This window comes from Crocuta crocuta, unplaced genomic scaffold (genome assembly GCF_008692635.1).
Source record: "Crocuta crocuta isolate KB4526 unplaced genomic scaffold, BGI_CrCroc_1.0 scaffold233, whole genome shotgun sequence".
Classification (NCBI taxonomy): domain Eukaryota; kingdom Metazoa; phylum Chordata; class Mammalia; order Carnivora; family Hyaenidae; genus Crocuta; species Crocuta crocuta.
Genome location: NW_027529526.1, coordinates 1,597,485 through 1,669,007, shown reverse-complemented (window position 1 = coordinate 1,669,007; position 71,523 = coordinate 1,597,485). Strand labels below are relative to the sequence as shown.

General features: G+C 44.6%; 2 protein-coding genes across 3 annotated transcripts in view; both read right to left on the bottom strand.

The window, feature by feature from the left end:
• The window catches only part of CSRP3 (cysteine and glycine rich protein 3), a 9,446-nt gene extending 1,410 nt beyond the window's left edge, over positions 1 to 8,036 (bottom strand). The window contains exons 1-4 of the mRNA XM_077761043.1: positions 7,925 to 8,036; positions 3,317 to 3,485; positions 1,460 to 1,592; positions 225 to 318 (exon numbers count right to left, since the gene is read on the bottom strand). Coding sequence (XP_077617169.1) covers positions 225 to 318; positions 1,460 to 1,592; positions 3,317 to 3,485; positions 7,925 to 8,036 — 508 coding nt within the window. The remainder of the gene's footprint in view (positions 1 to 224; positions 319 to 1,459; positions 1,593 to 3,316; positions 3,486 to 7,924) is intronic.
• A 30,027-nt stretch (positions 8,037 to 38,063) lies between these two features.
• E2F8 (E2F transcription factor 8) lies at positions 38,064 to 54,605 on the bottom strand. Of its 2 annotated transcripts, XM_077761041.1 has the most exons (13): positions 54,290 to 54,310; positions 53,826 to 53,952; positions 51,773 to 52,051; positions 51,235 to 51,391; positions 48,554 to 48,868; positions 48,176 to 48,337; positions 46,217 to 46,354; positions 44,261 to 44,464; positions 43,858 to 43,945; positions 43,071 to 43,599; positions 39,578 to 39,710; positions 39,081 to 39,463; positions 38,064 to 38,786 (listed from the first exon to the last, which is right to left on the bottom strand). In XM_077761041.1, exons 2-13 carry the CDS (start codon positions 53,838 to 53,840, stop codon positions 38,604 to 38,606), a joined length of 2,586 nt encoding a protein of 861 aa, XP_077617167.1. In that variant the 5' UTR covers positions 53,841 to 53,952; positions 54,290 to 54,310; the 3' UTR covers positions 38,064 to 38,603. The 2 variants fall into 2 exon arrangements, with proteins under 2 accessions (XP_077617167.1, XP_077617168.1); XM_077761042.1 differs by lacking the exon at positions 53,826 to 53,952 and having other exon boundaries at positions 54,290 to 54,605.
• Between the last annotated feature and the right edge of the window lie 16,918 nt (positions 54,606 to 71,523).

The window sequence follows — 71,523 nt, the reverse complement described above, 5'->3', positions numbered from 1 at the left end:
CAAGGATCCGGTCCCCCCACATGCTCCAACGGAGGGGGCCAGAGCTGGGGCAGGGAGGAGTCATCTTGCCCTTAGGTGGGTGGTTTTGCTCCCCATCCTGAGAGCTCAGACCCCGCTCAGGCTGAGAAGCCATGCCCCCTGGCAGACACAAGCCTCCCGGCTGCACACAGCTTACCCTCCAAGGACCCTCCCTGGGAAAACATCTCCAGGGAGTCCCCGCTCACCTTTGCAGTAAAGTTCCCCATCTTTGTCAGTGACATTCGTGGACTCTAGACTCTTCCCACAGATGGCGCAGCGAAAGCAGGTCTTGTGCCAAGGCTGATGGGTGCACGAGAGCAGGAGAGTTACATTAGCGGGGGGCGGGGACAGCCTATTCTGTGTCCGTGTGAAACCCCCTGGCCAGCAGCATATAGAGGAGTGCCACAGTCCAAACCGTTGGCGTGTGTAATAGGCCCCAGAACAATTTTCCCAGGGATTTGGAGAAAATGAGATGGGAGCGGCCAGCAATTCTCAGAACCCCTAAAAATATATTTATCAAAATGATTACCATATGTGTTCCTTCAGAACAGACTAAATAGAAAAGGGCTATTCCCTTCTAGAAGATCAAGGAATAGAGAGGGGGCAGTGGGTAACATTTACATTGAATAGAAAGTTAAGGAAGAAAAGAAGTGAAGAAATGAGGCAAATAGACAGGTAATTCTATTCACTTGATCTCTGTATATTTCTGCTGGAAGAGAGTTGCGTGGCCTGGATCACTGGAAGATGGCCTCCTGCACACCTGCATGTCCACCAGGCATGGCCTCGGGGTCCTCCGTCTTTAAGTGGCCAGTCTTGGAGTGGAGACTGGCTTCGTATTTGAAGTCAGACACTCTCCATGGCTCTTCTTTCCATCTACCCTGAACTGCTTTAGTATGAACCGCTTTTTTCCCCTCCTTCAGGCCCAAACCCTTTGGTGAATCCCCTGAAACCAGAGCTTGCAGAGGGAGTGTGCATAACTGTCCTGGACATTGGATGACTCCTCCGATTGCCAGGACGCTTGTGAGCAAGGACGCTTCTTGCTGCTGTGAGGTGTCTGTTCTATCCATCAGGGGTGATGCCAGCGGCGGATTGAGTTATGCGGTGGTGATGGGCTCGCAGGGCTCATAGCTCTGGAAGGAGTGTGGACACCGAAGGGCAAGGGGCTTGTACAACTTTGTATCTCCAGAGCTCTAGCTGGGTGCCTCCCACCTAGTGGGCTTAGGCTTGTTGTATCGAATTTCACCAGTTCTGGTTTTCAGGGGCTCTGCAGAGTGACCCTCACAGCCCAGGAAAGTGGGTGAGGATGGGTGGCTCCTAACGCAGCTCCTCGGAGCAGAGGAGAACGAAGGTCTGGCTCTCACCTGCTCACAGTTCCTGCTTTCCCCTCTTAGCCCTCCTGACTGACGTGCTGCACGTGAGCAAGCCCCATTTGGCTCCTTACCTTGCCACCTCCCATCACCTTCTCAGCAGCATAGACTGACTTTCCGCATCGAGGGCACTTCTCGGACTCTCCGAACTTTGCGGTGAACTTGGAAGGGTTGCTGGTGGTGGCTGAGCGTGCCGGCTTTGGGGACCTGGTCGAGATAGACAACATGAATGAAACCTTTAGACCTTGTGGGAAAAGAGTACTTAGCTGTGGGACCTTAAGCAAGTTATTTAACTTGTCTGTGCCTCAGACTCCTCCTCTGGAAAACGGGGCTAATCATGGTGCCTTCCTCAGGGTTGCTGAGAGGGTTTAACGAGGGGACCTGAGCAAAGCACTTAGAAGTCGGAGTGTCTCCTGGCATTTAGCAAGGAGTAACAAGCCTAGCTCTAATTGGCTTACATCTGTCCTTTCTGTTATAAAACACTTGGCTAGCATTCCCTGTGTGTTTGCTTCTATTGTCATGTTATAATTGCTGCTAGTGTTTACATTTTTCTGTACCATCTTGAAGCCCACTGGTCTGCTTTATGGAGTGAGTTGTGGAAACATTATAGAGCAAGATGGGGTCTTGACAGTTGATGGCAAACAAACCATGGTCCATTAAACTGATGCATTCCCTGTCACGGTTCAGGTTGCCATCCTGCATCCAAAGGTCACCTGTCTCCATGTGAGCAACGTCCAAGATGGAAGCACAGTAACCCACCCCCTTGCTTCTGTGTCTTTTGGCGTTTACTTGTGCATTTATCACTTGCATCTCGCCATACCTTCTAGGGTAGGCAGGTCTAGTTGGAAGAGGGTGAAGGTATGAGGGGTAACTGCCCAAGGTTAGGCAGCTCGTTATCGGAGCTGGGACGAAACCCAGGTCTGCAGACTCTTGTTTCTCTTTGTGCAGTGTTACAGAAAAGCCCTAGCGGAGAAGAGTGAGCTTCGGACAATGTGCGGCAGAGAATGGGGTTGGTGTCATCTTTCTTCATTAAGTGGTGTCCAGTTGGGATTAAGTAATGAGAAAAATGTAAACAACAACTCCTACATGCCTGCATTTTCCCAGGCTCTACCATGGGCTACTGAAGGGGCCAGATGACTCTTCAGATGGTCTAACGGCTGCTCTCTGGGGGAGGCCCTCCATGGGCCACTGCCTCAGTGGGGGTAGGCCTTTCTGTCTAGTCCCACTGCAGAGCTGAGTCCGGGTACCAGCTGGCCAGACAGCAGCTGCGTGCCAGTGGCTGTCAGTCTGTACTCAGTTCCAGGCTGGAACTCAGCGTGATCATCGAGACGTTAGAACAGCCTGGTAGATGGAGGTTGGACAGTGTGATATCGCAGTTTCCTTTGATAATATTGGGGGGGATCCTCAGCGCTGGATTGTCAACAAGGGAGACCCACAGAACAGTCATAATTGATTGCTTACTCCTGAGGCACACTGCCCTCCCTGCAGACCCCCTCCCTGTGATGTGGATATTAGTCATCTTACAACCCTAAGGGAAGAAATCTTTTAGTGATGAGCACGCAGAGAATGGCCATTGCTTTCCTGCCATATTTATGTGATTTACACAGAAATGCCCGAAGGGGAAGAGAAGAGACTCCATGCAGTTTAGCAAAGGTCAAACAATGGAACATCTGTACTTTCCAGGATTTCTCTTAACATGCAAACCAAGAGCCATGGTGTAAAAGTATTGCCCTTTAGAAAGGAAGATAATTTGAAGAGAGTCTTCGGAGAGATGACACATTGTTAAAACTTGGTCAGACCGAGTATTCTGATTGTTAGCCAGTCAACAATGGAGTCCATTCTCCCACTTCCAGAAAACGTTGCTATGGGAACGAAATGAACTGTCCTGATAGCTGGGGCTCTACTGGGCTGGGAGAAGCGGTGTCACTCACTGTTGGAACTGGAGGCCCAGGTGTTCGCCTGTGTCCGTGCTGAGGCAGCCGGCGCCTTGTCCGTACCCGATCCCCTTGGGGCCATACCTGCGCCCGTAGCAGACCTTACAGTAGATCTCCGACTCATGAGCTGCGACCGTGGTGCTGTCGAGAGCCTTCCTGCAGGCCACTGCCGAGGAAGGGACAGTCAGGGGGCTGGGGCCGAGGCTCTTTCCCCTTTCCCTCCATGCTCAGGGCCAAGGGACCCAGCAAGAGGGGCCCTCTGGCCAAGAGCACAACTTCGATTCCTCACCAGAGCACCTTGAACCATGGATTCCAAAGCAGCCCTGATTTCACAGATGAGGAAACTGGGGAACAGAGAAGCGACATAATGTGTCCAGTGGAACCAGCTAGAAAGAAGGGGAGGCCAGTATCGGAACCAGGCGTGTGGTCTTGGGCTAGTTAAGAATATTGTCCCTGAATCCGAGCAGCCTAAATTCCTGAGTGGGTAACCTCACGTGACATCAGGGAAGTGTGTGTGTGTGTGTGCTTGTGGGGGTGAGGAGGGGATAAGGCACCGAGACAGGGGATGAACTTATTTTTTTCTTAATAATATCAGAATCGGGAATGAGCAGTTTCTGTACTTACCGTGGCCTTTGAGGAGCACTGTGATATTCAAGGGGACAATTACCACTGAGGCTACTTTTGATCCAGGTCCGGAAGCGGGATGAGGGGGGGGGGGTTTGGGGTGGTGAAGAGGTAGACCTGTCTCATAGACCCTGAGGCTTCTACTGGCTGAAGTCCCCAGTCACTATATATTACCTAATATAAAGTGTCCCCCATGATATGAAGTATATAAGGCAAGCTCCCATTTTTCCAAAAAGAAGATACATTTAAAAAGTGGGGTTTTTTTTGCCAAATTGCAAAAAAATAAACTTTTAAGGATGCAAATGATAGTGTTAACTACCTACTTATAATATTTAATTTAATAATAGAGATCAATAATATATGCATTCAGAGAGGTTACTTTTTTCTAATCTCACACAAATTCAGGAAAAAACAGTATCCAGATTCTTCCTCTGCATCCTCGCCATCAGCATTTCCTTATCACCGGTGTCTTTCTGAGGCAGTGACTCAGCTCTCCAAGCTTACCATTCCTGTGTGGTCTTTGAGAGTCAGCCCTGGTTGTACCTGAGCCCAGGCTGTCACCTGGAAATTGTAGTTCAGCTAGAAATTCCTATTAGCAGAATAACTGGGCAGCTTTAAAAAAATATGTAGGATTTCCACAACTTAACAACTCGCTGTTACTGCGCTGTAAAGGTTGATCCTTAAAGGTTGTTTATGGTGGTATTTATTCACCGCTTGTAATAGTGAGGCCATCGCCCCAAGACAGGTAAGACTCGTGCATTCAGTTTATTTGCCTCCTTTGTTTTTTTGTTTTTGGCCAAGTGACCTTTATAAGCAGTCAACCGTTGAATGAGGTTGTTTCAGGGTAATATGCTTTCCTCAAATAGTATTTTATGTAAAAACATCATAGAATTGAATAAGAGAGTGGGGGAAGACAAGGTTGTAGATGAGGGGTTGGTGGTTGTGTGGACGCGAAACAAACGTAAGTAAATACATTAAACAAGTCAACATCGTGTGTGTTAAAAATTCTCTGTAAAAAGCAAGAAAAGCTGAGAGACTGTCCTATAGCATAAGATACTTTATAAGGCTTTAAACACAAGGCAAACTCTTTTTATGAGAAATCAATTTTGGAGAAAAATGCCTTCTATTTGGGCATATAACATACACCTTTCTCCAACCTTCTTGTTGCTATCAGCTTCCAGTCTCCAGAAAAACGTCTCTAAAACATTGATGCTCTAGACTCTGACTTCCTTGAGGGCAACACTTATTTTACTATCCTCAGAACATAGTATGGGGCCTAGCCTGGAGTTAGTCCTCTGTAAGCATTGGTTGAATGAATGAATGAATGAATGGATGAGTAAGTGAATGAAGGCCTCCATGCATGAGTGAATGATAGTCAGTGACTTGTCCATGATTATATGGCAGTAAGTTGCAGATGGCCTCAGGTCCACTGCCCCCTGCCCCAGTTCTCATCCCCAGCACTCCAGGACTGGGTACGCCCCATCATGCCCGGGGCCTCTCTATAGTCGCTCCCTGGCCCCTGGCCAGCTCTCACACACAGGCAGAGTGGAGCTGTGGTGGCCACTGCTGCAGCCCCTGACCACCGTGTATGTGACGTGTTCTGAGTGCAAAATTCAGAACACTTAATACAAACAAAAAAGATTTCAAACACTTAGTACAAACAAAAAAGAATGTAAAATATCCCATTAATAATTTGTATATTGATTACGTGTAGAAACACGATGTTTGGGCATATTCACTTAAATGAAATGTTTTGAAATTAATTTCACTTCGGGGCGCCTGGGTGGCTTAGTCGGTTAAGGGTCCGACTTTCGCTTAGGTCATGATCTCGCGGTTTGTGGGTGCGAGCCCCGCGTCGGGCTCTGTGCTGACTGCCAGCTCGGAGCCTGGAGCCTATTTCAGAGTCTGTGTCTCCCTCTCTCTGACCCTCCCCTGCTCACTCTGTCTCCCTCTCCCTCTCTCTCCTAGAAATAAAATATTTAAAAAAAAAGAAATTAATTTCACTTCTTTACACCTTTCTAAAAACATGCCTACTAGAAAAGTTAAATTTGTATATGTGGCTTGCATTATATTTCTTTTGGACAGCCTTGGTAAGGAGGATTAAGATTTGTCTAGGAGTTTGGAGAACACTGGCCAGGGGACAAGCTAAGGTAGCCTCTGCCTTTCTGAAGCCTGTTTACGACAACTACAGGTTGGCCTGTAGACAGGCAAGTCCCGGGATGGTAATCTAGAAAAGCGTGCTCCTCTGCAGGACCCTTCTGTCCACTCCTACTGAAACATGTACTGCTCAGATCCTCAGCCCGCCCATGAGTTCTAAGGAAAATATCAAATGGTTAAAAGGGACACACCAGCAAATGCTCAAATCCCTTCTACCGTGGCTCCATTGAGTAGGGCATCCACCTGCTACCCGAGGACAAGACACCCCTGACCATGGAAAGCTTTCCTACCATGTCTTGTTCTCCTTCAGATACTGAAGTTGGGAGAATAGAGGCCTCATCAAGAACCCCAGTTTCCATCTTGGGACAACATGTTATGGTGGGTACTATCATCTCCATTTTATGGATGGGGGAATTAAGGCTCACAGAGGTGAAATCACTTGGCCAAGGTCATGCAGTTAGTCCCCAGCAGAGCCCAGACCGCAATCCTAGTCATTTTTAGTCTAATTCTAGTATCTTTCCGTTATTCCCAATGCCTGCTCTTGTTAAAAGCTCTAGCTGTTTTTGAGCAAAATCTAGAAGGTTATGGAAGGAACTCTTGAGCAATGACTTCTAGATGATTGTAATAATGATGATGAATCTGAGGGACGTGTGTGATGACTTAAAAATAATTACCCATCACTAGAGCTCAAAGCTTATTAGTAAATCCACCAACCCAGTCCCTCAGAGCCGTGCTGACCCCTACTCTTCGATGACAATTCTGTTTGCCATGGAAGGTAAGAGATAATGGAAACTCTGGAAGCAGATAAAACCTGACTATTTTTGGCAGCTTAAGGACGAAGTATCTCCACGCTTTAACAGATGGAGCCCAATCCTTGAAGTTCCATTTGAAACAGTTTGGGGCAGTGTGACACCTTGTGGCCACTGGGCTAAATCATGGGGATGGTGTGGGGGGAACATGTGGGGAGGGAGTGTGCCAAACGTCTAGCAAAACTAGCCCTTAAGCCAGACCTACTGGAGGGAGGCAAGGAAGGTAAGTGGTCAAAGACTGTTCTCCTAGAACTGGACTAATGGTTGGAAACTCTAGAATGAAGTCATGTTGAGGGGACTGGACTGGAGGTCTGAAGGTATAGGTTCTGCTTCTAGTTCTGCTGCATGTTCTTGTGACCCAGGCTTAGAGATGAGAAATGATCTGTCCAAAGTCACAGGTCAGGCAAAGCCAGACTCCCGTGGACCCCAGGGTTTGTACCCCCCCCAGCTGTGACACTGTGCATCTGTGTCCAGCAGGTGATGGTAGAGGTTCCCTTTGTCATGCCACTGGTGTCCACGCCCCAAACTCCTCCCGTTTGGACTATTACAGAATTGGCAGATGGTGCCCCTCACCTGACACAGGTTCTTAGGAAAGACCAGTGGCAGCTGGCTTCAGGGACACTGACCAGTGGAGCAACACAGAACCAAACCCACGCTGGCTTCAGATAAGCGATAGCTGCCTTTCTTTGCCAAGTCACACTCTGTAAATGTTGCCACTGGGTCAAGTTTTTCACCATGATGGCAGCAGCAGACCAGCTTGTTCTGACTTTGGCGAGAGCTGGGCAAGTTCTCTGAGCTGGGCAAGTTATTGGTGAGAGGGTGCTCAGGAGAACACCATCCCTTTAGGTGGGGCCCCAAGGTGATATTTCTAATAAGTTCTCAGGTGATGCTGTGCTGCTGGTCCCGGGACCAGACCCTGAGGACCACCTACATACAGTATTTGTGGCTAAATGTGAACTTTGAAATAAATGCCCTCTGGATGCCGAGGGGCCCTTGTGGTGTTCACCCAACTCACTGCAGTGGAAGCAGGTCTTGTGGAAACTCCTTCCATTGCACTGGATTTCTTCCGCGTGGTAGACCGTCTTTTCGCAAGCGCCACATTTCGCTCCTCCACCCCAGTTTGGCATCTTGAAGATTTTCTGACCAAGGTCAAGTCTAACAGGATATAAAGCAAACACCCTATATGTAGGCACACTCAGGAGTGAACCAACGCCTAGCAGTACTGTGTTCTCAAGACCAGAACCTAGCTCTAGTGTGTTTGGTGGTTCGTTCGTTCATTCATTCGTTCATTCATTCATTCACTCACTCATTCATTCATTCATTCATCCACGCATTCATTCAGCAAGTAGTTACTTGTGTCCACATCATTGAATAAGCTCAGACACTCAGATGGCCCTTTACTTTACTATGTTAGGACTCAGTTTCCTCGTCTGTTAAATTTTAGTAGCACCTGCCCCTAGGGTTCTTGGAAAGAATAGATGAGCTGATTTTATGTATATAAAATTACACAAAATTTGTATATATACAAATATTAAGTATTTTTTTAATCAAAGGTTTTAAACATTATTCCATCAGTAGTGGGACTAATCTGTGAAAATGGTGTTACCTTCTTGTCCAGCTCAGTGCTTCTCCAGTCATGTCAGATCTTGCTACTATTCAGATGCTGGTTTGGTAGATGTGGGAGAGGCAGGAAATTCTGTGTTTCTAACAGTCTCCAGGCAGTGCTGATGCTACTGATGGAGACCATGCCTTGGGTAGCAAAAGCCTTAGCTAATCTTTTTTTTTTTTTACACTAAAAAATTTTTTTAATGTTTATTTTTGAGAGAGAGACAGAGACAGAGACAGAGCATGAGCAAGGGAGGGCCAGAGAAAGAGGGAGACAGAGAATCCAAAGCAGGCTCTAGGCTCTGAGCTGTCAGCACAGAGCCCAGTGTGGGGCTCGAACCCATGAACTGTGAGAGCATGACCTGAGCCGAAGTCGGACGCTTAACCGACTGAGCCACCCAGGCGACCCCAAGCCGTAGCTAATCTTGCTGATAAAAATCTATGATATATAAAAGCTCCTATTCAGATTTATTCCTCCTATCCCTTAGACCCAAGCAACAAGCTCTAGTGGCCCTGCACTATGCACTAGCTCAGCGGTCTGGAAACCTGCCTTCTGCTTTCAGGGCTACCACACCTTGCCACGTGCAGTGAGACGGACTACAAGGCTTCTCTTAGATTTGTCTTCCCACCTAGACTCTGGAGAGGGTCACTCTTTCCCTTGCCGCCTCACAGTGTTGTTCGGAGACCCAAATAACACGATGTGCAGGAAGGTAGTTGGCAGAGCTCACCGTGCCAGGTGTGATCACGGGAGCCAGTCGACGACGCTATGTGCCCTCCCACACCCTTCCAGGATGTTCTGCTGCAAAGAGTGGCTGATAGTCACAGCCCCAGGCCATCGTTGCCTCCTCCCTGTGGCATTTGTGTAAGAGATACCGGACAAGGAGGGGCATCAAAAAACGTCTTTCCCTTTCTTTCTGTGCCTGTGTGTAAGTATGCATCCAGTTTTCAGTTTCCCCAGAGGAGAACTCAAGTCAGCCATCAATAGTGAAATTTCTGAGATCCTGCCAGCTCCGGGGGACTGAATTTTCTCTGAGATCCTTTGGTTTCTAAGAAGACTGGTATGTCATCTTGTCATTGACACCAAGCACTATCAGGCCATTCCGAGTGGCTACTTCTGACCTTCTCTTTCCCTTCTGGGAAGCCAGTCATTTTCTTATAATAGTTGGCGATTAACATTAAGCTCTCCCGAGTCAACTGGTCTGGACTGTGCCTTCCAGCCTCACAACAAAGACTGGTTTTGCTAAGAAACAGAAGGTAAATAGCAAACAGATCACTGAACCTGATACCACGACCAAAAGAAACATCTTTACCTAATTGTCCCTGTAAAGAGCTTTCCCACTTAAAAAAAATAGCATGAGGTTAGCCAGGAGCACCCTATCCTTCCACTCATAGAAGCAGGCTGTTCTTTTTATTCAGTAAATTTAGAAAATGAACTTAAAACCTTATTTTTTAAAGGAAACATAGGGGCATCTAGATGGCTCAGTCATTTGAGTGTCCGACTCTTGATTTCAACTCAGATCATGATCCGAGAGGCATGGGACTGAGCCCTGTTTTGGGCTCAGTGCTAAGCAGAGAGACTGCTTAAGATTCTCTCTCTCTTACCCTCTCCCCAGGTTGTGCTCTCTTTAAATATAAAAAAAAATTTTAAGGAAACATTTAGTGCTTCTGTTTCTATATTTCAGGTTGTTTAGTATAGAGGAAAGAATAATGGATTTTGAAATGAAAGGCTTGGAATCAAGTCTGCATTCATTCACTCATTCATTCCCTCACCATGCATTTACTACCTACCTATCATGTGTCGAGCACTGTATTAGATGCTTGGTAAGGGATCAAGGGGAGAAAAACTTTATAAAGACGAGTAATTTGTGTTGCTTATAATGAGAAGTCCACATTCTAGTGAGGAGGAGAGTCAGGAACCAGAATACTTTATACCAGAGAAGAGTCTTAGGAGAGTACCATGCAAACTCAAAGGAGAGTGTGGGTGCCCACATTTAGACTAGGGATGAAATCAGTGAGTTGCTGGAGAATCACAGATGTCACATCCCAATGGGGTTTTGCAGGGTGAATGAGAGTTCACCAGAGAGAGAAAAGGGAGAAGGGCGTTTCACGCAGAGAAAAGAACATACAGAAATGCATATGTGAAGATTCCTTAAAAGAACCCAAAATTGTTTACTTTTGACTTTAAAAAAAATTTTTAAGTCTCTAGAGTTGGGTTAGATTTTTAAGATTGACCAACCTCCTCATTTACAAACAAGGTAAATTTGGGAGTATTTTCATAGCCAGTTTCTTTTTCTAAGATTCATCCTTCTCTGATTAAAGATGATACATTCTCTGGAAAAGAGTAGAGTCACATAATTTTGATAATGTTCATTTTGATCCTGGGTTGTAACATAATATAAAGTAGAAAGGAAGTGTCATATATAACCAGGAACAAGGCAGTGACACTTGTGAAATTAATGAGATGGAAATTTTCAATGGAAACAACCCTAGGTCACATTTCTTATTTCAGATCTTTGGTGAAGATCTCATTGGCACGTCTTGCAAGTTAATGGTAGACAGAGACGCCCCCTGGGAAGATGCGTGCTTGTGCACTCAGCAATTGCCTACACATGACACTTTTCAAAGTGAGGATAAGATTACAGATAATACCTTCCTCACAGGGTAATGGATCCCAGCATAGGTTATTTCTTAAGTGATCATAAATATCTGACATACATCTATTAGGACTTGAATCCCAGAATAGAAATCCGTAAGCATCTTATTAAACAGGTGTCGGGTTCCATTTTTAAAGTTGGAAATGTAGTTACAAAAGCTACACACACAAGACGTCTCTGATTTCGTCTTCCAATGCTCCAAGGCCAAAAAAGCAGAGCATGTTGTAAAGTATCCTGAATTGCAAGGTGCAGGTTCTGACCTTGACCTTGTAACCTTGAACTTGGGTGAAATATGATGGAATTTAAAGCAGTATCAAGGAGCTATTCCAAGGCAAGTCATTGTTACTCCCTTTATTTCAGGTTCCTCAAGTAGCCACCAGTCTGCTAATTAAGTCACTGATTTGAAAGCCCATCTAAGTCCTGGCTCACGCACATAACCTTTTCAGCCTCCCACATGGCTTTGGAATTCCTGTGTCTCAACACTGTAGCCAAGCCCAGAATGTGAGTTTATGCTGGCAAGATACCAAGGGATGGGCCATTTGTTTATCAGCGTTGCCTGGCACAGACATGGGTCATTGAAGGTAGGGATGCCAAATATAGGCTTGCCCGTCACTCAGCCCCATTTGCCACCTGGGTCACAGTCTCCATCACATCACCTGGCATTACTCCCTGGGCCAGTTGTGGAGATGGCTGTGCTGCCACTGATGAAGTGGAGGGTTGGGATTGAAATAGGGGACAGTTTGGGGTTTCTGAAGATGAGATAGAATACAAGCTTTGCTACATCAGTTAGGGGGAGGGTGGACTCCAGACTTCTGGACACCCAGGTCCCAGTGAGAGACTAACTCTGCCAATTTCTTCACGAATAATACTGTGGAAACAATATCAGGGATGTGCTGTAGTGGGTACTGGGCAAGGCGTTGGACCAGATGCAAGAAGCCAGAATTCTAGTTCCATCTTGCCTCTTCAGAGCTGTGTGACCTTGGAAAACTGGCGAGGCTCTCTGAACTTCAGTATCCTCTCTCTGAAATGGGCATAATGTCCCATCTGTTCCACTATTGCTGCGAGGATTGTGGCAGTTCAGGTACATCAAACCACTTTGTAAACTGTAGAGTATTATAAAATGTGTGAGCTAATTAGATCTGCAATAACTCTAAATTGTCACATATCAATCCGAACCTTTAGAAGAATAACGATGCTGTGTATTGGGTGCCTCCTTCCTACTCTGACACTGTTTGTGTGCTGCTTATCAAGCTTATCCACTATGGAGCTAAAAGGTGACACCTTAGGGCAAAAATGGGCAGAGGTGCACTAAAATGTACGCTTAGTGACTCAGTTTCTTCTTTGAAGGGGCCCGTTAGAGAACGTGGGAGGGAATCTTAGGCCACGACTTTGAGCAGAGACTGTGAGTGGCGATGCCATTTTCAGCTCAGTGTTGGTTCATGCGGTCATCCTATTAGACTCCTGATTCTCCGTGGTGAGTTAAATGTCTACACTGGTGGAGGCTCCGACTTTGTGTCATAGGAGCATGTGTCTGGAATGTAAGGGATAATCATTACCAAGATAATAATGTTATTATGGAAGCTAAAGCGTGTGGAGTCCCTTTGGCCAGGCTCTGTGGTATGTGTCATTCCATGACCGTAGCCACCCTTCAATGTACGCATTATTACAAAAGCTACCTTTTGTAACTTTGGGGGAAATGGAGTCTTAGGGAAATTACATGGCCCAAGGTCACATGGCTACATTGGAATTTAGGGCCCTGACTCCAAAGCTGTGGTCTTGTATTAACATTAGCTACTCTTTATTGTTTACCCTATGTCAGTTGCTTTACTTGTACTATCTTTAAAACAGCCGCCCCACAGAGCAAATGTTTTCATGTCCATTTAGCAGATGAGGAAACTGAGACTCGGAGAGCTCGCATGACTTGTCTGGGATCACACAGCTAGTAAGTGGTAGAGCTGCGATTCAAACCCAGGTGAAGCCGGTTCTATATCCCATGTCTCTGCTTCCAGCATGCTGGAGAGGGGACAAGGGTCAGCATTTCCATTAACCAAACTTCCCAGTTGCCGGGAACTGGGATCGGATTGACCCCATTGTCCCCCCATGGGACAGAGAGTACTCGTGGGTGGAAAGAGCAGGGAGCCTGAGTTTAATTCAGTAAAATGAAAGCCTCTTTAAGAATCGTTGCCATTCAGACACAGAAGGAGCTCCCCTGGGGCTGGAGAGTCCCCTCTCACTATTGACGGTAGCCCAGCGGGGGACGGTTGTGCACATGACTGCGATGTTGTGAGGCCTCTTCGAGGCCCCTCGAGCCCTGAGACAGATACAGGGATCTGAACGGTGACTGGGGCCTCACCTTGCAGAAATGTTGCCCGGGGACATCTGCTCTCAAACACGGCCTCTTCTCTACTCTTCTCGTCCAGGGAAAAGAGGTGGGGTAGCAAGGTGGAACAGCGCAGGCTTTGGAAAGAGCCAGCCAGGGTTCAAAACACGCTCTCTGTTGGACCTTGGGCAAAATGCTCAAAATCTCGAGCCCAGTGTCATAGTGCTTGTAAAGATAGATGCGGTCTGTCTCCAAAGGTTGTTTCCAGGTTAGGTAAGATCCCCATAATAGCTAAGGTACTATATATACAAATGCGTAATACATGGCAGGTGTCTAATGCTTTGAGTTGCTTTCCTTATTACTCTTGTTATTATTTTACCGTCAGCTTTTAAATCCATTTTCTTGAAACAAGCAAATCTTTCCTTGCTTCTTCTCCGTGGCCCCTTTGGCTCAGACTGTGAACCAACTCTTTTTCTCCGCCTTCGGACTGTGCTGCACCCAGGAGCAGATGCAGCCAGGCCAGGGAGACAGCTCCCTCGGCCCCCAGGGTGCCTGGTGTCAGACATGGCGTGTCAGGCAAAGTCCTAAGCCTGTGGCCCAGGACAGCTGCTTCCTCACTTTGGCAGCCCTGGTGCTTAACACCAGCTGACCTCACTGGTGATGTGGACCCGGAAGGGAAGTGGCAAGCCCAAGCGGAGTCCCTGGGGCCCAGGGAGACTGTGCCCTTCAGCTTCCCCGTGCAGGATACTCAAGGTCAGTAGCTTCCTTCTAAGCTTCTGAACAGAGGAATGAAGTCCCCTATCCAGACGCCCTTTCGCAAAGCCTGGGAAGCTTATTCCCAGCACAGAAATAACCCCGAGCGTTGGCTCTCATCCCTTTAAAACTTAGGGTAGACACAGCTGCCCATTAAACTGCGGCTGTAACATGGGTTACGTTATACCTTTTCTGAAATTCTCTCTGAAGTGTGGCCAAATTTTACTTTCAGAAACTGACTTTTTTCCATATTGGCTCTTATAACGTGTTTGTAAAGACCACATTGCACCCTGGTTTATATCCAGGCCACTTTCTAGCCACGTGACCCTGAGCCACATGACTTTGCTTCTTCGAACTTTCTTTCATTTCTTCCTCTGAAGAATGACTTCTCATAGGACTTTTTGTGGCAGTCCAATAAGCGAATATTGTTCCACGCCTGCACCGGGTGTGGTGCACTCACCACACACTCACGCTCGATCCTCTCCCACGATGAGGTCCATACCGAGGCTCAGAAACGGTTTCCATACCCCACGGCCCTCACAACCATCATTGTGTCCCCTCCTGCTTTTCTTCACTGGGATGAGTAACTGCAGCTTTTCACATTTGAAGCCATCACGTTTCTCTTTGGCCGTGAAGCCCAGCCCTGGCACGCTATTCCCAGACATCTGAGCTGCATGCTTATAATTGGAAGCCTGCCTTCCTCGGGAGTTGTCTTTCCTGCATATTAGATTCCTGTCTGTGTCCTTCCTCTTGTAAAGCAAATTAATCATCTTCTAACTCCCGGGCCCCTTGTTATCCACTCTGACCTCTGGACTTTTATCATCACACTTGTACTTAGCAGGAAATCCTCCTGCAGCCTGCCGGGTTTGGCCCTGGGCCTTTTTCTCAAAGCCCCCGCGTATTTGTACAGTCTTACTCAGCTTTACTAAGTACTTCCTATACTTTACCTCGTTTGATTCTAACAAATGCCTTTGGGATAGGTGGCCTTAGCTTAATGTTATTGCTCAGAAAATGGAAACTCAGAGAAGTTAAGGGATGTCCAGAGCTGGCTTTTGAACTGTCTCAGCGACAGATGCCATTTTCTTCTGTTTCCTTGTTCTGATTCCCAGGATTTCTGAGTTTGCGTTCTCCCAAGATTCTGTCTCTCCCTCCTTCAAGAGGATGGTGGCTATTTGCCTGCTGAGTGACCCTGCTCACTCTTTCCTTCTCTTTCTCTCTATGTCTGTTTCTGTTTCTCTGTCTGTCTGTCTCCTTCCCCTGCCGCCTGGCCTCCCTCCCGTACCTCTAATGGATGGCTCGTCTGCCTGATCTGTGGGACACCTGTCTGCCTGGCCAGAGAGAGCATCAAACCCTGGGGCTAAACTGTACTCTCTGCCAACAGCCAGGCTCATTTTAATGGCTGACTTGTTCAGAAAGGAACCCAAGCCAAGTCGGAAGACTCCCTTTCACTTTCCGGGCCATAAAGCCATCTTACACACTTTGTGATGAGTTGGATGTACCCAGCATTGAGATTTCGGTCCCAAAAGTAAACTGAGGACACAGGCTCTCCCTATTTCCCTATCCTTCCTTGCATTAGTGCTGTCTCTTCCCCCAAGCCTCCGCTCCACACACAAGATGGTCAATACAAGCCCATTCAATTGCTTTGAATTATACCTGCAGAAAGACAAAGTTCCTCAGACCTGTCACCCATCTCCTCCTTCTTGGAGATGTCATTGCCCCAGCTCAGGGATGGGAACAGAAATTAGAGGTGGCAGCTTTGATCCTTGGACAGCATCTCCACTCAGACCTTTGCTTAAAACCACTTCCCATTCTCTGTCACACTCATGCCTGTCATTCAAATCCTTAACTGAAACCTGGAGGAGACACTGGGAATCACCCCTCACCCTCCACGGCAAACATCCTCCTATTAAATACAGCTTTTGATGGGTTTTTCAGTGTAGCAGTGTCTTTTTTGGGTCATGTTTTGATTAATTTTAAATTATTAGAAGCATACCTGTTGCTGAACCTCCTAGGGACATAGTATCCATTTTAAACCAGCAAACTTCGCTGAGAATTTCCCGTGTGTGGGGCAGGGTATGGCGAAGTGTAGAAATCTCAGTCATTCGCCCACACCTTCCGAGGATCACAGTTTCTTGTATTCTGAGCATTAGAAAGCTGGCTTCTGCAAAGTCTTGTGTCTCTAACAACCACTTTGTAACTGTGCAGTAGTTTACAATAGAAAAATATCACCACATCCATTCTGAGCCTCACAGAGGAGACCAGCGCCCTGAGGTCAGGAAGCTTTCCAAAGTCACACATCCAGTCATTATGTGGTAGTTCTCGGACTGGGCTCACGTCTTTTGATGAAGACGATGGGAAACATTCCACCACGGAAATAGTTTTAGACCGAATACAATCCCTTACTCATTTCTCTGTGAGGTTCCCTTGAACCCCCCAAATACTAATCCCACAGTTAGGAATCTTTTTAAAGCACTGCTAGGTCCACGGCAGAATTGAGCATAGCTTGAGCCTCCTCACACAAGAGCAGAATGGATACGGTAACTGGGACGTGAAACACACTCTTGCTCTATGGGACCCTTCATAGTCCCGACCAGCCACCAAGCCAGCCCGCCCCCAGCCCAAATGTCTGCTTTGCTTCACGTACCTGCCTCTGTGGTCTCTGTCAGCTCAACTGGGGAAGGGGCCTCTTGTCCTCTTTAAATACATGGAGGCCGTCCCTAGCATTGGCCCGCAGAGGGAAGGCGGGGGGGGGAGGCCGAGGGGAGAGGGTGAATGAGACATGAGTAACACAACTGCTATCAGAGGCTGAAAATAGCCTGTGACCAAAGTCCCAAGTTTTGTCCCCCCCACGCCAGCTGTGAGGCCCTCAAGAACAATATTGCGCGGGTTCTGTTTTAATTGCCAATTGCCTGTGGAGCTAAGGGATCAATCTGTGGAGTGTAAGGTTCTGATCGAGCGGTTGGAACAGCAACAGCAGCAAAGAAGGATTTTACATCTAAAATCATTTTTCCAAGCTCCTACTCCCCTGTCCTTCCTGGAAATCAATGCAAGGTACCTGCAAATGAATCATAAACCAAATCTGGGAGCCCTCTGGAACTCCGAGACACAGGTCACGACACTCGTGAAGAGAACTCACAGCTAAAAATAAGAGTGATGGGTGTATAAAATGATACTTAGATAATCTCTGTAAAGAAGCTTGGGGGGAAAAAAGGTCAGCTACTCCTCAGGGTCCTGACATTCCCTGGCCCACCATCCTATGAACAAAAGTTTTCTCTCAAAAGTTTTGAATTACTATGTTTCGTCATCTTTTTCTACTTAAGAATTTAACATGGCAGCATGTCGTATTTACAACAGATCTTGATAAGCCTCTAAAAACCACATTTTCTTTGGAGGCCTAGTTCCTCTTTGCCTAATACGTACATATTTTTGGCTTTGATCAAGCCTCACGGACACATATGAATTATAGAATTTGGTAGGTGTCAAGAAGATCAGAGATTTAATAGACAAATTCTTCATGTTGTCACTGAGGAAATTGGGGCTCCTAACGTGCTCAGGTTCCAGGTAGGTTAGCAGCTTCTGGACTGAATTCAGGTCCTCCATTTCTCAGGCAAAGGCACTTTCCCCTGGTCTTGACCTGGATGTTGAGGTTCGGTGAGGTAGCACCCAAACAGAAGGCATATGAAATCCAGCCTTTCACATCAGCCCTTCTAGCCCTTCGGTTATATGCCCCAAAAGCAATTGGTTGAGTGACTGACTATTTCATGGTAAAGAAGATTGAGGTGATTTTGTAAATAAGGGCACAGCATAACCTCACATAAGATGTCCTCAATCTACATTTCCATGCAAAAATATTCATCACATAAATGGGGAAAGGGCAAGTACCCTAGGATGTTAAAGTCAGAGGGACTTCAGAAGTCTCCTAAGATACCAGCTTGCAAACATTTGCGGGGTTTTTTTTTCCCCTAGAATAATAATACTTTTCAGGGCACCTGGGTGGCTCAGTCAGTTCAGTGCTGGACTCTCAGTTTCAGTTCAGGTCATGAGGTCACGGTTTCATGAGTTTGAGCCCCGCCTCTGGCTCTGTGCTAACAGTGTGGAGACTGCTTGGGATTCTCTCTCTGCCCCTTCCCTGATTGCATTGTCTCTGTCTCTCTCAAAATAAATAAATAAACTTTAAAAAGTGCTTTTTTCTATAGATAATCTTAAATGGAACATCAATATGTAAAGCAGATAAAAGAAGAACTTCACAGCTTGAAATAAGGAGGTAGTCTTAGAGTCTCGCTCACATAGCCTTTCCCTGAATTTCCCACGGTGGTTTCTAAAATACTTCTTTGGGACAAAATGTACATGTCACAAGTGTGGACCACCATATTCATTTTTTAAGATACAGATATTAAGGTCCAAAGAAGGGATACGACTTGCTCAAGGGGAAATGCAATGTATGTAGTCAAATTATTTCAGAGCCAGAAAATCTGGGGTTGAGTCTAATGCTTCTGACCCTTAAATAAAATATTTTTTTGATTGCACAAATAACACAGGAATGCATTTTTATTATGAAAGACTAAACAAGAAGGATGTATTTAGGGTAAAATGTAAAAGTGCCCTCCCACAACCCTATTCTTTTTCCCAGAGTTAATAACTGACAGTATTTTGAGTTTGACCCAATTTGAGTCATCTTTTAAAAGGAGATTTTAGCCCATTCACATTTATTGGGTGATTTTGGATATGTATGAATTTATTCCCTTTATCTGATTTTAGGGTTTATTTTTATGTCTTTTTTTTTCTGGCCTTTTATTGGATTTAATAGTTTTCTTTGTGCCATGCTTTTCTCTTATGATTTAGAAATGACACTCCCCTCTAATATAAAAAACTAATGCCACAATAATATATAATATTATTTCATTGTATGTATATTTATATATAACATATATATATATATTTATTGCCACCTAGATCTAATTGGTAGCTCTAGTCCATTTTTTCCCAGAGGTGAGAAACTTCTAAGAACCTCAGCACACTTTCATCATCACCACCTTGCCCTCTTCCTTCACACTGGCCTTGTACTCACACATCTGCCCACCACATCCTGTGTGTAAATCATTTGAGATTTTACTTCCAGGTTGTAATTAGTTTTGTTCATTATGCATCAGTAGTTGTTCAAACTTAATTATAAATATTACTGCTTTCTTCATTCACCTACTGTTTCTTGCCTACTTTTTGTATTTTCACTTTTTAATTCTGAGAGTGAGTGTGTGTGTGTGATAAAATGCATCCTTGTTGATATCATTAGGGAAATCTGTTATAAATGAAGTACACTTTCACATAACTGGAAAGCTCTTTGTATTAGATTGTATAACAAATACCCTACACTGGAGGCTTACACAACAGAAATTTAGTTTTTCACAGTTCTGGAGGCTTGAAGTCCAAGATCAAGTCAGCAGGGTTGCTTTCTTCTGAGGTCTTTCTCTTTGGAGAGTAGATGGTCATCTTTTCCACATGTTCACATGGTCTTCCCCCATGTGTGTCTGTGTGTTAATTTCCTCTTCTTATAAGGATAGCAGTCATATTCGATTTGAGCCCACTCATATAACCTCATTTTACTTTTAGAGACTCTGCCTTTAAATACAGTCACATTCTGAGGTACTGGAGGTTGGGACTTCAATGTATGAGTTTGGAGGAGACAAAATTCATCTCATAACAGTCTTAAGTTTGCCTTACACTTGAATGTTAATTCAGCTATCTCTAGAGTTGTATTGAAAAATATAGTAGCCAATCATCACATGGGGCTAATTAAATTGAAATTATTTAAAATTAACTAAAATTAAAAGTTGAGATCCTCAGTCACAGTATCCATATTCCAAGTGCTCAATACCCATATGTGTCTGGTGCCTGCACATTGACAGCATAGATATAGCACATTTCCATCATTGCAGAAGTTCTATTGGATACCAGTGCCCTAGACCTTCTTCATCTAAAAGATGAAGCACATTTCTTTTGGATTCTATGAAGAATAGGTAATATTAAGCATGTGTTGGACACATAGCAGGATGCTCAGTCAATACTAGCTGAATGTTAACTCAGCAGTAAATGAATAGTAATATTAGGACTAGGATCCACTGTTGCTGCCCCTTTGTTCCCCCCAGAAAATGAATAAGCCATTGTGAAACATAGGCCATGAAGAAGACCAGGCAAGAGAGGTGGGACGATGGGCACAATCTTAAACACATGCTTTAAAACACCACTTTGGGACGCCTGGGTGGCTCAGTCAGGTAAGCGTCCGACTTCGGCTCAGGTCATGATCTCGCAGTTCGTGGGTTCGAGCCCCGCGTCGGGCTCTGTGCTGACTGCCAGCTCAGAGCCTGAAGCGTGTTTTGGATTCTGTGTCTCCCTCTCTCTCTGACCCTCTCCTGCTCGTGCTGTGTGTGTCTCTCTCTCTCAGAAATAAATAAAAAAACATTAAAAAAATTAAAAACGAAAAACAAAAACCCATCACCTTTATACCCCAAATCAGAATCAACATTATTCTATTTAATTATTCTATTTAATTTAATATTTATTCTATTCTATTTAAATCTCTCAATAACTTTGTAAAGAAGATATTATTATACTCTTTGTCTGAGTAAGGAATGAAGTAAATGCAGCTCATGAAAGCTAATTCCTCCAAGGACACACAGTTGAGTCAACTGTGAGTCAATGGCCCTGTCAGGACTAGAATCTACTGCATCCTACTCTTCTTTTCTCTAGAATAACTAAAAGCTGGTAAATCACTGGGAATACAGATCGCTAAGGTAACAGGGAAATTTAAACCCAGATCTAACTCCAAAACCCTACTCCAAAGGTGGCTCCCAAATTTGTTTGATCAGTAAACATGTATGAGTAACACACGCACATACACACTTAAAAGTAAGTATAGGTGTATATGTGTATATTTGTAATGTGTACTTACATAATATGAAACATATTCAAAACTGCACACAGAAAAGATAATGTAATAAAAGTTCTGATTCTTTTTCTCATACTCCAGTATTATTTCACATGTTCTGTTTTAGGAACCACTGCTCTAAGCCATGACACACAAAAAGAGAATATGCTGTAGAAGAAATTACAGGCCTGGGAGTCTCAGCTTTCATCTGCTCATCCAAACTACTTTGAAAAGAAACATAATTGGGCCATAATGTATTCAATGTCAGCCACATTCTTGGAGTAACTAGGGCTTTTCACTATTTCTATGCACCAGTGGTCTGACATTTGTCATTGGCTCTTATTTCAAAGAGAGAACTAATTTTGAACTACCATTCAAAGGTTGCTCCTGGCCATTTGTCCATCCATGAAAGGCAAAGAAATGGGCAAAGCAACACTTGAACGCATCAAGATGGTTCTTTTTTTTTCTCAAGAGAGGAAAAAACAAGTATTATCATCTTCACTGAAGTGAAGTGTATTTGATGAAACAAACACATGATTTACTTACATCTTCCAGATTTTTTTTATTGGTCTTCTCATTTTTATGGCCATTCATCACTTGCTGATTATAGTAGTAACAGTGTCGCCTGCATAATACATTTCAGCTTAAAAGCACTAGCACAACTCGTACTTTGCAGCACTACCATGTGTTTAATTCTCTCGGGTGTGATCTCTCTCCTCTCCCAGTCCCTTTCTCTCTATTCCTGTCTATCTCTTAAGCAGTGGGACGATATAATAATATTATTATCCCCCTTTCCAGATGAGGAAACTTGCTTGAGGGGCTAGGGCCCACAGATACTATATGGCCAAGTGAGGACCAGAACCATGTTCTCCACTCTAGAGCCAGTGCTTTCAGGGGAATTTTAACTAATCTGGTTGGCTTTATGTAGTTAGAAGACAGGACACTGGAGGGTCTGAGAATCACCGCAGGTCTGGGCACCTCCACAGCCCAAGTACCAGCTCAACTTCATCCTGCACCGAGAGATTAGCAGGGCTTTACATCAGCGGTCCCTTGGATTCAGTAGATGCTGTCCCTACATTTGTTATTCAGCAGGTACAAGCCCCTGAAGTGGCAATCGCAGGGCCAGCAAACTGACAAATGTGAATCAGCGCACAGAGATTCAGAAGTGGATCAGTGGGATCGTCTGCTTAGGAGATATTTCCATGGGTTGAGGAGAGTCTATGACTGTTCACTTGGGCCAACAACAGATACTTAAACAAACAATGCTTTTGAATCTAGCCCTTCTTTTTATCCCCGCTCCACTTATTGCCCAGGTTCCAGATGTCCTGTCTCAACTTTTTCCAGAAGCCTCCCAATCATGTAAGTTTCCCCACCTCTTTTCTATCTCTCACACCGCTGCCGCATCTGATGATGGCCCATTTAGCCTGAGGACCGCTGTTAGTGTTCCATCACTACGAGATCATGTTAAACAATTTTGACATGGCATTCAGGCTTCTTCATCTTGCCCCAAATTAACTTTCCACTTTTTTCTCCCACCACCCCCATTTTCCTTTATCCTATCTTCCAGCCTCTCCAGTCTAATCACTGTTCTCCAAAAATAGCCTGCACTTTCATGCCTGTCTGCTTTGCTCATGTTCTGTCCTCTGCCTGGAATGTCCTCCACCTCCTTAACCTGACACCCCCCTCGCTGGTGGGATCTTCCTCATCCTTCCATAAGCAGGTCAAATGCTTCTCTTCAGTGCAGGCTTCCACACCCACCCTTTTCTTGGTGGGATGTGCCACTCTCTCTGCTGGGCCCCCCAAACCCTTCACACTGCTCATTACAAGGAGCCTTGGCTGGCTGTTCACCTGTCATTTTGACTCATTAGGTGGTGGACTACTTAGGGTAGCAGAGAGCATCTTATTCATTTTTGTGTCCTTGCTGTTGGCACCCAGTAGGCATTTGAAAACTTTTGGTTGGATTTATTCATATAACTGCGTGGTTTTGAGAGGTCCACAAATGCTAAATTTCTATCAGATCTGGAACAAGCAGCAATAGAGAAGGCACAAATTCAACAAGAAGAAATTACTTATTTAAGCAATAGCCACTCCATCTAAAATTTAAAAATAAGGATTGGAGGCATTTTTAGAATAGTTGGAAGGTTTTTTTATTGGTTTATTGTTTTTTTTTTAATCAACTTTCCCAAAGTGTTCATGCTGTGCCCAAAGTGGAAAGAGCAACGTGTTAGAACGGACAGATATGGGTTTCTTTCCAGTCTCCGCTGTGCTGTTAACTGCTGTGTGCCCTTTGACAAATCAGTTCCCCTCTCTGATTTCTTTAAAAAATGTTCATGCGGAACAAAATGACTTTCGAGACATCTTCTAATTCTAAAATTCAATGATTCTTATTTTTTAGCTAGGAAAACCAAGTCTTTATTTCCCTTTGAGTGTGATGATTCCTTAAGTAATAAGAGGAGACATTCTATACTGTCACAAAAACACCTTTGTTCTAATGTGGCCCCATTACATAAAATTTGTATATTAGAAATAATTCAAAATATTTTATAAAGTGAGAGTCCCTGACACAGGAAAAAAAAAAAAAACAAAAATGAAAGCAAAAACAACTAATAATAAAAAAAAAAAACCCTTATTTCCAAAACATCAGGATTCTATGCCTTTAAAGTTGAAAGACTGTGCATCAGTCTGAGAAAAAGACCTCAGAAAGATGAGTTGATCTAATCTTGGGTTTATAAAGATGGAGGACAGAACAAAATGGTCAAGTCATACATGAAAATGGTTTACAGAGGAAGGAGAAGGTACTTGGGGGTTGAATTTTAAACTCAAGTCTTTAGGGAAGGCAGTCTAGGATATGTCACAGTTTCAAAGAGAATTGGAAGTCCTCAAGATGGTAAGCATACTGTGTCACTGGCTCCTGCCTGATGCTGTGACAGTTTCCTTTTTTACAACAAGAAATCTGAAAGGCCCCCAATATTCTGAAATGCTGTTCTCCCCATTTTTAAATACTAGGCTTTATTTTTTAAAAATCAATTTTAGGTTCAGAGCAAAATTGAGCAGAAGGTACAGAGAGTGCTCATATACCCTCTGCCCCCACACATGCATAGCCTTCCCCAATATCAGCATCCTGAACCAGGGGTGTACATTTGTTACAGCAATGAGCCTATACTGACACATCATTGTCAACTAAATTCTACAGTTTACATTAGGGTTCACTGTTGGTGTTTTACATGCTCTGAGTTTTGACAAATGTATATGACCCATATCCACCATCAACATATCATACAGAATAGGTTCAATGCCCTAAAAATTCTCTGTACTCTGTCTATTCATCTCCCATTGTCCCTTAATGTCTGGAAACCATTGATTTTTTTTTATTGTCCTCATAGTTTTGCCTTTTCTAGGATATATTTCTAGTCATATAGTTAGAGTCATACAGTATGTAGCCTTTCATAATTAGCTTCTTTCACTTAGTAAGATGCAGTTACGTTTCCTCCATTTCTTTTCATAGCTTGATAGCTCATATCTTTTTGGCATCTAACACTATTAATTGAATTATTCATTGTCTTATTGTTTTATGAGTTCTTCATACATTTTGGAAAACAGTCCTTTATCAGGTGCCATGTGCAAATATTATCTCCCAGTCTGTGGTTCATCTTCTCATTCTCTCATCAGTGAGAATTTTTAATTCCCGTTTTTAATAGACACACTCAAACAAAATTCTACTTTTAAATTGTTTTACCAGAAATACTACTTAACCAGAAACTTCTTTCTAGCCTATAGAAATGGGTTTTGTTTTATTTGTATTTCCTTGACTTAAGAATTAATAGAAATATAAGTTAGAAAAATCATCTGTGGTCAAATTTGAGTTATAACTTGCAACATGTGTTTCAAATATCCATCGATGGGATGTCTTGGGGTTGGCAGACTTCAGCCCGATTTCTTAACCCAGTTTTTGCCACATCTCAAGTCATAGACCAAAAGATTTCAACTAATGTTCCGTAAACCCACAGGAGAGAAATTTTATTTTTTACTGAGTATACATAAATGTTATAGCAATGTCTGTCCCCCGGAAGTAGAGGGTGAGATGCTTTGAAGGTGAGGAACAATTTCCTGAGAAGATTTGCTGGAACCTAACAAAGGTCTCCTATTTCCTGGAAGATGGGAGGACTTGGCCTCGTGAGTATTTGAAAGAATGTGGTCAGGGCAATCAGGATCTCCAGTCACAGAATGACATAGTGCTGAAGGGGGCCAAGTATATGGTGTGACAACTGCAGATCTTTTTATAGATATGGATCCTTTTATAGATGCTGAGATATGGTGTTGGTGGTTGTGTTGTAGTTATTGTTGACTTGTTTGGTGATATTTTAAGTCTATGAATTCCTTCTAGTGGGTTGTCCCCAAACACTAGAATTTGAAAGCGCTCTAAGAACTCTCAGAGGGTATGCAGGCAGTTCAGTTAGACCACAGAACTTGATAAGCATGAGACCCTGTCTTCAAAGAAAGATTGAATTATGTGTTCTCTGTTGGATATGTGAAGGCAAAAATGATGGGACCAATTTCAGTAATAAGGTTTTCTTTGTAGATCCTGTGCTAGCTGAAAATTAAATATCATGTTCTATTCTGGAGATGGGGAAGAAATATTGAACATAAAGATCATGTTTCAGGGGGCAATAAAGAATCTTAAAAACATGCCATGTGAGGAGCAGCTCAAGGAACCAGACACATTTTCAGGGAAGAGTTGGTGATGGTGGAGCTATGAATATGGATAGCAACTCTTCAGATATCTGATGCACAGTCATATCTATAAAGAAGGAATAAATTTGTTCTGAGAAAGGAAAAACTAAGACCAATAAATGTAGACATTGCAGATAGGCTGATATTGTTTCAATGTAGTAGAAAATCTTTCAGTTATCTAATAACATAGTGCACCTTTCTTCACTTTATGGCAATAACAGGAAATGAAAGAATTTCACAGCCCACTATGGAAAAGAGTAGTCTGATGACTACTGGTGCCTGAGGCTGGGATATTTAATATCTTCGAGTCTATAGCCCATTCACAGCACAGTTGGATAGGTGGCTCTGTCATAATAGCATTAGTGGTCTCTGAAAAGAGTAAATTCCCCACCACCGGAAATCTTCAAGTAGAGTTTGGAAATAACTCAGAAGGAGTGTTATAATGGCAAATTAGAAAAAAATCTTAAAAATCTATAAACTTTTAGTGTACAGTTTTATGAATTCTGGAAAATACATAGACTCACATAACCACTACCACAATGAAGACACAGAACAATTCTACCATCCCCAGTCCCAATTCTTTTGTACTTGCCCTTTGTAGTCCAGCCCACCTCCCTCCCTAACCACTGGCAATCACTCATCTATTCTCTATCTCTATAGTATTGCCTATTTGATCATATCATATAAATGGAATTACAGCATGCAGCTTTTTTTTTTTTTAGAAAGTATCCAGGTTTCTGAATCAAGTTTCCTTCACTTTGCAGATATATTTGAGATTCATCCATGTTGTTGACTCATCTGTGGTTTGTTATTTTTTGTTGCTGAATAACAACAAATAGATAATAGATCTATCTATTGTATAGATCTACCATACAGTCTATCCATTCATGTGCTGAATAATATTGGAGGGACTTCTAGTTTCTAGTACAACATGTAAGGAGTTTGGAAATCATCACTTCATTCTAATGACAAGTAAAATGCTGAACAAACTGACAATCAGTATCTTTTTTTAGATACGTTAAGGAATCAAGATCACTGGACAAGCTGCTGCCCGCCCCCCCCTCCCCAAATTGGAGAGACAGTCAGGTGTTTGCAGAGAATCACAATTTACTGAAATAGAAACTTCCATGTAAACCAGTACTGGGTTTCCTTTACCCAGTATATCACATCCAGCTTTAAACAAAAAATTAGAAGACATATCAATAGGCAAAAAAGGGAGTTTGGGGGCACCTGGGTGCCTCAGTTGGTTGGGCAGCCAACTCTTGATTTAGGCTCAGGTCATGATTTCACAGTTGTGAGATCGAACCCTACATCAGGCTCTTTGCTGAGCATGAGTCTTCTTGGGATTCTTGCTCTCCTTCTCTCTCTGCCCTTCCCTGCTTGTGTTCTCTCTCTCTCTCTCTCTCTCTCTCTCACACACACACACACACACACACATACACACACACAAAATAAATAAATAAACTTTTTAAAAATTTATTTAAGAAAAGAGAGTTTGAAGAATCATATATGGCAAAGATGCTGAAATAATCTATCTAGGAATTTAAAATAACTCTGGTAAATATGCTAAGAGCCTTAATGGAAAAAGTAAAAATATGCGAGAACAGATAGATAATGTAAGCAGAGAGATGGAAATTCTAAGAAAGAATGAAGAAGAAACACTAGAAATCAAATATACTATAATAGAAAAGAAGAATGCCTTTGGTGAGTTCATTAGTAGATTGGACACATCTGGGAAAGAATCAGTGAGCATGAGGATATGTCAAGAGAAATTTCCAAAACTGAGAAGTTTTTTTCACTTAGCACAGTATACTCCAGTTCCACCCACAACACATTTCATTCTTTTTGAGCAGCGGGTAATATTCCAGTGTGTGTGTGTGTGTGTGTGTATCACATCTTCTTTATCCATTCATCAAACAATGGACATTTGGGCTCTTTCCATAATTTGGCTATTGTTGATAGTGCTGCAATAACACTGGGGTGCATGTGCCCCTTCAATACAGCATTTTTGTATCCTTTGGATAAATACCTAGTAATGCAGTTGCTGGATCATAGGGTAGTTCTATTTTTTACTTTTTGAGGAACTTCCATGCTGTGTTCCAGAGTAGCTTTACCAGTTTGCATTTCCACCAGCAGTGCAAAAGCGTTCTCCATTCCCCGCATCCTCGCCAGTATCTGTTGCTCCCTGAGTTGTTAATTTTAGCCATTCTGACAGGTTTGAGGTGGTATCTCATTGTGGTTTTTATTTGCTTTTCCCTGCTGATGAATGATGAGCATCTTTTAATATGTCTGTTAGCCATCTGGATGTCTTCTTTACAAAAGCGTCTATTCATGTCTTCTGCCCATTTCTTCACTTGATTATTTGTTTTTTTGGGTGTTAAATTTGACAAGTTCTTTATACATTTTGGATACTAACCCTTTATCCGATATGTCAGTATGTCATTTTGCAAATATCTTCTCCCATTCCATCATTTGTCTTTTAGTTATGTTGTTTCCTTTGACGTGTAGAAGCCTTTTCTCTTAATGAGGTCCCAATAGTTCATTTTTGTGTTTGTTTCCCTTGCCTCTGGAGACATGTCTAGTAAGAAGTTGCTGCAGCTCAGGTCAAAAATGTTGCTGCCTGTTTTCTCTAGGATTTTGATGTTTTCCTGTCTTACGTTTAGGTCTTTCATCCATTTTGAATTTATTTTTGTGTATGGTGTAAGGTCGTGGTTCACTTTCATTCTTCTGCATGATGCTATCTAGTTTTCCCAACACTATTTGCTGAAGAGACTCTCTTTTTTTTCCATAGGGTACTCTTTCCTGCTTTGTCAAGGATTAGTTGGCCATACATTTGTGGGTTCATTTCTGCTTTCTCTATTCTGTTCCATTGATCTATGTGTCTGTTTTTGTGCCAGTACCATACTGTTTTGATGATTACAGCTTTGTAATATAGATTGAAGTCTAGAATGGTGATGCCTTCAGCTTCGGTTTTCTTTTCCATAATAGTGGTATTTTAGGATGGTATACATTTGCACTTCTTCAATGAACAGTGGTGTTGAGAATCTTTGTGTGTGCCATGCATGTATCTTACATAGTAAACTGACTTCAAATCTTTTGCCCACTTAAAAAAATCAGATTGTTCTGGGGTGCCTGGCTGGCTCAGTCAGTATAGAATGTGACTCTTGATCTTGGGCTCATGAGTTCAAGTCCACATTGGGTGTAGAGATTACTTTAAAAAATAAATAAAAATTTGAAAAATTAGAAAATAAACAAAACTGGATTGTTTTTTTTTATTGCTCAGCTTTGAGAATTCTTTATATATAGCTCATACAAGTACTTTGTCAGATATGTAACTTGTAATATTTTTGCCCAACCTGTGACCAGTCTTTTCACTTAAAAAATATCTTTAGAGCCTTTTTATGAATATACATTCTTCATCTTAATGGAGTCCTACTTAATAAGTTTGTCTTTCATGCTTTTGGGGTTGTGTCCAAGAACAAAAATGCCTAACTCAAAGTAACAAGATTTTCTCCTATATTTTCCTTTAAATGTTTGATAGGTTTATAATTTGTATTCAGGCATACTAACCTTGTTGAGTTTATTTTTGTATAAGATGTGAAGTATATGTTGAGGTTCAATTTTTGTGGGTATGGATGTCTAACTGTGTTAGCACTATTTGCTAAAATGAGTGTTCTTTTTCCATTGAAGTCCCTTTGCATTTAAAACAAAAACAATTGACAATATTTGCATGAGTCTATTTCTGGACTCTCTATTGACTCAGGGTCTTACTATAGTCTCTGGAGAATGTTAATTTTTGTTTGTGCTATTGGGCCCATCCAATTAATTTCTTTTTATTTTAAACACTGTGTTTTTAAGATCTAAAGTGTCCATCTTTATTCTTTTTTATAGTTTCTATTTTTCTGGGGAAACCATCTGTATTTCCATTGATTTCAAGAGTGTCTACCTTTACTTCACAAGACATGGTTGTAATGGTCATTTTAAAATCTTTGTAATTCTGGGGCACCTGGGTTGGTTAAGTGTCCAACCCTTGGTTTTGGCTCAGGTCATGATCTCATGGTTCGTGATATCAAGCCCTGTGTTGGGCTTTGTGCTGACAGTGTGGAGCCTGCTTGGAATTCTCTCTCTCTTTCTCTCTCTGCCCCGCCCCCATGTGTGTGCTCTCTCTCTCTCTTTTTCTTTCTCTCTCTCTGTATCAAAATAAATAAACTAAAAAGTTTTTTAAATAAAATCTTTGTAATTCCAACACCTGGATCATCTTGGGCTTGGCATCTGTTGATTGTCTTTTTTTTTTTTTTAATTGAGCAGATTTTCTCTTTTCTTTGTTTTTGTTTCACTGTAGGTCAAGTAATTTTGAGTTGTATTCTGGAATTTTGAATATTACATTGTGAGACTCTGGGCCCTCTTAGAATCCTCTGGATAACATTAATTTTTACATTAAGTGTTTATTTTAGCAGGCAGTGTACCTGGTTCAGCTCATCCATCCCTCCAGTGTGTCTTGCCTTCTGAGAGTGATCCAACGTCAGTTAGGTTTCCAAAGCTTTTGCTGTGCTGTGTGTGCCTGCCCAGCATATTCAGGTGTCCATCTGTTATGCGGGCAGTGATTTCTATCACTGTTCAGTCCTCAAAGCCATCCCTGTTCTTGTCGGGGTCTGTTTTGTGCATGCATAATGCAGGGGTGAATCAGAAGCTGGTGGTAGTTCATATACAAAATTAAGAGGTTTCCTTCTAGAACTCTCTCATCCTTGGAATTTCCCGGAAACTCTCTGGCTCCCAGGGGTCCTTTTTCCTAGCCCTCTGGCTTGAAAGACAGTGTCTCTCTGAGAATTTTTGCTCATGCATTGAGACACATTTCTGAGCAGCTGGGGTGCCTCAGGGAACCCTGAAGAGAAAAAAAGAGGAGCAGGTGATAGGAATCCCTAAGATTTTGGGATTTTGAGACCCATTTCCACAGCACCTGTGCACTGAGAGATGGTTGTGTTAGGGTTTTTGGTGCCTGTGCCAGTGCTGCCACCACCATGCCAGTGCCACCTTAGGGCCAGGGCTGGCATTGAGGACTAGAAGAAAAAAAAAGGAGTAAAAATAGAAAAATTAAAGGGATTCTCCCCATCTTCAGGCTCAGGGGCCCCTTTTCCTGATCCTCTGTCTAGAAAAGGGGATTCCTTTCAGATGTTTTGGTGTCATACTGTGGTATAGTTTCAAACGTCAGCCCACCCTCTGACTAATGCCAAGAAGAACCAAGAAAGAAAGAAAAACCAAGTAAGTTCACTGCCATACCAATTGTTCTTCAAGTTTTGACCTCCTTTCTCAATCTATTTACTACTGTTTACTTTTCAGAGTTATCAACTAATTGCTTTTGTATTCTGTCCAGAGGTTTTATTTATAATCAATGGGAGAGATAGGTTATAATGGACTTACTCTGTCATGATTAGTACCAGAAGTTCTGTAATGACAGTTTAAATACCGGATGAAGAATCTTCCAGATCAGAATTCCCAAACCTACCAACAAATTTAAATTAACCAGGAAACTTAAAACAACAACAACAGGGGTGTCTGGATGGCTCAGTCGGTTAAGTGTCTGACTTCAACTCAGGTCATGATCTCACAGTTCACGTGTTTGAGCCCCGCATCAGGCTCATTGCTGACAGCTTGGAACCTGTTTCAGATTCTGTGTGTCTCTCTGTCTGTCCCTCTCCCGATTGCCCTCTGTCCCTCCTCTCTCTCTAAAAAATGAATAAACATTTAAAAAGAAAAAAAAACCCCAAAAAACGATTCCAGGGCCCTACCCTAGGCTCATCTCTGAGGATAGGAACCCAAGAACCTCTAGAAGATGCTTCTGGGTTCCTGACATAGCTGACCTGGCACTGGGTTAGGGGCCCAAAGTAGGGGTCCCTGCTGGAAGTTTGGGAACCCCTGGATGAGAGTATCTCCAAGTTTCTCTCCCACCCTGAGATGCCTAAGCTCTATATTCAGAATATTCCATTCATAAAGCTACTTGTGAAGTGAGTTGCCTGTCTATTCACTTCTCTCAAATTTTTAACTGAAACTTTCGATGACACAGTGCATCTCAAATAATGTCACAGAGCAGATGGAAAAAAAATTATAGAATAGGCAAAGTCAAGATATTAAAACCAATGGAACAAATGGACTCCCAACCTGTAAGATGAGTTTCGTAGAAATTACAACTCCTTAGAATAACAGCAGTAATAAATTCTAAGTCTGCCTTATTTGGTTTTAGCCAGGAGGGATCCTGGGTGTACTCAAGTCTGAGGATTAGTGGTTTCATCAAGAGTCCCCTTTCCTCCCTAGGATTAATCCTTTCCCATATATTTGACAAAATTCTTTTGGTTGAGTGAAGTTTCTTCTTATGTGCTAGGAATCACTGGTAAGTTTCAATTTGTCTTTTCATGAAAATTTATTTCTAAGGGACCTCAGGAATTTTTTCCTTGAGCTAACATCTACAAAAGAAGAAACTAGACCTGAGAAGTGAAGTATCTTGTTCTGGGGGTCAGAGCTGGGACTAGAAGCCAGACTTCGGCTCCTGGGCCATGCATTTTCTGTCTGGCTGAGTCAGGTGAGATCTTGGATGCAGAGTGTCCTGGCATCATAACTGAGCTGAGTCAGATAGCTGCAGTGGGCAGTGGCTGAGTTCCATGCAATGCGTTTGTAAAGGGCACTTTGACTTAAAAATGTTTTAGCTCATAGGTTTGTGGCTGTGAGAATCGTGGCAACCGAAATGATCTACAGCTTGTGAAGTGTCACCTTGCTGGCATGTCCTATACCTAGAGACTGGGAAGCAGACAGCCCCTGGCCACCTCTGGAACATCTCCTGTCCCACTTCCTCCCCGGAGTGCCACTTGCCTCGTCAGGGTATAATCAGAGAAGCAGAACCATGATGAGTTTTGATATAAGGGATTTCTTATAAGAATTAGACCTTGCACAATTATAGGAGGAGCTGGGGAAGTAAAGGTTTGAAAGGGTGAGTTGGAGAGTCAGAGCAGTCACCAACCACTCAATCTGAGAAGCCAAGCATTCCTCTACTGGCGAATCCAGAAGACAATCATAATAACCAGAAGGGGTTTTGTGAAATGTTCTGGCTTGTGTAACTCAGTACAGCATAAATCATTACAGATGGAAGCCTGAAAAATAGAGACGCCTGAGGAGTAATGCTCTTGAAGCTCTATTCTGCCCTGCCAGTGAACAATCTAGAATCAGGCTGTCTTACCACAGTCTGGATATGTGTGACAGATTTCGTATGGTGGCACTCAGGAGTGTGGTGTTCTGAAATCAGCGCTGTTAGATCTGTTAGGCAGATCTGCATGTCCATGCTGGCTTTGCCCCCTTAGGTTGTGATTGGGACGTGCTCTTACTACTTTCTGAAATTAACTTCCTCACTTGTAAGATGGGGCCAGTAGTTACCACCTTGCAATGTTGCTTTGAAGTAGGCACAATAGAGGATGCTCAATAAAAATGATTCCTTTAAAAAAAAAAAAAAGAACTCTCGAGTCGCACTCTTTCCCCTAGTTCATCTAGGACATATTGTTTTTCTCAGAATATCTTCATGCAGGGGCGCCTGGGTGGCTCAGTTGGTTAAGTGTCCAACTTCAGTTCAGGTCGTGATCTCACGGTCCATGAGTTCGAGCCCTGTGTTGGGCTCTGTGCTGACAGTTCAGAGCCTGGAGCCTGCTTTGGATTCTGTGTCCCCTTCTCTCTACCCCTCCATTGCTTGTGCTCCATCTCTTTCTCACTCTCAAAAATGAATAAACATTAAAAAAAAGATAGAATATCTTCATGCAGAAATGCCCTTATTGTCTAAGTGTTGGGTTTTAATAATGAATATAGGTATATAATTTATATTCAACATTCCTGCCATTCCATCATGGTCCAATATTCCTAGCATCAGCAAGTTCGGATTCGTGTGGATGGTGAGAAAGACCACTGATTAGCCAGGGAAACACCTGAGATGGAACTCACGGCCTTCACCCCACAGGAGAAAGATAGAGCATTTCTTAAGCAGTTAGAAATCTATTCACTTGGAATGGTTTATTAAAGTGAGTGTGGTGACCTCAGTTCTCCTAGAATCCTCGTTTTCCTGGGCTAGAAGAGAGACTTATTCTGGGGGTAGAGGGAAGAGACAAATTGAAGTTAGAGACAGACAACCATAAAAAGAGAACTTGAAAAGCGTAATACGTTGGAGCCATTTATTTTAGGAGGATACATATCTAAACAGCCTCTGGGTGTATTACTGTGTCATAGATGGCCTACATTGTTGGTTCACTTTGAATTTAAAGAAACAGCAGTGCTCATGAGTTCCTGAAACATGACAAAAAATTAGATTCCAAATACCCTATTTAAGAATCGGGGAGCTATATTATTTTAGAAAGATTTAGTCAATAGTTGCTAAAAGTTTTCAGTCATCTTCAGTCTGGAAGATTTACACATATAGGATCTTCTTCTTTTTTAAATGTTTACTTACTTTTGAGGGGAAGACAGACAGAGTGTGAGCAGGGGAGGGGCAGAGAGAGAGGGAGACAGAATTTAAAGCAGGCTCCTTGCTCTGAGCTGTCAACACAGAGCCCAACACAGGGCTGAAACTTATGGACCTAGAGATCATGACCAGAGCCCAAATTGGATGCCCAACCAGTAGGATGTCCAACTGACTGAGCCACCCAGGCACCCCCACATAGGATCTTTTCTTATCCAAATTAGGATCATAGGCATTGTTTTACATGGCACAGTGCTAAGCAAATGGTAAAAACTGAGTAAATACTTTTCAAATAGAATTCAGTTTACACAGGGCAAACCAGACTCTGTGCCTAACTCATGGAAAATGGAAGATTTTCCTGTAGCCTTTCAAAAAATGCAGTTAATTACTTGACTATCGGAGGATGTTGATAATTATATTCCCTACCTGCATTGTCCCGCAAAATGTTGGCCATTATGACAAGTTCTCATTTCGTTACTGATCCAATTGAGCAAGTAATTGACCTGAATGTACTCAAATAAGACATTGAGATACAAAATCACTTCTCTAGAAGTTGATTTAAAAATTGATAGCTTTTTAAAACCTAAAACAATGACGCTTTTCCTTCCAGCTTATCTCATTTTAGGCTCTCAGGATTTGAAACCCAGCCTGTGATACATGCCTAAAAGAATCTGCAGTCAACCCACATGCTTCTATATAATTAATAGGATCGCTCAGACAGCTTATCTGCTTAAGTTCTGAAAATCTCTTTATCCTTTATCTGCAAGAACACTAATCTCTTGAAAAGGACAGGGATGAGGGAAGTTGTTTTAAAGCCAAGTTTAAAAGAATTTTCTTGTACCAAATTTTATCAGTTTTCTGGGTTCCTTGCATCTCTTCTTGCAACGAGTTCCCTTTCAGGTATTTTAAATGGCACTTTGCATTCGCGGGAACATGGGTGAGCTGCTCCCATGGCTGGGGAGATAAGCATTTCTTAAGGCCTTATCTATTCACTCCTTGGCTGGATTCCATCAGGCCCAGGGAACAGAGAGCTATCTGGTCTGGGAATTGGGAAGCCTTGGCTCTGGGTTTCCCTCTGTGATTTGGTTAAGAGCCCTTAAGTTACCAGGCGTGGACATGATTGGCAACTTTAAGCAAAGGAAATTTACTAGAAGGGCACGAAAGGCCCGCACCATCAGAGGACGGCTGAAAATGAGGCTTCGACAGGAGCAGGTGCCATGGTCTTTCCAGAGGTTGGGAGGCAGGAGCCCCAGCAACCGTATTGTAGCTGGAATAGAATTTCACTGCTAGGGTGAAATGGATCAAATCCCAGGGAGGTTGGCCTAGACTTACAATCCATGGGGTCCATCTCATAATTCCTTAAGGGGGAATCAGGAGGCAGTTTGGGAACAGAAACTGCATGCTGGGCAGATAACTTTGTCTACCACTGTGCTATTACTTGACATCTTTAAAGTTGCTTCCTGCTTTAAAAATGAATGGACAGTGCTTCTCCCATGAAAGCCTTTCAGGTTACCATGTCCTGTACTGTTTGCTTCTATGTGTCTATAAAACCAATGAACCAAATAACAAGACAAACATATAAGACAAAAACCTATGGGACTAGTGGGCTATTAGTTGTCCTGCTCTTGGGAATTTTATCACTGTATAACAGTGGTTGTATTCATTATTTATGGATGCATAACAGATTGCCACAAACTTAGCATCTTAAAATAATACACATTCATCACCTCAAAGTTTCTATGGGTCAGGAGCCCAGGAGCGGCTTAGCCGCATTCTCTGCTTGGGCCCTTCCCTGGCTGCAATCTCATCTGAGGCTTGACTGGGGAAGGGTCCATCTGTAACCTTACTGAGATTGTTGGTAGACTTCAGTTCCTTGTGGCTATAGGTGGACCTGAGGATTTCACTTCCTTATTGGTTGTTAGGCTGCAGGCTCTCGTCGGCTCCAGGATGCTGTCCCCAGTGCCTTGCCATGTAGGACTCCCTACACGGGTTACAGTGCAATCCTAGGTAATATAAGTACATAACCATGTACACATAATCACATATATGCCATCACCCTTACTGTATCCTGTTAGAAGGGAGACACAGGTGCCACCCACACTCAAGGGGGTGAACACCAGGCAGCAGGGATTATGGGGCAATCTTATGAATCTGAGTGGAAGAACCGAGTAGGACAATCCTCAGAGTAGTCTCGAAGTCTAGCACAGCTCATTCTTTCTGTGCATCTGAGTTCCCCAAACCTCAGTCCCAGGGGCAGGGGGTGGGGGGAGGGGTACTTCTCATGAACTGTTAAGGAGGCAGAACAAAATCCTGGCTTCCGGTCCTGCTAACTCAGCTTTAAACGAGGGAAGGGGGAAGGTAAAGAGCTGCATCGCCTCAGAGCTATCATGACTGGGTTGGTTTCTCTTCACAGTTGTCTATGTGTCATTGAATCTGGTAACCTCCATGAACTATCTTTTGCCTGTATTTACCATTGGGCAAGTTACCTTCTCTTTACTGCATGGGAATGCTTTTTGTCATTCGTTCATGTGCATATACTGTCTTCCTCGACTACATTATAAGCACCTTAAAGGCAGGAACCATTTCTTATATCAGGAACCATTCACAACATCTTCCCAGGAGGATAAAAGCCAAGGCAGAGGTACTTTGGGAGAAATTGCTCATATTGTTTCTCTAGTGGTGTGAAGGAAGGGGAGTCTCTAGGTCAGTGTGAAAATCTGCTCTCTTTGCTGTGCTTGGTTATGAAAACAAAACATGTATATTTGAGAGGAATGACCTTACAAATGCCTAGACTACCCTGAGTGTGCTCGGCTCCTACTAACGCAGCTGGGCATGCACGTGGAAGCAGATGGCTAATGGATAAAGGAGACCCACACACTCGAGTCATGACATATTCTAGCAGTGGGATTCTGGACTTACTGCTTTAATCTCTGGGAGCCTCAGTGACCTCATTGCCTTAGCTCAGGGAGACAGTGCCTTTAAAATGTATAGCGCAGTACCTAGCATATAGTAAATATATAGGAAATAGATATTATACGGATCCTTTTAGACCCTGACCAGTGAAGGCCCGTGTCAATTCTGGAGATGCAATTCATCCCGTAACAAGAGGGTCAAGGAGAGGCACACTTCACACACTGTAGCTCGTTCCTTCTCTGGGGGCTCATGGGGGTTCAGTATGTTAGTTCCTGGAGTCAATTAGAATCCTGACTACCTTTTTCCCATCCCTGAAGCCGGGCCGTTTGGAAGGCGTGGTAGGACTGGAGCTTTAGCCTCTCCTCTGTAGATGGCAGCAGACGGGGCCAGAGGCAGGCCATATGAGGCCAGGGTAGGAAGTGAGCCTGCTCCTGTCTTTGATTTCTAAGCGCCCAGGCCGTGGTGGAAAGCTCAGGAGACTTAGCTGCATGTCCCTGGACAAGCAACAGCCTCTCCAAAGCCATTTTCAGTGCTGAAAAGTAGAGCCATGGGGAGGATCCAAAGGGGGAAGAACACAGGAACATTTTATACACTTGGCGGATCTAAAGGAACCCAGAACTCTCCTTCCCAAGGATTTGCCTCTGAGGTTAGGGAAGTTTTTTCTCCCAACAGTGCCCCCACTGGCCAAATGAAAACGTGAACTATATTTTAGAAAAGTTTTAATTTGAACAACTTATGATTAAAAATACAGTTTATAAATAATTTTTCCATAGACTTGATTGAGGATTGTTGCAAACTTTACAAAAGGACACAAGACACAATCTGCAACGAGAACAGATTAAAGAAATTACAAAAAAATACAGTTATAGCCCTCCCATTTAAAAATACAACATTATACATTGCAGCGTGTTCATTGTGCAAAGTTGAAGAGAATGCGGCATAGGGCATGTCACATATTCACGCAAAGGGAAGTCAACTTTCATACAGTTACTTTGCATAATAGCATAGGCACAGCTGAGACAACGAATCCTTTCCCCCTCGGCAGTTAATACACCTGACGTTCAACTTTTTGCTTTTATCTGGTAGGACTGATGGCTGAAATTTGCTTAGTACAAATGTGTGTGTGTGTGTGTGTGTGTGTGTGTGTGTGTGTGTGTGTGTGTAAGTAGGGAAACAAGTGTCTGCTTTGAAATTAAGTAAACCCCCAACGTATTTACAGTATTTTCAGAGAATGCGTTCTCCAAATCAGTCTGATTAAACCTTCTCTATTAGACAACCCTTTAGAAAATTAAATAAAGCCAAAGCTGTCAACTAATGGCCATCCTCTGTTGAGACTTCCAGCTTTCGCTGTGGGACAAAGAGAGTTCCTACGGAGGTTTTGTTAGCACCATCGAAATCCATGCAGGATGCGCCCGTTGGCTTCACTGGTCCACCTGGGGTGCGGAAGAAACTTTCGGCCACTGACTGTGACCCTTTGGGTGTCACAGGAACAGGCTGATTGGAGAGAGAGGAATAGGAAAAAGAAGTCAAACCCACACAGAGAGATATGGCCTAATAGCCTCAGGGGGCTGGACTGGAAGGGCATGTCACACGGTAGGAGCCTGGCATATTTTGGCAATCGGCTGTGGGTACTGTGGCCTTCCGGGGCTTGGAAGGCAGCTAGGCCTTCAGTCTCCTCCTCCCATCCTTCCCCTTTCCAAAGAAGAAAAGCAAAAGCGAGTCTCCTGTGATACTATTTGGGCCTTAATAACCCCAGGAAAAAAATCCACTGACTGGAAATACTCTCACCTGTGGTGTCCCCGTCACAGCAACTGATTGTCCACTCGGTTGGTTCTGGCCTGGGACTGGAGAGTCGTACCTGGTGGCCCTTCCTTGCTGAGTGCCTACATTTTCTGGTACAACACTAACAGCCTCTATTCTTGGAGACACAGGAACGGCTCCCGGGCTCGCAGACACCTGCACACTGGGGGAGATGAGTCCCAAGTGCTGCAGTGTGAAGTTTACAATGGCTGAGCTGGGGTTCTGGCCGGGAACGGGGTGGCTCGAAGTGAGAGCCGGGCTGTTCCCGACAGCTGCCACGGAGGTTGGTGAGACCATTAGCTTCAAAGGTGTTACATGAAAAGAGGGAAAATTTACAGCAGTGAGTTCAGATGATGTCACTGGAATAACACCTGAAAAGAAAAGGGGGGAAGATATCTTAAAAGCAAAGGCATTTGTCCAAGCTTATAAGGCTTCAGTGACTTTGAGCCTGACCCACATTTGAATAGTGTTTTATGTACACTCACCTGTGATTGGGGAGCTGTAGATCCTGTGGTTTGGGGAAAGCGTACTTGAGTTTTCTTTACTAGATAGAATAGACTCTGCCCCCAGGGATGAGCACTGGGTGAGAGGGATCAGGTATCCTGATGGGAACAAGGTCTAGAAAACAAGGAGGAAGGTTTTATTCTACACACAAATATGGAAGAACAACGGCCATGTGCCCGTTCCAAGACTCATATCCCTTGGTGTTTGTTTGTCTCATCAGACCAAAGCATCCAGTGGGATGGGCTATGGGGTGGGCCAGCTATATAGCTCCCTGAAGACCACATCCCTCCCTCCCTCCCATTCCTGACTTGTAAAAACCATGTGTTTCTTAAATGTTATCTGTGGTCTTAGGAAGTATCCTAAAGCTAGTAGTGAGCCTGCCTAGGGGTAGGATTTGCCCAACACGCCCCCTCACACTGACATCCAAAGTCCTGCTATCAGACACTACGACGTGGTGCTGTCAGAACCATGTTCAATGCTGTTGGACACCACGATGGCACTGCTGTATTCTTATATGGTTGTTCTTGAATTATGTCGGATGGTAATTTCCCAGACTGTTCTGAGGAACCCTGCTTCCATGGGATGCAAGTTGGCCCTACTTGAATCGTGGTCCAACTGGTCTCGGAAATGCTGAATCGAACAAAGGAAAATGGTGTCTTTATTAGAGAATTCCTGGGGGGCTTTAATGATGGCGTGCCTTGTAAATCTCCAAGGGACATACAGCAGGTAGCATTTCTCAGGCAATTTAGCAGCTAAATTTTTGGTAGTATTGGTATTCGAGGAAAACATCTTAAGAAATGTTGAGTTAGAGAAGGGGGTTGCCAAATCACGGGCCAAAATCTGGCCTCCTGGCCAGTTTTGCAAATAAAACCGTATTGGAACACAGCCATGCCCGTTCATTTATGTTCTGTCCATACCTGCTTTCTTCCATTTTTATAATGGCAGAGTTGCATAGGCAGCACGGAGACCATACGGCCCACAAAGCCAAAACTTTTATTATCTGGCCCTTTATAGAAAAAGTGTGCTGACCCCCTGATTTAGAATAAAGTAATTATACAACTACAGATGCACTTTCCCTAGCCCTTCAGATTGCAGTGATACCAAGCACTCGCATAACACACAAACCGAAGGGCAGGGCACCAGAGTTCAAAAACTATAGTTAAAAAGAGAACTGGTTAATTCATATTGGAGGCCCAAATGTCACAGAGCAAAAGCTTTAGGCAATAAAGTTATATTCTAAACAGAAATAGCCAGTGTTGGGTTGTGTGTACTCCCCACCATGCTGGCTTGGTCTCTCCTTTAGCGAACAGAGAGCCTGCATGGGTGGCTGAACTGCCTGAAAAGTCTGTTTCGGCCTCACCATGAGCAGGTCTGGCAAAAACTAAAAGCAGCTCTTGTAACCTGGGGGCCCCCTTTTTATCTTCCTCCAGATCTTTCTTCTCACCACTGTCAAAACAACGCTCTACACTTTGATCTAGCTGTTAATAGGTCCCATCCTTTCCTTGGGAACCAGTGAATTCAGCATCCACAACACTGCTAGTTTATCAATTTTGCTTCTGAAATGTTTGGTACTGTTCCATATCTTTACGCGCTGGTTCCTTGAAAGCTGCAGGAACAGAAACGTTTCATGGGCGGAGTTAGGCAATTTACAAGTAGCTGTTCTTTACTACCGTTCACGGTGATCTCGCATGGTATGAGAGATACTCTGGTAGCTGGTTTAATTCTTTCAAATCTTCAGCAAAACCTATAGTACTCTAATAATTACTTTTCAATTTTCTATAGACTACGTTCATCGCAAAATCTTTTAGCCTATAATGCCAATTCCTTTTTTTTCTTTTTAAATTAGAACTGTTAATTAGCAGGATGAATGAATTTGGTATATTTCAGCCTGCATGTTTCTCATCTAGTCTACATTAGCTCTCTTATCCCTTTCTTCCTACTGCATCCGTCTGTTTAATGTTCACTGCCTGACATATTTGTGTCTGTTTATGCACTGTCTTCTCTCCACCCACAGAAGTACAGATTCTGGGTAATGTTTGTTGAATGAATTTACACAACAAATCTCTCTTTTCTCTGTTCATCTTAGTCCATGCTAAAAAGAAATGGTCAAAATGAAGGCAGGGAGATGAAAAGAGAAGCAGGGGCACACAGAAAACCTATCTACTGACGATCCTAATCCTGAATAACTAAGTGAGCAACAGGAGACCATTATTAAATCATATCCATTGGCCCGAAGAGATTATGGACCTCCCAGAAAATTGAATCAAGCCAAAGCCTTGTGATTTTCCCCTTAGCATGTATATTACATGCAAAATGATAGTACGCTAAGATAATAGATGTTTTGAACAGTTACCATGGGGCCATCCTCAGGGAAGATTTGACAAACTCTAAAGCCTCTTTAATAACAACAGTTACAGATAATACCCTTCAGCTTATACGGTGCCTTAAAAGGATCACAAGCCCCTTTATGTATAGTATCATGTAATAAATTCACTTAACCTCACAAAAACCGTAACATGGCCCTGGGGCAAGTATTCAAAAGCAATAGTCACCAAAGGCAGGTTCTGGGTTTGATTTGATCCAGAGCACAGCGCTTTATGCCCAGTAGATGATCAGGTAAAAGTGGTGGAATAAATTCTTTATAGATGTGGAAAAACAAGGTGTAGAGAAGGAAAGTAACTTGAGTTAATAGCAGGGACAAAATGAGAGATTGACTTCTGCCTCCACGTTTTAACGGTGTTTATTTGGTGATAACGTCTCCCTATGTAACTGTCTTTAGGGAGAAAAATGAGATAGCATATATAAAAATGCCTAGTACTTCTGCTGCCTGGTATATGGGTAAGCATCTAATAAATGTTAATCCCTTCCTGAACTTAACTCCACCTAGGAAACAAAATTACCTGGAACAGCAAAGTCTCTAGAAACCAGTGCATCAACTATACCTACAATCTGCCAAGATAAGCTTGACTCTTCTATTACATAAAATAGAAATTTTGGTTTAAATTTTAGGTGGAAAGTAAAAACAGAGGGGACAGTTTATCTGCCGGGCAACAGATGCTAGGTACATGACATCCAACAAACGTTAGGTAGTGACTCAGAAAGCAGGAGTTACAGGATCCCTATGCACCCACCCATTCATTTGGGGTTACGTCTGCTTGTAAATTATTTAAGACTTTTGTGACAGCTGTTTGCATTCCAGTATGTGACAGAGAAACAGACTTAAGGACAACCACCCGCAGTGCTTTAAAAAGAGAGCAAATAATCCCTTCCTCCAAAGGTTAAAAATGTCCCTGCCGTCATCCCAGTCAGAGGATTAGCTGTCTGGGGCTTTGTTTGGATTCTGGGACGCTAAGGAACAGTTCCTGGTCTTCTGAGAAACTGCCCTTTGCTCTGGTAAATTTCACAAGCTACTAAATTCTCCTCTAATCAGTTGTGGACTTCCTAAAGCCTTACACGGTGTGAGGCTGTACTTACTGCGGAGACATTTTCAAGTCCTTTCAGGTCCTCTTTAAATTTCTTTTTGGAACCACTGTCGTCAAGCATGCTTGCCCTCTTTGAGCCTCTTTCCCCAGCAGGCTCTTGGTCTCGGTTCTTTGCACCTGGTCTGTCAGGCACCGGCTGCAAGCTTCCAGGCCTGGTGGGGGCCCCCGATTTGGCGTCACTGGCTGCCTTCTCAGTGGTGGCATCTGTGGGGTCTTTTGACCTTGTAGCTTTAGAAGAGGGGGCGGGGCAGAGTGTTGGGCTGAGGCCTTGGGGCGGTGTCATGGTCTGGGCTTGGGCAGGCTGCAGGTAGATGGCATAGGATGGGCCCGAAGGGGCCTGAGGTAGGATCACAGGCACCGCAGGTGACAATGGGCTGGGGATGAGGGGGACCACCCCCAGGGGCTGGATGAGGGGCGGGGCCGTCAGCTCCAGCTCAGCATTTGCCAGGGTGCGGAGAGGAGACGCTGGTTTGCAGTGCCCGGATCTTTCCTGCTGTCCCTTCGCTTTCTTTCTGGGTTCACTAAAAGACAAGATTTAAAATATGACACAGTGGAAACACATTTTCTCTAAAATGTTCTACCATGTTGGATTGGGGCCAGATTGAAGCCATGCATTTAGGAAACTAGCAGATAGCTTCTGTAATGACTGCATAAACGTTACGGAAAAGACTATTTCACCCGTTTCCAAGGCTAGCGCGTGTTCTTACATAAAGTAAGTAATCCTAACGACGCAATGTAAAAGGAAGTCATCCTGCTACTGAAGAGTATTACTAACCTACCTTGACTGCTCTTCTAACTGCATTTTGCAAATAGCTGCGAGCTGAGCCATTTTACTTGGGAAGGGTGCCGAATTCTGAGTGCTCTCAGCTGGTAAAACAGAAACGGGGTGGGGGGGGTAGGGGTTGGGTGTTGGTCAAAGCAAAAGAATAAATGGTCACACAGATATAACATTACTGAAATCAAAGGAACAGAAAACACGCACCTCCCTTCCAAATCACACAGCCATTAAAGCCCACCAATTATTTTTTATCTTTTCATTCATATATGAGTTAGGCTTTAAGTGGATTGGGGTATATGGGTATTGAAACAAATCTCTAACAAGTACCATAGGGATCAAGTAAGCGGAAAAAAACAGATAAAAGGAATTCTTCAGAGCAGAGCCTGGTGTGACTGAAAACATACCTTTGCTTGTCTTCACGGGGCTACTGGGAGCAGAATTTATCTTTCTCCGGTCACTTTCTATGCTCTTAACCAGTTTGATAAGAGACGGGTGTCGAGTGAAGTTTGGTTTCCCACGCGTGGAAAAGAGGTTTTTGGCACAGTTGTCTTTCGAAGGCCGCTTCGCTTCTAGATCGGAGTGGGGAAAAGGAAGGACTTGGCCACATCCTGAAAGACAGAATGGCAGGGGGCTTGGCTTCCTTGCAGGAGATGAAGGCAAAGGATAGGCCAAGAATGATTTTAGGAATGAAAGCAGCAACATTTATACAGCGTTGTTTATAGAGCGTATGTCTGGGCCAGACACTGTCTGAAGGGCCTTCTGTACAAAACCTTGTCAATCTTATTTCAACGGAATTCTGAGAGGAGACTTCACACCTTAACATCTCTGAAACCCACAGCATCTTACAACTAACGAGTGGTGTGCTAGAGTGGAATCGTTAGTGGTTTCTCTTTCTTACCAGTATATATATAAAACTCTGCATCTTGTAATCAGTGGAGTCCCAGCCTGAGGAGACACGGTGACTCTCACTGCTATGGACTGAATAATTGGGGCCCCTCAAGTTCACAAGTTGAAATCCTAACCCCCAATATGATGGTGTTAGTAGGTGGGGCCTCCAGGAGGTACTTTGGTCATGAGGGCGGAGCCTTCTTGAGTAGGACTGGTGCTCCTATAAAAGAGGCCGCACAGCCCTCTCTAGTCCCTTCTACCATGTGAGGTTATGATGAAAAGACAGCCATCTAGATAGCAGGCTCTCGAAAGCCTTCCCAGCCTCCAGAGCTGCAATACGCTTCTGTTGTTTATAAGCCACCCAGTCTATGCTATTGGGTTACAGCAGTCTGAATGGACTAAGACACTCTCGACAACTCCACCAGGTAGGTGCTTCCTAGGAAACGCATCGCCATTTCAGAGACATTAATCAACTGATCTTGGTCTCTCAGCTAGTACAGTGTGGGCCTGGGATATGAAGCCATCAGTCTGGCCCCAGAGCCTGCACTCTGAATCCTTGCACCGAAGGACCTCGCTCTGAGATTACAGCTGACTCTTGAACGGGTCTGAACTCTGCAGCTCCACTTACATGCAGATTTTTTACAGTGCAGCGATGTGAATGCATTTTCCTTTATGATTTTCTTAGTAACATTTTCTTTTTTCTTGTGTACTTTATTGTAAGAATATAGATGATACATAAACATACAAAGTATGTTTTAACTGACTGTTTATGTTATTGGTAAGTCTTCCGGCCAACGACAGGCTATTAGTAGTTAAGTTTTGGGGGAGTCAAAAGTTATATGCAGATTTTGATTGCATTCCTAACCCCTGCATTGTTCAACAGTCAATGTAGATTCAAAACTGCGGTAACCTTGCAAAGATACCACTGTTCTTCCCATTTTGCAGGGGAGGAAGCAGCCTTGAAGACATAACTTGCTTAAGGCCACATAGCCAATCGGAGGCTACGTTTCCCTCTGGCTCCGTGGCCCATGTTCTTGCTACTTTAAACATTTCAGTGAGGGATCTTTGGTGGAATGTAAAACGTCAGAACCCTGGAGTTGAGATGGAGACTAGAACATGATACTGGAGTGAATTCACTTCATATTCCCGATGTGTATAGGCTTTGTTACGGTCACTGGGCAGCATAACAATTAAGCAACAGTATCTTATGTTTTGTGATGCTCTCCGCTTTTTCAGATCCTTTCACGATCAGATTCTGCCTCTTGGGTACAGGGTTGGAGGTGTTTTGGCCCTTGGGGTGTTGATGGAACCAGCGGCCAAACTTTCATACGGGCACTCATCTTTGTCCTTCCAACAGCTTACACGTGTTCTTTGCATGTGGGAGTGTGGGCAGGAAGGGGAAGGGAGAAGATCTCCCGATGCACATTGATTCAAAACAATGAAGCAAAGAATGAAGGGAAATAAATACGTACCACTGGGATTTGGACTGATTTCTGGGCCTGTCCATTTAAAAGCTGGTTTTCGGCCTCTTTCTTCTGTGACATGAACTTTCTTGATAAGATTCAAGCTACTCAGAACATTAGCTATATCATACAGCCTCCGAATTTTTGCTAGAAAATAAAAGATATATGCCACTTAATGGAATAGTGAAAGATCAAAGGACTTTGCTTCATGAGGACTTCATGTATATTCAAAAAGCTATCCTAGCCATCAATGTCAGGTAGAGAAAAATGTGACTCTTTTAAGTTATTCTGGTGATACTGCTTCAATTCAAACAAAAAACAGTTTTAAATATTAAAAAGACTCCGTTACTGCTGGTACTGAATTTTGAAATGACAAAGGTTGAAAAAGGGAAAATGACTTTGTGAGATCACCCTATAGGGAGCCATATTACAGTTTTTAATAAAAAGTCCCCATTACTGGGAATCCTCTGATGAGGATTCAGAAGAATTTTATGAACAAATAGAAACGAAGCATCAATGATAAATGCATTGCTTTCCTGCTTGTGACAGTTTATAACAATGAGATTTATTTAGTATCATGAGCATGGAGGATGCTATAGCCCATCAAAATTTGTAAATTAAAAAAATTTTTTAATGTCTATTTATTTTGAGAGAGAGCGAGAGAGTGAGCAGGGGAGGGGCAGAGAGAGAGGAGTCCAAGCAGGCTCTGCACTCCCAGCTTAGAGACCTACATGGGGCTTGAACTCACGAACCATGAGACCATGACCTGAGCAGAGATCAAAAATTGGGAGCTTAACCAACTGAGCCAGCCAGTCGCCCCCAATTTTGTAAATTTTTATATTGTCCTTATGTCCTATGCAAATCATTGATTCGTTCATTCTACAAATCTTACATATCTTAAAAAGTCTTGTTACAAAGACATCAGTCTGAACTTCCAGCTTGATACTATAAAATTATAAACTGAGCCCCTTCTTCCTAGCCATGCCAGGAGGTTCTGAATTCCCTGGGGATTTGGCAAATTGCACATCCGCAGTTCCTGGAATGGTTTCCAAGGCTGTGACTAACCAGTGAAATGGAGAGCTGCAAACTGGTGAGTCAGAAAAAGCAGGCAGCCCATCTCAGTAGAGGGCTGAAATTGCACATCTCCCAAGCCAATTGCCAGTGGTATTGCCTCTACTCTCCACTTAATTTTGTCTTTATAGAGACACCATCAACCGGGAGCTGTGCGAATACACTTTCATGGGATTAGTGCGGCTTTACAGGAACGGAAAGGCAACTGTGCAATGGCTCCCGGGCACTCCCCACAGCGGGTCCCCTCCTTAGGTGCGTCCTCTGTTCAGCTGAGCCTCGTGCCCTACATGGAGGTGTGCTGCTGCCCCCGGGGGACGCGGGCGTGCTGCAGAGCCTTCCCATCTGCTGAGCACTTCTTTCCACACTCTCTTCTAGAGGCTCCGGCAAAGCCTGTCACCGAGGTGCGGGCAGAGCTCGGCATCAGGAGCCCAGTCCAGGCCCCTTTCCTCCTTCGAGCAGGTCTGGCTGAAACTACTCTTTCACCTGAGCTGCAGGTCACTTCTGGGGACAATTTTAGAAGAGTTATTCATATCCTTGCCTATGAGAGCAGAGATCGGGGTTCCAGGCCCACTTGACAAATTTACTGCTCATTTAGACTTCAGGCACCAGAGTTCAAAAGTCCAAAATGGGGACAATGTTACAGTATCAAAGGAGGTCACTTCTAAGGGACTGTTTATAAGCCAAAGGGTCAGACAAATAAGAGAAGTTAAATACACATCTTTGAATCCTATGGGTGAGTGAAACGGCAGAGTCGCAGCGTCAGGGGAGAAGAGAAGGTGCACAGGCATGATTAGAGAGGATGCGTCAGGACAGTGAATGTACTCAGAAATCAGTTTCTAAGTCACATTTTATGGTTTCAGAACAGGTCCGACAGCCCACGGCAGTCCTGACACTTACTTTTAAACTTGCTTTTATCCAAATCTTCCACGTGGTCTTCCCCAATTAGAATCTTGGCAGCAATTTCTAGGCTCACTATCTGAGGCGTCGACACCAGAAACAGCATCACAAACTTCTGGCTCATCACTCTTAAAGACTTATCTTTGCGGCTGTTTACAGAGGCTTTGGAGGAGGAGGATTAGAGAATTAAAATTCATGAAGGGACAAGTGACTTCTAAAGTAACAGGGCTAAAAATACCACAACCCGATCAGACAGCTGACAGGCACGGCATTTTAGCATGTTAAAAGGCAGGAGTTGCTCTAGATCAAACAGCGTGCTCTAAGAACCCATTTTCTTTAGACCCAGGAGGGGTCCAGTCTTTTCCAACCATGGCTCACCTGCCCGAAATTCCACTCCCGGGAGTTCGACAAAACACATGTCCGCGTGTCCATCGTGGCCACTGTTTGACTTGATGATATGCTCCTCTAGGCTGTACGTCTTACTAAAGTCAAACTCTTGCTCGTATTCTCTCTTCTTGATCATCATAATCTGCTCGGCATACTTGTTCTCTTCCCCGACGGTTTTCAAAGTCCCCAGGGTTTTGTGGAGATTATGTCGCCCGTGCCACGTGTACCTGTTTTTGGCCAGGCGGCTCACCATGTGTAAACTCTCTAGGACATTCACGATGTCGTAAATGCGCCGCCGCTCAACATCTGCGAAGAAGGAGCAATGGTACATACGAGGGTCAGACTTCGTAACGTGTAGAGAACTGAGTAACTTTTTCTTCCACGGCTTCTTAGTCCGTGGGTCTGGAGGACACAGTTCTACTTACTACACTCAACAAAGGGGGCGAAGATGGGGAAGACACGTTTCTGCTCTCATAGGGTATAAATCATGGCAACAGGAATCAGAAAGGTAACATCTACAGAGGACCTACTGTGTGCCATACAGCTTTAGGAAATTCTTACCCTAAACTGGTGTGGTAGGTAGTATTATTCAGTTTACCGATGAGGAAATGGAGGCTCAGGCTGGCTAAGTAGCTCATGCCAAAGCACAGACCAGTGACAAAACCAAGTCGTTAACATTCTAAGCCCCACACATTACAACCTGGTTTTTTTTATACGACTCTTCAAGGTGCACGTGTGTGCACACATACACACATACACACGTGCACACACACATAGTTATCATAGGATATGTACAAACCACCCGAAATTCCTTGCTGTTCCTGGAAGTTGCCAGATGTGCCCTTGCCTGAAGGCCTTTTACTGAGCTGCTCCTTCTGCCTGGAATCCCTCTTCCAGATGCCCTCATCGTCCCCCACCTCCATCCTTTCAAGCTCTTGCTCAGATGTCACCCTTTGAACGAGGCCTGACCTGACTGCCTAACATGATATTGCGAAACACACTCCCAGCACTCCTGGTCCCCCTCTACCCTGTTCTGCATTGTATTTTCCCCACAGCATGTATCACCTTCTAACATCCGTTATTATTACTTGCTTATCATGTGCTTTGCATAATATCTATCATTATGTCTCTTTATCTGTCCTTTGCATACTCATCTATTACCTCGCTCTAGCAAGTAGGTTCCACAGGAAGAAAGATTTTACTCTTTGTTGAAAAAATGTTTGTTTAGCAGGGGAGGGGCAGAGAGAGAAGGAGACACAATCTGAAGCAGGCTCTGTGCTGCCAAGGCAGAGCCCCACGCAGGGCTCAAACTCAAGAACCATGAGATCATAACCTGAGCCGAAATCAAGAGTTGGTCGTTTAGCTGACCGAGCCACCCAGGCGCCCCAAGAGTTTATTCTTTTTATTCACTGATGTTATCCCAAGCTTTTACAGTACTGCCTGGCACATCGTAGGTGATCAACAGCTACCTGCTGAATTAAAGGTACAGTCTACAAAGCTACAATTAAGTAGGTGTGACTAGATGAATCTATATGGCATATTCTTAAAATATGAAATCAAGTCGGTATTTATAAACATGTATTCCAAGAGTAAAACCTTCTTCATGGAGTGATAGCTATATATTAAAGTACCCTTCCTATCTTGTCAGTTTCACATTATATTTTCATGACTCCAAAAGTATCCCAAGTTTACCACAGATCCCTTTTAGGCTGCAACTAGATTCAAGTCTATGAAGAGAAGAGTAAAGGTAGTAGGAGGAACACAGTAACTTGCCAAACCCAAAAACATATTGTCCTCAGAATCGCACCGAGTAGCGGGCGGTGCTAAAGCCCTGCTTCTACTCACAGAAGCAGATCCTCATCACAAGCTACCAAGATACCATTCTTCAGCCCAGCTCTTCGAGGAGAGCACGAAAGAGCTCAGAGAGTGCAGATAGAAGTTCAAAGCTGTAGCTGTTTATGAAACAAGTCATAAAACAATGTTGCCTTTCTTGGGGTGCCTGGGTGGGTCAGTTGGTTAAGTGCTAAACCTCAGCTCAGGTCATGGATCGCACAGTGGATTCCTGGGTTGTTCATGAGTTCCAGCCCCCTGTGGGGCTCTGCACTGGAAGTGTGCTCCCGATTCTGTCTCCCTCTCTCTGTCCCTCCCCACTCTCTCACAAAATAAATAAACATAAAAAACAAACAATGTCTTTCTTTACAGTTTCAGAGCTTTTGAAATGCAGTCAGAAGCAATCTCCATTGATTTTTTTTACTTCTGTTTGAAAACTCACTGAGGTTGGAAACTATATGCCTTTATTCTCAAATCGGCTTCAGAGGGGCGCCTGGGTGGCTCAGTCAGTTAAGTAACTGACTTCAACTGACTTTGGCTCAGGTCATGATCTTGCGGGTCCAGGAGTTCCGCCGTGCATTGAGCTCTGTGCTGACAGCTGGGAACCCGGAGCCTGCTTTGAATTCTCTGTCTCCCTCTCTCTCTGCCTCCCCCTCACTCATGCTCTGTTTCTGTCCCCAAAATAAATAAACATTAAAATAAATAAATAAAATGGCCTCAGCGACTTAAAATTTCCATCTGTGTCGTTACAAACACTGGCTAGATGAGCGTGGGTCTGAAGGAGTAAGTCCATGAAGTCACTTTAATTGTTAACCATTTCAGTGAGCTCTTTGCATACTTACTAAGTTCCTCAGCTACTTCGTCAAGACAGATGTCATTGTTCACAGCAGGGTTGGGGTAATTAGGGTATCGTGCTAAGAACTTATGACACAACAATCCTAAACTTTTCTCTTTTCGACTTGGTTGGGATTTCTCATATTCATCTCCAGATAAGTGTTCCTACAAAAGAAGAGGTAAATAATATCTGAATCGAGAATACAGTTGGACAGATTTATTACGGTCATCTGCCCTTGATAGCTAACAGGCTTAGCTTCAACCACTGTAAAACTGGGGGGAGAAAGGTGGGAGCCAGTGTAAACCGCTTGGCAGGGCTGAAAAGGAGGCTTGCGCTGAAATGAGTCAAAGGCTCAGGATCCCTAGTACTATGTTTGGGGGAGTCCTGCGCTCTGAAGCAGGCTAATAACAGTCTGTGGGGGGAGATGCTTCATATTGCGGGCACTTCTGTAATAGCTACTCTTCCCTGATCACACACACACACACACACACACACACACACACACACACACACACACATCTCCTCCCAGCCTTTTGCAAACCTACATGTAAACAATCTTTAGCCTCAGGTAATCCGTTTCTGCCATCAAACAACCCCCTTTTCTGATCTCTGTTTCGTATCTCGGGGCTCACAGCACTGATGAGCATTTTCAGGTTGGCCGTTGGTGTCCACGGTTCTCCCTGGGAGATTTCCTTGGGCTTGGTAGGCGTGGTCAAAGGGCCAAAGTCAGGCTGTATCTCCGTCAACACTATATTTGCTGCAGTGGACTCTTTCAGAGGTGTTTTCATTAGTCCTCTTTTATGTGGTTCAAAAAAGAGATTTTCCTGGTTTAAAACAAGCAAGCAATTAAATCTACCATAAAACAGGATTTATCATATGGCTCTTGATGCTAGAAGTTGTACAATAAATAGAATCTCATCAAGGAAAAAATGCCTACCGAGGTTATAGGGTCGATTAAATTAGTAACTATCCCAATGATCACTTAACACTTATTGTCCTTTTTACTAGCTAAATTTCCCACTCTTAATTTTGCAGTTCTTCTTATGTTCCAAGAATTTAAAAAAAAATCCCTTTAAGGCATAATTTAAATTTTTTGACATAATTTTTTATTTAGAATAGTGTTGCAGATAAGATAGAGAGCTCCCATATTCCTTTCGCTCAGCTTCCTCTAAGAGGACTGATACTTTTAAATGATCCAAAACTCCTAGGAGTGACTTTTACACATGACACTACAGTAAGTAAAGGCCTACGCGGCAGAAACCATGTCCCATTCATCTGTGTGTGTTCATCTGGTACAAAGGCTGCATACACCGAGTGCTCAGTAAAACACCACTCATGTGGAAGAGTCAGAAAGCCAAGGAGACAAGGCTGAGGGCTGGCATACGGTCATACTCAGAGGCAAACCTAGCAGGGAGCAAACCCAGAGTGTCGCCAGCAAAGAAAAGTCTGCTCTTTCAATATTTACCCCTCTCATTTTATAGAAGGAAAAACAGGGCCAAATGAGATAAAATTAGTTATCCAAAGTTACAAAGCTAGTTCCTGGCAGAGGCAAGGGCTGCCACTGAGACATGATGGTAAATTAATAGCAGTTCACAAATACGAGTAATGGAGACTACGTTTCTTCTACTTTTGGACACTGGGGACTTCACACATTCTTCCCATCTCTCTATGGCTATTTTAAAGAAAATGCTTGGAATGGCAATAAGTGAAAACACACTCACTAATTCCTCAGTGACTTTAGGAACAAAGATTAATGGGATTGTTTAACATGTCCGTGACTCCTTAGGATTTATCAAGTGCTTTTCCATTTGTATTTTCACCATATCTTACAGTCCTGTTCTGCAGAAAAGGAAGAGATCCTGGCTGAGAGAGGTGACACAGGCCTTGAACCTGAATATGCTCAATCCAACTATGGTGCTCTTACATGGAAACCAGTGTGATGAGTACAATGGGGGACCCTCGGGAACATGTGCACCTGAAAGATGCTGGCCCAAGGATGGGATTTCTCGAAAGGCTGCTGTCCTTTACCTCAGACTGTCAGGAACAATAGCAATTCTCATTTGAATGACATATAAACCTTTCAGGAACTTTGCATTTTTCATTTTTTAACACACCAGTAGCTGGGCACTCATCAAGACACCCCTACTGATAATTCTGTTTTACAAAATGTCTGTCTCACAAATAGTGTTTGTGGCCCCCAAGTGTAAGAAGCTGCTGATTCCGTAGAAAAAGATCTTAAAAAGAAATATGATCTCAAATCATGTCAAATGCCCTCTCTAAGTTCGAATTGCTCAAGAATTCTGAGAAATACCATAATGCAGCTAACCAATTTTGTAATTCTTAGAAAAATACCTTTTCTCGCCGCTTATTTCTTTGAGACTTCCAATTACCATCACACCGTTAAAAACTTTGGATTGCCTTAGCTCTGGCCAAACTCTTCCCCTCTTTAAAAAATAAATTTCCCTTCCTTCTGGGTTTTAGCAAACTAAAAAGAGCTATAGCTTTAATAAGATATTGGATATGGGAAAATTATAGGGTTACATCGGGATGATATTGGTTTTAAAACTTCAAGGATGAATACTGAAGTTAAAAAGGTACCTTTTCATTCTCCATTCTGTAAATTTCTCATACATTTAGAGTTTCTTTAAAAATGAAAAACTGGAGTTTCTCTCAACGCCCTGATGGTTTAAGTAGTCCAATCAATTCTATTAAAAAGTTTAATATCCTTAAAAAGAAAAGGAAATAGAAAAAGTTAAAGAAAAATAAAACCAGGAGATCAGCTAAATATTCCCTCACGGGCACCACAGGCCGCTTAAACAAAGACTAACGAAAAAAATGACAAATTACATTTACATTTTATTCCCGGCCAGAGATAACCCTGCTGGGCAGAGAACTCCGTCAAACGTCAGTAAATTCCTTCAGCAAACCGATCCGCTATCATGAGACTTAAACCAAACCACAGAACTGCCAGTGACAGCCTTCTCCCACCTTCAGGGAAGGCACGCCATTCTCCCATTCTCCAGACCCCACCGAAAAGGACGGTAGCAAGCACTAGCACCCACCTGTTCACAGGTCAGGGTTGGGGACTCCGCTAGCGCGCCAGCCTGCTTCCGGCTGAGCAGACACGACCCCAAGCATCTGGATAAAAGTCTACATCTTGATGCCTGAATTTTCCCCCTGATACACACGTGCACAGGCTCAGCAGTAAAGACTTGGGAAATAGCTTGATCGGAAACTTCCGAACTCAGTTCCTAAACTCCAAACATGCCCTGGGTATTTAAAGAGCGCCTTATGATTAAGACTTTTTCTTCTTTTAGGACATCCTTAAAGACGAAAGGCGATGTGTACTCTCAATTCGGGTGGCCCTTTCACGCCACGATGTTGGATCTCACCAAGGAGGCTGCATTTGTTCAGTAAAGCAACCAGGTACAGTCCCCCTGGACGCCACCCGCTCCGCGCCGAGCGCACTTCCCCCTCCGCCCAGCCAACTACCCCTCCCCCCGGGCCCAGTCAGCGCGCCACCGGCCCTGCAGTTCCCGGACAGCATCTTCGCCGTTCCCAGGGCAACGATTCCTAACCAATCAGAGAGCGGGACGCGGGCCTGCGATTGGTTGGTGGCGCCAGGGGCGGGTCCGGANAGCCGATCCCGCGGGCTGGGAGGGCCGCTCCCCTCCCCCACGCCCGCTCTTCCCGGCCCCGGACTCCGCGCGCCAATCGCAGCCTCCAGACAAGAGCCGGCGGCGAATCAGGGTGCAGGCACCGCCCTCCGGTCCGCCTCCAAGACAGAGTTGGGGGAAAAGTTCAGCAACTTTTTTTCCTTTTTTTTTTCCCCCCCGAATACCCCCTCCCCTTGCTAAAGTTGGGGAATAAGGTTTGGCCCTCCCGGGTCACGAGGACTGAGAAGCGGGCGCTCTGCGATTCCCATTCTGGCCGTCCCATTCTCTGCCCTGCCCCAGGTCCACTCACCTGCCCTCCGGACCCCGGCCGGGACCATCCCCCCTGCCATCCCTGGCATGCGTTATTGTGCTGCCCACCACCTGCCCCATTGGCTTCTAGAAAATTGGTGTGCAGAGGGAGAAACCTGACCATCTGGTGCCCGAACTCGTTGGGCGTGGGGTCTTGGCCGAGACGTGAGAACTCAGGTGTGGGAGGAGGAGGAGTAAGGTTGAAAACCCGCCGAGCCAGTTCCGGGCGTCTGTCGTCTTCCCTCCCGGGGTCTCCCACCCGCTTGTCCTTTTCCCCTCCCTAGTCGTCTTCCCTCACTTTCCCGTCTTTTTCCGGTTTCCGATCCTCGGACAGCTTCAGCATGGAATATTGCAGAGTTCTAGATTCCTAGCAGAATTGGGAAACGGTCTAGCCCAAAGCCCTCGTTTTGCAGACAGGGAAACTGAGGCCCGGGGCGGCAGAGCTGCCTTGCCTGTGCGCCGATTGGGTTGCCCTGCGTTGGCTTGCCCCGCGGTTCTCTGCCTTAGAACGTTTCCCCTTTTCTGGGGATCTGTACTGGAGTTGCGGTACCGCGTGTGTTGCCCAACCGCGCCTAGATCAGGGCGCCTATCTACGGACGGTTTGGTTTGAGCTCTTCCCCCTCTTTTGGAGTCTCGCGTCTCTAAGCTCCAGCAACGCCACGGCCATGATCCCCCAGTCCCGCTTGTACTTCTGTGTCAGTGAATCACCAGTGCTGATTTGCAGCGCGGGACAGTGTCCCATCCACGAACGCAATATAAGGGCAGCGATGCTGTGATCCAGACGCTGGGGCCGCAGTGCTGCAGCGACAGACCGTGGGGGGTCTAGGTGGCGAGTGGTGGCTTTTTCTCCCCGCAGATCGCAAGCCTAGGGGTGCACAGGTGGTTGTCCCAAAGGTTAGCGCCCTGGTATCCCCGTCCGTCCCTCGTCTCCAGCCGCCAGCGGGGGGCTCGGGACATATTAGACTTCAGGCAAATGTTGCCCAGGAAGGCGCTTGTACTTGAAAGCCGGCCTTTCGCGGGGGCTGTGCAGAAGCTCTCAGATTTACAATAAAGCCAGAATCATTGGGCAGAGTTTCACCACCAACAGCACTAAGCAGCTTATTCTTATCGAACCAGGGTTCACCTTGTCTAGAGCAAGATGCGGTTATACTTGCATCAACAAAAGGGGAAGCAGTCGGTGCTGGTGTTTCTGCTTTAGCCACTGTGTCAGGTTTTTGCCTCCCTGTCCCCCATCCCCACAGGAGTGCTCCTGTTCCCTTGTGTTCAGAGGCAGTGAGGAATGGGTTCATACCTGATCTACATGGGCATTTATGGCCCAAGTGTGAGTGCCAAGGACCTGCAAAGCACAGGGTGCAAAGAGCAGCCACGTCTGCTGACACCGCCCAGACGGCATCTCATTTGAAACTCTGCACAGGTGTTAACCATGGGCCATGACAGTGAAGCAGAGCATTTTAAAGTAACCATCCCTAAACGACAGGGCTGGGATTTAAAGCCAAGTCTCGTTTACTGCTAAGGGCTTTCCACGGAAAGCTCTGTGCTTCACTGTGCTGGTGGCAGCCCTCACTTCCTTCACAGGACAGTTGTGTCCTTCTTTATAGAGAGGAAAACTGAGGCGCAAAAAGGGTTAAGTGATGGCCACGAAAGCTGAGTCAGAATTGGAATCCAGGTCTACCTGTTCCCAGTTCATATATATCCAATTTCACCGTCTCTGAAAGTTCCTATGAAAACAAGGTTGGCGACACCCGAGAAGGATCTTTAAGCATCTACCCCTCCCCACAGCCCAGCGTAACAAAATAGAGAAAAAGTGGGATATGCAATTCTTGTTTTAATGACAATTGTCATATCTTATTGAAGCATGTGAAATTAAAATCCAAGTCCCTGATGAAAAGTAGCTCTCTGAAGAGTGAAATGGTGTCATTTTGAAGTCTTAACTCTTTTTTATGTAAGAGGTAATAAAAAAGCAAGCCGAAGCCTTTCTCCTCAACACTGTATCATGCGTTGGTTTGAAATTCAACCTGAATATAAAGGGAGGCTATGAGACCACCGAAACTTTCATATTTACTGTATAGCTGAGAAGGCAGGACGAGGGGGCAGGTTGGAAATCTTTCTTGTAACTTTCCCATCAAACATGTTTTCCCTTGATTAGTTTTAAAATCGAAGGGACTATTCGTTCATTTATTTCTGGTCTTTTGTTCACCGGGTTGTGTAATCTGTGTCTCACTGAAGTTAGACCAGTTTTTCAACTCTATGCTGCTACCCTCACGGTTTGCACAACGTGGAGGGTGAGATGTTGTGTAACACGTTAGGCACTAATCAAGGAGGAAAGATAACCAGACGTGAGGGAGAATGATGAGTGTCGTCTGAGGTGTCTGGCTTCAAAGGTAACATTCAGGATTTGGGAATCATGCTTTTCGTCATCACTGGAGCCGCGCATCTAAAGAGCAGCATCCCCCACCCTGCGCCCAGGGCTAGAGAGGGAGGTGCCCTAGCTAGTGGGCTTCTAGACCTTTTTGACAAAAGGTCAACCTTTAGACAAAAAGGTCTTGCCGCCCCACCTCCCAAGTTTGACCCAGTGGGGCAATGTGGGCGCTGTGCTTTTTCAACAGCCTGCGTTGGCGCAGCCACACAAAACAGCTGTCTAGAGCTTTAAATGGCACAGATCCCCACGTGCTGGGTTAGATCGCAGCTGCTCCCGACCAGATCTCAATCCTCCCCGGTTCTTTTAACTAGTTAGTTCCTCTGTCCCCAAACGAACTGTGCTGGGTCCAATCTGGGCAGGGTGTAAGGAGGATGGATACAAGCAAGGGATGCAGGAGGTGGGACCAGCCTGGATCTGGGGTGTGCAGCTGTGGAGCTAGATTTGCTCTGAGCCTATTGTTAGTGGCAGGCGGCTGTGTGAGAAGTCCCCCTCAGCTCTCCTTGACTTCCTGTGGGAAACCTCACTCAACTGATGAGCCCTGGATGGGTATCTGCAGCCCTGGACTCAGCTGCAGCCGCAACAGTTGCTTCCATATATCGAGCGATTACCACATCTACATTTTTAAAATGCTTTGGGGATAACTGAACACAAAATACCGAAGACCCTTTTATAGAATTGGAGTCTGAGTTCTGTCCTCACTGTATGACTATGTCATCCGATCTTAAAATTATCACAGAGCTGAGGATCATGTAGTCTTTGTGCTTATTTGTAGATTGGAAGAACCCATTTTTTCCAGGTTCTCTAGAACATTCAAAATGTATATATACAGATTCCTGGGAGTAGGGGCAGGAATTTATTACATGAAAAAGTCCCAATCAATACCGGAATCCCAAAAGCTCCATGGTTAGCAATTACTACCTTTTGTTTGAAGTCTGGTAGTGAAAGGTAACTGGGCTGACCCCCTTCAGGCAGATTCCTTATGTCCTGTCTTGATCACAACCCCGTACATCCATCTCTGTCACAGACACCCCATCTACACCACTGTGAACCCCTGGAGGGCAGGGAGAGGGACTTCCTTATCTCTTTCTCCCCAAAGTGCCCAGCTGGGTACCTGTCCCACAGCAGGAGCTTGATAAATGTTGGTTCACTGAATAAGGCCCTAGTCTTGCGTGCCATCTCACCCAAGCCCAAAAGACACCTTGTCTTTTAACCTCTTTATCTTCAGGGCCAAGTTCAATGCCTGACACCTACTTGGGTCTCAAAAATGTTAGAGAAAATGAGCTCATAATTTAACCATCCTTAAAAAAAAAATTTTTTTTTTTTTTTTTTTTTTTTTTTTACTTTAACAAACTACTATTTCCACCTCCCTCCCATGCTCTTGGCTCTATTCATTTACTAAAGCGTAGCAAAGGCATAGCATATACTGAATGCCTACAATGCTTCCAAGCCCTGAATCAGGTGCTCTGTATATACAGGTGAGTGAAAGAGGCAAAGTCCTTGCCCTTTGGGAATTTACAGTCAAGCAGGAGAACAGTGTCTGGTACAAAGTGTTCACTGCTACTACTATTATTACTATTAGTAGTAATACTATTACTACTACTACTATTACTATTACTATTATCATTATTTTATTTTTTTCTTCTAAATGTGAGACTTCTTTGCCGCTCCTGAGTTTAGCAGACATGACTTTTTCTCTATGTTCTTCCTCTACTGTACTTATTTAGTTAGTGAGCTAGTGAGTTTCCTGTAGGATTTTTCTCCCCTAGGATCCCAAATTCTGTTCTTTTCCTCCTTTCAGCCACACGTAGAAGTCCCTTGCTCTGAGCCCAGGGACTGTGCTGGGCATCAGCTACAGGGCACAGTCGCTGTCCCCTGATCACAGAGACAAGGCCAACCTTTCACTTACCACTCTTCTTTCTCTCATTTTCTTTTTCCAGGGACATGACCTTCATTTGGGGAAGTTGTTTGCTTTTCTGAGTCTTTCACACTGCTGCTTCAGATTCACTGGAGGTGGCCTGGTTCCTTGTGGAATGAACACTGAAGTCAGCTTCAGTTAGTCCAACCTCGGCCGGCTGTCAGGGGTGTCCTGGAGCGGGGAGCCCGGAATACAGAACAGCCTCCTGATGAGCCACGTGGGGCTGGCGGGGGGTGGGGGTGGCGATGGGGGAGTTTCCCCACAGGCTCACAGGCCGTCACTGAGCCCTCCAATCTCCCACTTCGTCCTCTAACAGTGCCTCCATGGCACTTGTGAATTCCCCTTAAAGTCCTGGTTTTCAGGACCTGATCTGACCTGAGATATACCGCACACCCAGGTGTAACTTGATAGAATGCAGCTGCTCACTGCACTGCTCTCCATACAGTACAGAGATCGACTAGGATGTACATGCGTAGGATCGTCCAAAAAGAAGTAGGGAACTCTCCTCTCAGCCTTAACTGCAGATGCGCAATAAAATCACACAGTATGTTTCAGTATGGAAATTGGCTACAGTAAATTGCACTTGAATCTGCCCACAAAATGGACAGTTTTACATGTGCTTTTTAAAGCGCGCTAAGCTCTGTTCCAAGTTCATTCTTGGAAATAAGAGTCTATAATTGTTTTAAAGTTCGTTTCAATGACGTGAAATGACTTTTTCTTTATTAAAAAAGGAAAGATACTGGTTAACTAAAAATTTTAGATGCTTGTTATGTCATGGTGTCATTGTGATAATGTCATATCTACATCATATCATAGATGGTTGCCTCTTAAGGGAACTTGGGGTTTGGAGAAGGGAGAAGCACCTTCCATTCGGTTACCTTCTTTGAGGATAGGATGTGGATACGAGTTCGGGCTTTGGAGAGAAATAGACTGTGGTTCAAAGTCAACTCATCATTACTTCTGTGTGACCTTAGATAAATTACTTAACCTCTCTGAGCCTCACATTCTCCTTCTCACTGAAATAGGCATCAAAACACCCACCTTGAAGGGTTGCTGTGGGGCTAGATGAAATAAGGGATGTAAAGAACTTAGCACACCATTTGCATATTAGGGTAAGTACTAAATACTTCTACATTCTTTAAAAAAAATTTTTTTAAATGTTTATTTATTTTTAAGAGACAGACTGTGAGCTGGAGAGGGGCAGAGAGAGGGAGACACAGAATCCAAAGCCGGCTCCACGCCCTGTGCTGACAGCTCAGAACCCACGAACGCAGGGCTCAACCCCACTAACTGTGAGATCCCGGCCTGAGCCAAAGTCTGGTACTTAACCCACCGAGCCACCCAGGCGCCCCTGTTACACATTCTTATAATCCAGACAAATCAAGACTTATTTTTATTTTTATTTCTTCTGGTTGTGATCCCTCTAGGGAAAGAGGTTCCTAGGAACCAGACTGTTTGGCCAGGAAATCATTCCTCCTGACCAACTGGGTCTGGGTCTTCTGTCCCCTTCTGCTGCCTCCCGCCTTCCCCTGCTACAAGGCACCTGTGCACAGTGCTCAGCTGTGGGGGCAGGTCTTTGAAACCTACAACTAGCAGTCTGCTTTAGCTTTTTTGGGGGGGGGGGCACCTAATTTATAGCAATGCTTGAGAAAGATACACTGAACAAGAAAAAGTACTCTAAGATAACGTATTCTTTCTTATCTCCTAGTAGAATTGGTAAGTGCATCATAATTTAAGGTGTCTCATCTAGTTTGTTGGCTCTATTAGTGCATATCGCCTCTTCTGCTCTCTGCCGCTCGCAGCTCTTCTCCCAGCACATAAACATCTTAATTGCTCTAAGCACAGCCCAGGCACTGAGTTGGATTTGGTTAATAGGGGCAAACTGGCTTACGACCCAGAGACTCTGCCTCTAACCCTGGCTCTGCTGGCTCTGTGACCTCAGGTAAGCCACGTACCTCTTTGTGCCTCAGACTCCTTTTCTGTGAAAGCGGCTGGAAATGTCTGTGACATAAAGACCTCACTGATGGTGTGGGACCAACTGAGGCAACAGATTAAAAAAACCCGAACATCAGTTGCTATTTGATTATAAGGGAAAAGTCTGATTAACATGATCTAGTATCTTGCTAGGAACTGTCACATGCTGTGTGATCTTAGACAAACCACCCAACTTCTCTGAGCTGCAGTTATCTCTCCTGTGGTATGGGGTGGGGGGATGAGACTCAATTACTTGAGTCTCCCAACATTGTATGATTCTATACCCCGGCTGAATTCCCCTTGGAAACGGGGAAAAGGCACAGGCTTTGAAGTCTGACAGACTGGGGTCAATCCCCTCCTTCGTAGCTTGCTGTCTTTCTTTGTTTTTCTGGACCCTTACGGGATTGTCTCAGAGGGTTCTGGGTATTTTTGAAAACTTAACAGCAGTTTGGCTGAAGGGCAGTTTTGCCTGCAGTAAGGCAGCAGCTGTGAGCGGAGCTCTGCAGTGACAGAAAATGGATCAGACCAAGATTTAGGTCTGTAATTTCCAAGCACCAGTGGCCCGTTTGATAGAACGAGTTTGCTTTGGCGTGTTGAAGTTTTGTTGCCTGAATAACAGTGCTCTCTCCAAGATTTGGGGTGGTTTATTGGCCCCTCTTTGCCATTTTGCTGCTCTCAAGGTATAGCTCAAGCATTTCAGACAGCGTCCCCCACCCCCACCCCGGGGGGCCCCTGGCCCAGTGGCCTGCAGCTGTGTCAATAGGCCTTTGAAGTTCACACACAGCAGCTGACTGGTCAGCAGCCCCTGGGATCTTCTTCAACACGTTTGTCACAGGAAACCAGGAAAGGTATGTGGAAGCTGGTGTTGCCTGAGAGGCACAAGAAGGAAAATGATGGAGCCCCTGATGAGAGCATGGGAGGAGTTTACCCAAATTCATGGGCCAATTTCATTAGCAGGGACCGTTCCTCACTGCTCTTTCTCCTGGCTCGAAAGCCACACAGTGAGCTGGTTTATTTTTAACCTGATCCACGTATGTGCCAAACAGTGCTTCTTTGGGGCTTTAACATAGTGACGGTGTGTTGTGATGGTGGGGGTTCAGCAGGATCTGGAAAGAGCTTCCTCATGATCAAAACATGAACTTAGGGGCTCTGGTATTCTTTTGTTCCGCATTGACTTTGGGCAGGTACTTTGCAGGTGCTTTACATTATCATCACATTATTATCCTACTTAATCTTCACCTTCCTGAGAAGTGCTGTTTTTATCCCTATTCTGCAGCCGAGGAAAGCTCTGGGAGGTTAAAACTGGCTGAGGGTGACAAGCTAGCAAATAGCACAGCAGGCAGGTGTCCCTAACTATATGAGTCTTAAGCCCATGTTCAGAACTCCTACTCTATGCTCCTTCCTCCTGGGAGAGCTTTGTTTGGATAATGCGCTGGGTAACCGGCAATCAGAATCTTTGGCTGACTAGCAAGCCCCCCTTTCTGTCCATGCTATTCACATTCAAAACCAGAGTCCTCTCCTCCTCTTTCTGTTTGCTCTGCACATCCTCTTTGTCACCGAGTCCTCTCAATTCATCCTTCCCAATGTCCCTTGCATTTCTTTTCATTCTTTCCCTTGTTATTGCACACTCGGACTATTGCAGTAGCCTCTGAGCTCACATTGTCACCAGTTTTTTCCTTTTCCATCCATCCTGCTCACCCTGCCAGATTCATCTTCCTTTACATTGCTTTGTCCTAAAATGTATCATTTAAAATGTTCCAGGGACTTTCTGTGGCTCACAGGATAAAATTAGTACTCAGGGCTTGAAATTGAGACCCACCACCCCCTTCCCCATGTCCCCGTGACACAATTTGACCTCAAAGCTGCTTTCCAGCCCCACGCATCACTTCCAGCAATAACCCGATGTTGCCTTCGATCTTCTTAATTCAGCATATTTGCCCATGCGGTACCTTCTACCTAGAATGTTACACATCTTTCTACTCAGTCTCCCCTATGTTAAAGTCTCGTCATGGCCTGTCGTCAATGAAGCCTTCCCCAGTTGCCTTGCAGAAATGATGGCCCATTCCAGAGCATTTGGTAACACTTAAACAGCACATCTCACATGTAACTTCACTGCAGTCATCTGTGTGCCAACGCTTCCTACCTAATCCCAGTGTGAGGAGGGAACATGTGTGCGTGTGCGTGTACGTGCGTGTGTGTTCCCCGCTATGGTCACTGTTACTTGCATAGTGCCTTGTACGTAGCGGGCCCTTACTTGGGTGAATGAATGACCTAATGAAGAGGGGAAACTAAATGGGAAGAAATAAGTGACTTTTTGGGTGTTAATATGTGCCAGACAGTCTTTTATAGGTAATGATTCCTTTGATCCTTACGTATACCCCAAAAGATAGGTGATACTATTGTCCCCGTGACACAAATGAGGAAACCAGGGCACAAAGAGCTGAACTAACTCGTCAGAGAATTAGTGTTGGATCCAGGATTCAAATCTACACAGTCTGTCTCCAGGACCAAGGTTCTCACTGTGACTTCCTCTCCAGGGCCCTTTTTCACCTCTCTGTGGACAGTCCTGAGCCTGAGAGTTTCGCTCACCTATGAGCTACTCCACGGACTTAAAGATTTATCGTTTGTGGCAGGTTCAGGAGAATCTGAGGATGGTCTGGATCCAGCCTGCCTTTTCTGTGTCAGCACACATGGCCTTGGCCACTCAGCAATGTGCGCCGGGCACGCTGGCGAGCTCAGGTGCTGGGCAGGTGCTATGTAAAAATGGCGCCCATGTTCCCTGTGCTAGGAAACATGGCAACTTCATCACACAGTCCAGGGGCTCCTAGAACATTCCACTCCAGGCATGAGATGATTACTCGGTTAATAACCCTAATCAGCCCAGTGCGTGTGCCCTATGTTTATCACTCCTATCTCATAATCATTTTTATATTTTCCTTAACTTTACAACTCAATCTGTGCACCAGAGTGACTGCAAACCCATACTTATCTAATTTGGCAAACATTTACATGTGCTGCAATTAGCCTCGCATGTTGTGTGATCCACGTCCTTTGCTAATTGCATAATTCCTTTTGCATTTAATTGTCAGATGGTATCCTTTTTGTGCACATTGTGTGTGTGTGTGTGTGTGTGTGTGTGTGTGTGTGTTTCTCCACGGTTTGCCGCTGGTTGTGAGCTGCATGTGGACTTGCAGGCTGAGGCACCTGCAGTGACAGAAGCAAAGACATTTGAAAGCTGGGAGGAACTGCCCTTTTTTGTTCGCAGGTGAGGAAACAGGGCCCAAGAAAGCAAGGGGACCCCTATCCAAATAGCTCATTACTGAGAAGTCCCAAAAGCANAGAATTCCAGGGTAGAAATTCCATGAATAATTCAAGCCAGCCTCGGTAATTAGCATGGAACTTAAATCTGGACAAGGTTAGGCCAGGCCTAAAAGAAATCAAGTTACTGGCAAGGAAGAATCTTAGTATATCCTGAAGTTACAACCCTTAGCAATATGTTATTCAGCTTCAGGCTGCTTATCACCAGCACATGTTTCGTTATACGGGAGGCTGGCTAACCTCTATCGCCTTCCTTCTGCCTCTTCTTATAAAACTTTTTATTCCTCTCTAAAGCTAGATGAGAAGAGAGTGGAAGATCCGCTCAGGAATCAGGGATCAGCATAGAAAGAATCAGAATAGTATCAGAGCTGAGTGGAGACGCAAAGATCTGATCCACAGAATTTGGTCTCCAGGGCAGTATCTAAAGTCACAGCAATGGTTGGTGGCAGATCCGGGACTTGAGTCTGTGTCTCTTTACTCAGGGCTCGGGTTTTTCTCCTCACAGCGCTCTGCTGAGGAAGCGACCAGGAGCACAAGGTGTGCCTTGACACCTTGCACTTTCCTCCCTCCCTCCACACCTTGACATGGTGCCTGGGAGTGCTAAGCCAGGGATGTAGCGGTGCAGAGGCTCAGGTCTTCATCTTGGCCAGGATGAGAGGGCTAGGGAAAGGACAGGGAGAGGAACGCCCCTGATCGGAGAAGGCACCTGCTCCCCAGTGTGGAGACTTTGAACTCAGGATTTAAGAGACTACAACGGAGCCCAACATGGTGCTGGTCCACAGCAGGGACTCTGCCAGTATGTGCAGAATGAACATGTGCACTGGCCAGGGGATGAGGAGAGGGGAGACTAGAAAAGTAAGAGGAGGCTAGCTATTGCTACCTGAAGCTTCTTTGCTTAGAAGGCAGAGGAAATCATGAGAGGCTTGTCACAGTGGACTTCATGCCTTCACCTGCCCTGGAAGAAAGACGCAGTCGTTAATGTGGAAGCACCAAGAATCACTGGGGCTGGAAAATACAGGCCCGTGGTGTGCTTAGAAAGAAGAGAATGGCTATTGGCCTCTGCTAAATCTCCTGAACTGGGGAACCTTCCTACTGCTGCTGACAGCAATAGGAATGCCCTCTCTCTGAGCCCCTAGCAGCCCCTGGCACTGCCGCCTGTTATCAGATACACCCTCTGCATCTCCTGGCTCCTATCACAGTGTCTAGGAAATAGTAGGTGCTCAGTAAATGTATATGGAATGAATGAATGCGTGCACTGGACACTGTTGAAATGTGTGGCTGTCTTCAAGTTGGCAGGAAGAGAGAACATATGTAATAGCCCAAGTAGTATTGACGTTTTACTAATGTGTATAGATAGGCCAGAGCAATAACATTAAATTTACCTAGTGCAAATGTGACACAAAATCTACTTTTAGTTTCAAAAAGTTGCTTGCCCAAACGGAGAGTGGTATATAGGGCCCAGTCCATATTTTCAAAAGCCAGCAGGGGTGGGTCGTGGTGGGCCTAAGCTCAGTGTGAAATAAGATTGTGATGTCGCTGCCAGGATGGGATAGGATTCCATAAGTAGAGGCTGGTCCAGACCAATGCAGGTGATGCTCCTTGTAGTTTCTGAGCGCACTCAGGTCACACCTGGCACCTCGTGTTCATTTGGGGTTTTATGAACAGCCACACTTTAACCGAGTCTACTACTACCATTTGCAAAGTGTTTTCCCAGGCATTATCTCATTTCACTGTCCCAAAGAGATGGTTTCTATACCGGCAAGGGCGAGCTGACTTGCTCAAGGTCACCTAGCTAGCGAGCAGCAGAGCCCAGCCTTCTGACCCCTTGTCTGTACTCTTCCGGCTGCATCACACTGCCTTTATGCAGGCCAGGGCCCCGCCATGCAGCATCTAAAAGCAAGACCAGCGTGACGCTTGTCAAGTGCTGTCAACAGTGGACACGCTCAGATGGGCACCTCGCTATCAGACAGCCCAACAGTGATGTCTCAGAAACCACCTTTCCTAACTCAGGAGGGCTCTGACACGCCAGCTCACGGCCGCAGGTGCAGTGACCCTGGCCCGTGTCAGAACTGGTATGAGGCAAACATAGAACATCACCTCGCTTCTGAGTACACCCGGGGAAGGACAAATCTTCATTCTTAGCTCGTCGGGTCCTATGGAAGGGATTTGTGAGCTGGAGGAAGGGAAAAGAGCTAACATCTGGCAGATGCCTATTGGGTGTCTGGCTCAAGACATTTCATATCTATTTGTTCCTTGTTTCTGACCACAGTGCCCTGTTTCTGCAGCCTGAATGCTCACCCAGGTCACTGTTTGACTCCTCCATCCCCTGCTGTCGGGTTGTCATAATAATTCCTCACATTCATCTGGTCTTCCCCCAGTGGTTATCTACTTTCCAAAAAAAGCCCACGAAGAAAGAAAGAAAAATCCCTGCATGCTCTCACTTATATGTAGAATCTTAAAAAGTCGAATATATAGAAGCAGCACGTAGAAGCACGGTTAACGGAGGCTGGGAGGTAGGGGAAATGTTGGACAAAGAGCACAAAGTTGCAGTAATACGGGATGACCACTTCTAGAGACCTCATGTACTATCCTTATTTTTTTTTTTATATAGTTTATTTTTGAGACAGAGAGAGACAGAGCACGAGTGGGGGAGGGGCAGAGAGAGAGGGAGACACAGAATCTGAAACAGGCTCCGGGCTCTGAGCTGTCAGCATAGAACCTGATGCAGGGCTCGAACCCATGAACTGCGAGATCATGACCTGAGCCGAAGTCGGATGCTTAACCGACTGAGCCACCCAGGCGCCCCTCGTGTACTATTCTTAATAAGACCATTGCACACTGGAAATATGCGAAGAGAGTAGAATGCTGGAGCTCTTGTCACAAAAAGGTAACAATGTAAACAGATATGTTAATTAGTTTTATTAGTAATCACTTCACTATATATGTATATAAAATCCTAACTTTTATTAAAAACAAAGAAATGGGTAGGGCAAGAAGGCCTTTCTGCCCTTTGTCCATCTGTCCATTCATCCATCCTTTCATTCATTCTTTACAAATATTAACTTCTCTGTGCTAGGGACTGCGTAATACACCAGGGAAGCAAAGATTTCTGGGGAGCTCTTGGGAGAGATACAAACTTCTATAAGAAAAGGAGGTATCATATTTGGGGCCTGTAAGTAGGGAGGCCATGCTTTTACAGGCTCGCGTGGTGGGATGTCATTGCAGACTGTGGCCAGCAGGTGGCACTCTGGATCCCAGGAGGCTCCAGAGCCCTATCAGCCTCCCACGCCTCACTTTCATTTTATATTCATTACTGTACTTAAAATCAAATTCTAAGTCATATCATTGAACGACTGTGTTCAATTTTGATTTTAATTCCATTTATTTGATATTAATTGTTCCATGCTCTTCTAAAAATGGTTAAATTAGATCTAGTTGTGTCAGGGCTTTCTGGGTAAGTGAAAGGCATGTCCAGAAATTTAGACTCCTAACTAAATTAACACCTCTAGAGATTGGTATGAGCTCCTGAATTCCTTTTGTAGGAGATATGCCTTTTGTAGGCAAAGTTAATGCTGTTGGGAAAATATCTGGAAGGATACACTTGAAGAGCTACTTGTTCAGTCTCCTAGTGGTGAGAGTACAGACTTTTTTTTTCCTTGTAGCTTTGTCTGCACTTTATTCATTTTTCACAGCATGTATTAAATTTTTTCCCATCAAAGTATAACATACAAATGAAAAAGTGTGCAAATGTCAATCAGCTTGGATTTATGTATTTATACACATGTGTAACGTTCACCCAGATTAAGATCTACATTACCAACACCCCCAAAAGTTCCCTCATGTCCCTTCCTAGTCACCCTCCCTACCCCCAGGAATCATTTTTCTATTACCATAGCTTAGTTTTGCCTATTTTGGAACTTCATATAGATGGGATTATACAGGATCCCCTCTTTGGTATCTAGACTCTTGTTCAATATCATTTTTTTAAGTTGATGTGTTTAAATCACAAAAACTCACGTATCTGGTTGCTGTGTGTAGTGTAAACCTGTTCTTTTTCTTAGATGCATAGTATTCCATTGTGTGAATATACTGCAGGTATTTTTTTAAGTTTATTTATTTATTTTGAGAGAGAGAGACAGAGAGAGCATGAACTGGGGAGGGGCAGAGAGAGAGAGGGAGACAGAATCCCAAGCTGGCTCTGTGCTGTCAGTGCAATGGATTTAGACAGCAGGAATTGGCTTGGGCACAGAAGCACAGGATCTTTGAGAGAGAATGAAGAGTTAGCCCATTTTGGTTTTGGTTTTGGTTTTTTAGTTTTTTTAAAATGTTTATTTATTTTTGAGAGAGAGAAAGACAAAGTGCAAGTGGGGGAAGGGCAGAGAGAGAGGGAGACACAGAATCTGAAGGAGGCTCCAGGCTCTGAGCTGTCAGCACAGAGCTTGATGCGGGGCTCGAACCCATGAGACATGAGATCATGACCTGAGCCGAGGTTGGATGCTCAACTGACTGAGACCCCCAGGCACGCTGAGTTAGCCCATTTTGGATAAGATGGTGGTCATTCTCCCACTGGTGCCCCATGGGCAAGATTTTTTTTTTATTTTAATATTTATTAAAGAGAGAGACACACACACACAGAGTGTGAGTGGGGAGGAACAGAGAGAGAGGGAGACACAATCCAAAGCAGGCTCCGGGCTGACAGCACATAGTCCCACATGGGGCTTGAACCCACGAGCTGTGAGATCATGACTTGAACTGAAGTCAGACGCTTAACTGATTAAGCCAGCCAGGTGCCCCACAGGCAAGCCTTTTAAATCACGTGGCTCTCACTGAGCCCCAGTCTCCTCGTCTGTAAATGTGTAGCGTTACTAGATTGAGAAGGAAAAAAAAAGCAAGAAAAACCCCAGAACATCTAGTTAATTTGAATTTCAGATAATGATGAATAATTTCTTAGCATAAGTATGTCCTGAGTATTGTGTGGGACGTACTTATCCTAAAGAATTGCACAGTGTTCACTGTGAGTCAGATGTAACTGTATTTTAACTGGCGACACCAAAACAAGGTAGAATCACAAACACAATCGTTTGTGAGAAACTGTTCATCGTAGGCAGAAAAGTAGGTGCCGATGAAAGAAACTGGAGAGAGCCAGAGGGGCGGAGAGGAGGACCCCCAGGTCGGGCACGGGGCTCCGTCAGCCCCAGCGGGACAGGCAGCTGGTCTCTCTTGCCCACCAGCACCCTGGTGCCCCGCTTCATGCCTGACTCTGAAACGGAGGCGCATAAAGAGTATCTGGGGAATTACTGAGTGCATTTGATTTCCCGCTCCTGCATTTACTTGATTTTCGCCTTAGGTAAGCTATAGTTTACCACTCTGCGGTTCTGTGTTCTTATTGAGCCAATTGAATATCTGGAGACAGAATGTCTTAGGTTGGACAGACAGTAAGTGCAAAGGCCCTGAGGTGGGGCCATACCCTGCCTGGTATGTTCAAGGCAACAGCAGAGACACCAGGGTGACAGAAACAAATTTGAGAAGAGGAGTGGGGAGGGAGGTTAGCCAGAGCAGGAGAAGGGGCTTTGACTTCTGAGCCATTGCCAGAACTATGGGTTTGGCATGCACTTGAGAAGGGCTTGGTCCTTGGTTGGAATCTGTTCCATGGGGACAGAGCTTTGAGTCTGTGAGGAGCAGGGGAGCGGGTGCCTGGCTTTGTGATGCTCCCTGGCCCCAAATCCAGCTGGTGGGCCTTTCGCTGTCCTTGACTGACCTTGATGCAGCCCGGAATGCACAGTGGCTCTTTCCACTCCAGCCCCTGCTGTGGGGCTCAGATGGATCTTACCTGAAATAGGACCGACTCACAAGGCACTTGTGAAATCAAGCCGAGATTTGCGTTACCCGTCCCTGTCTCACGGGTGAGCTTTCGTGGTTCTTAGCAGAGTGGATCCTTATGGTCGGCAGATTCTGTGTTTGCAAACTCCCCTACTTGCTACAGTTTGTTTGTGACTTCCAATCTGCGCTCCCCGGGGTTCCGCGGTCACCCGCTGACATGCGCAGGCGCAGGCGGCAGAGTTGAGCTGGCCCAGCGTGCCTGCTCCCAGTGAGGCAGGACCAGGGAGGCTCTGCCTTCTCGCTTCAGTTACACTATGACCCAGTAGTCTCTGCCAGTCTACCCCGGGCCTGGGTTTTTGCATTTTTGTGCTTTTTCGTGATTTTACTGCTAAAAATGTGTCTTCAATAAATGGTGCTGGGAAGGGGGCACCTGGGTGGCTCAGTTGGTTGAGCGTCCGACTTCGGCTCAGGTCATGATCTCACTCACGGCTTGTGGGTTTGAGCCTCGCATTGGTCAGGCTCAGCACTGGCAGCTCGGAGCCTGGATCCTGCCTCAGATTCTCTCTCTCTCTCTCTCTCTCTCTCTCTCTTTCTCTCTCCCCTCCTTCTAGACTCACTCATTCTCTCTCTCTCTCTCTCTCTCTTCCCCCTCTTCCCCACTCACTCTCTGTCTCTCTCTCTCTCAAAATAAATAAATAATTTTTTTAAAGTTAAAAAAACACAAAAAATAAGAAAAATAAATGGTGCTGGGAAAACTGGACAGCAACATGCAAAAGAATGAAACTGGACCCACTTTCTTACACCACACACAAAAATGAACTCAAAATGGATTAAAGACTTGAATGCAGGACCTGAAACCATAAACCTCCTAGAAGAAAACACAGG

Excerpts from the sequence above, each read along its gene's own strand:
- E2F8 (XM_077761041.1), bottom strand. Across the intron at positions 51,392-51,772 it reads AGGCTAAAGATTGTTTACAT|GAACACTTATCTGGAGATGA; the intron begins GTAGGTTTGCAA and ends CTTCTTTTGTAG. Across the intron at positions 38,787-39,080 it reads CTGTGACGGGGACACCACAG|CCTGTTCCTGTGACACCCAA; the intron begins GTGAGAGTATTT and ends CTCTCCAATCAG.